We start from the raw sequence: 72,089 nt of genomic DNA, 5'->3' as shown, positions 1-72,089 counted from the left end.
CTTTTCCTCCCTCCCTCCCTCCCTCCTTCCTTCCTTCCTTCCTTCCTTCCTTCCTTCCTTCCTTCCTTCCTTCCTTCCTTCCTTCCTTCCTTCCTTCCTTCCTTCCTTCCTTTTTGGACCCAACTTTAACCCACTCCATTTCTGCCATGGGTTCCTTTGCCCCTGTTTATACCTTGTGGTGGGCCCTCTCATTTCTGGGGTCCCACCATATCGACACTGAACTTCTTATGGACACCTGAATGGCTTTAATCCTACTAGAGCTTAGAACTCCCAAGCTCACATGACCTACCAATCAGCCTTCCCAGTAGCAAGGTATTCCTAGCAGTGTACCATCACACCTGGTCTTTCCCCTTATTTTCCAGTTGAGGAAAGAAACTGAGAGAGAGAAAAAGGGCACTTTTTGCTCAAGGTCACACCCAGTGAGTCTGGGACTATAGTCCATGTCCCTGACACTCACCCCACTACTTTTAGCATGGTGCATGGCACGTAGTTAATATTCAATAAATGCTTATTACTTGACTTTTTCCACTATACCATACTGAGCAATAGATGAGAGATCATTCTTAAAATATATAAAATATTCTAAAAATGCCAGGAATTTGTGTAATTTTCACAGCTGGGTTTAGGGCAGAGGCTTTGGTGGTGATGTTTCCTCAAAACTTGGCCACACCACAGAGGAGCCAAGTAGAAGGATCCAACATCCCCAAGCATCTCACCCACTGGGGTGTGTGTAGGGGCTGCTAGGCCTCAACCACATTCTGTCTATGCAAATTAGGGGAGAAATTTGCATAGGGAAAATGCAATTACCCAAATTGGAACAGGGCCAGGACCTCATGCCCAGACTCTAAGAAGTACTGGAGGAGTCTTCAGGATAGAAAAGGCACCTCTGGAGACACTGCCTCCCCAAACCCTTCCCCCACAACCCATGCTGGGAAGTGAGTTTAAAGCTGACTTGGAAATGAGAACATTCCTATTGAGACCCCCTGCAGAGAGGCACAGACTGCCTTTCCATTAGCCCTGGATTCAATACATTGTAACCCACCAGGCCAGAACAAGGAGAGGAGGACTGTGGATACACATAAGGCCACTCTCTTATCCTATTAGAAGAACCTGAATTTCTGTAACTTCTGCCTTGCTAAGTTCAGTGCCAACATTTCAGCCCTCTTTCAAAAGGGGCTTACTCTGAGGAGAGCGTTAACTTTAAAAACAAAAGAGTAAATACAAAGATAGTGCATCCACTGACAAAACACAAGTAGCTCCAAGGAGGACAGCAGTTACCCAGTAAATCATTAAGCCATTAGGTTAGGACCAGATGGCCGGAGGTGTAATATCATCTTGGATGAGTCACCTCTCTGGGCCCAAACTTCCTTACCTGTGAAAAGAAAACACTGCCCTAGATGAATTATAAGGTCCCTTTCAGCTTAACTTTTTAAGATTCACTGCCTTTATCCACTGCAGTACTTCATATGCAAGAGTCATGATATCAGCAGTTTAGGGGATCCCTCCACCTAAGATCAGGATTCCTTCCCTGGATATAAGGTGCCATGGCAAAATAAATCATTCAGTCAAAATCAAAATCACCTGGTGGCCAACATCCTGGTAATAAGTATGTCTAAACTTATGAGGGCCTATGCAGAGGCTGATAGCTGAAGTGTTTCCAACTTGGTAGAATTTCCCATATGACCTATGGCATCTAGACAGTTTTTGAGAGCCCAGAGTCACCATCATACCACAGTGCTGGAGGAGAAGGTAGCTAAGCAACGAACATGCAAATACATGCATGTATGAACACTGATATCTTTTGTATTCAGGGAATTGTAATTTAGTAACTCTGGTTGAAGTTAACAGTTCGCAGGAATTTGTGAGAAAAAATCAAAAGGGATCAACCACAACTACACCCTCTATTTCTCTAACTCTGGCCTCTCTTCTCTCTGGTGGTGGTGGGAACATTGGACAGGGAACCAGGAGAACGATGTTCTGTTCCCCACTCTGCCACTAGTAAGTGTTAATGAGTCATGACTTCAATGGGCCTCAGTTTCCTCATCTGTAAAAGGAGGGGGACAGACCTGATTTCTCAGGTTTATTCCAGGTCTATCACTATAGGTTTCAATGACTTGATAAAGAGTTCCCTTGAAAACCTTAATGCCAAAAGACATAGTCTTTCATCTATAGTGACAAAAGAGCCTGTCTTGGGAGTCTGTCCCCAGAGCATTGACAAACCTCTGAAGAGGCTCTTTGTAGACAGAACAAGACTCCCTCCTCTCCCCAGCTCCAACTTGGTGAAGGCTCAGCCTTCTTTACAGTCTAAAGATGCTCTAAGAAACATATGGCACCCCAGCCACCAAACTCAAGGCCACCACCACAAAGAAAGGCAAAGACCATTGCCTAACATTATTATTAACATAAAGCATCCCTCTATAACCTGCTCTTCCCTCTTTTATTTCAATTGTTTGAAGGAGAATGTTTTGTTTGATGCATCCTATTCCATTTCTAAAGCCATCCTAGGACTCTTATGGGAAACAGTGGGGGACCCTCCACGCATGGAGTAGTGCCTTTGCTCAGGGCAAAATTTGCTGTTTGGTGAACTGTTCTCCATTCTCTTTGTGTCCATGTGATTTGAAGGAACCATTAAGCTTTAACAATGCAGAAAATAAATCCCCATTAAAATATATGCCCCTTAGAGCCACATCCCCCAACTTAACTTGCAGCAGTCAATATGAGCTGGATCCTGTCAGTGAAAACAAGCCCATCAAAAAAGATCTCTTAGAAAAGCAGGGAACCATGGAGAATGCCAGGGGGCAAAGGGTAAGATAGCCCTTACTTGGGTTATCAGTTAAGACTATCTTGCAAGTGTATACTGGGTAGGGCAGCGGTCTTTCTCAGGGGCTAGGATTGAGGGAGAACTATTGTAAGGACTTCCTTTTCAAGGTTCCTTGTGTGTATGGGGGCAACAGGAACACTGATACAGATACAGAGAAAAGATTCAGACCAAAATATTGTCCACACGCCACTCAAGGGCCCCCACAACTAAAAGGAGAGATTTTTGCATCTGGGAGCCTTAGGGTTCAGTCCCCTCCAAGTCACAGGGATCTTTCACTTCCTTTAGGGGAGAGTCAAGGCTCAGGAAGGAATGTGTTAGTTTGGTTGCATTTCAAGGGAGAAGATGAAGGATAGCAGCATAAACTCAAACAGACACACTCAGGGGCAGACTAACCAGTTAGATTAAAGCAGGCATGGTTAGCGATACTCCTACTGTCCAAAGGGTAGTGTTTTCATTTGACCATGAAAAGAGCTGGGAAAAATATTGAAAAACCTCTTTAAACTTCAAACTGGATTTGGACCAGGAAGTAATGTGTGTTTTTTTCATTCATTGTTTTCTTAAATCTAGACATTCAACAAAAAAGAAAAAAAACAAATTGTGAGGCATATTATTTGCCAATTCCTAGGTAGAAATTTGGACAGTTAGGTGGTTCAGAGGGTAGAAAACATAACCTGGAGGACTCATCTTCATGAGTTCAAATTTGGCCTCAGACATTTACTAGCTGAGTGACCCTGAGCAAGTCACTTAACCCTAGTTGCCTCAGTTTCCTCATCTGTAAGATGACCAGGAGAAAGAAATGGCAAACCACTCATGTCTTAGCCAAGAAAATCCCAAATAGGGCCATGATGAGTTGGACATGACTGAAGCAACTGAACAAAAACAGCACATGAAATACCCTCAAAATTACAGTATACTATACACAGATAATGGTTTAGTGCTCTGCCTTGCTTGTCAGATATAACTAGGAATTTGTTCACCTAGGGGAAAACAATTGGAATAAAAGAAATATAGAGGATCATCTGAGTAGAGGCCAAAGACATTAGGGGTGAGGTGAGGTCTTCGTTGTTGTTCAGTTGTTTAAGTCATATCCGACTCTTTGTGACTCCATTTGGGGTTTTCTTGGCAAAGATACTATAGTAGTTTGCCACTTCCTTCTCTAGCTCATTTAACAGATGAGGAAACTGAGTCCAACAAATTTAAGTGACTTACTCAGGGTCACACAGCTAGTAAGTGTCTGAAGACAGATTTGAACTCAGCTACTCTTGACTCCAGACTGACTGACCCACCTAGATGCCCTGGGGTTGAGATGGCAATTTGCATCTCACTTTTGGGGCTGTTGAATCAGGAAAGAAGATGACTTCTCCACTTTTCACTAGTCTGTGACACTGCCATGTTTTCCTTCTTCTGAGGCTTACTTTATCTCCCAGCCCAACAGGGATTGTGGACCAGTGGACCACAAGATACAGGTGGAGTTTTCTCTAGATTACCACAAGGGGAAAGTGTGTCCCCCATGTGCCCTCAGTGCCTGGGGCAAAGCCCTGGCTGCTCTACTACCTCATTATGGCTCTTGTCATCACCACCACTACCATTATCATCATCATCCTAATCCTCATCTTCATCTTCATCTTCATTATCATCATCTTCATCACTATTGTCATCATCAACACCAACAAGCAAATATTGACCGCTTCTCGTGTGCCCAATTTTGCACTAGGTTCTTTCTATAAGAGATAAGACATATAAATCCCAGTCTAGTCCTCAAGAAACTTATGGTGTTATGGTGTAATTGAGAAGACAAGATACAGAAAATTAATCATTTCTAAGTGTCAAAAGAGTGTTGCTGCTCGTAGGTGCTATAAGTCTGCAAAGAGAGAGAGAGGGAGAGAGAGAGAGAGAGAGAGAGAGAGAGACACCTTGTCCCAAGTCTGTTCATAGAAGGTTTCATAGTGGAGACAGGACTTCAGTTGGGCCTTGAAGGATGAAAAAAACTTTCCAGAAGGGTCAAAGGTATTATTCCTGATAGAATTCCTTCTGTTAATAACTCTGGTACATAAAAAGAAATATGCATTGTTGTGTTTTTTTTAATCCTCTAAAATTGCCCTAAGCAGGCCTATCATCTTCTGCCCCACCCCCCCCCCCACCACCCCCCATCTGGAACCATAACTCCCCCAGATGTTAATGGACCTTTAGGCACATAGATCAAGGGGAGACAGACCCCTACCGGTTTACAAAATATGCAGATGACTGGTTTTTAAGGAATGCAAAGTGTCAAACAAAAGCAGCCTCGAAGGCCAGTTGCTCATGCATAGAAAAGTTCCCAGGGAAAGGGGAGTAAATAAATAGAGAAAAAGCCCCTTGACTGGAACCATCCTTAATAGACAACGGACAATTGGGAACAGCAGGGGTTTGCCAAGTCCACGCTGGCAAATAGCAAATACATTTGGAAAAAGTCAGAACTGGGGTGATCTGTTTGCTCCAAATGGCTCCTCCTCTTTAAGCCACTCCTACCCCCCAGACCTTCCTTGAGTTTTAAACTTTTTATAAGGGAAAGGGACAAGGGAACGTGTTGGAGGCTGGGTAGGCTTTCTGGTTTGGACAGAGGACCCAGATTCAAATCTTTCCCCTCCCCCTTACTAGTGTATGACCTTGGGCTAGTCAACAAACCTCCTTGGGCCTCAGTTTCCTTATCTGTAAAATGAGAGGCTTTAACTAGGTGGCCTCTAAGGTCTTTTCTAGTTCTAAATCTTTAATCCTACTGGGCACGTAGGTGATCACCAGGCCTGGAGTAAGGAAGACCTAAGTTCAAATCTGGTCTCAGACACTTTCTAGCTACAGTATCTCTGCCGAGAAAACCCTAAATGAGGTCACAAAGAATTGGACGCAACTGAACAAACAGCAGCAAAAACAGCAGTCATATTCTACAAAAATACTACAGCTTCCTCACTAGTACTGATTGGGCAAACTTAAGTGATTGATTCTGAACTTAGATGGGAAATTCCTGGGAAATTTCTTGGTCTAACTTTACTCATAGGTACAACAGTTCACCCTAATTATGCCTATGTAAATTACTTATATAAATTATACCTCTATAAATTATATATAATTTCAAGATTATAGAGTTTTCTTTCCCTATCCCAGTTTCCATTTTAAAAAATGCCCACTATGACTACACCAAAAAAAAGACCCCAAAAAACACAAAAAATAAAAATAAAATGAAAAGTAGCGTGCTTTGATCTGTATTCAGACTCCATAAGTTCTTTCTCTGGAGGTAGATAGCATTTTTTCATCCCTAGTCCTTTGAAATTGTCTTGGGTCACTGTATTGCTGAGAATCGCAATAGTTGTTCATAGCTGATCATCATACAATATTGCTATTACTGTGTATAGAATTCTCCTGGTTCTGCTCACTTCGCCTCAGTTCATGTAAGTCATTCCAGGGTTTTCTGACAGTATCCTGTTCATCAAGTCTTACAACACAATAGCATCCCATTACAATCATGTACTATAACTTGTGCGCCAGTTCCCCAATTGGTGGACATCCCCTCAACTTCCAGTTCTTTACCACCACAAAAAGAGATGCTATAAACATATTTGTCTAAATAGATCCTTTCCTCTCTTTTTTCATCTCTTTGGGATACAGACCTAGTAGTGGTCTTGTTGGATCAAAGGGTAGGCACAGTTTTATAGCCCTTTGGGCATGATTCCAAATTGCTTTCTGGAATTGTAGGATCAGTTCACAATTCCACTAACAATGCATTAGTGTCAATTCTCCCATGTCCCCTTCAACATTTATCATTTTCGTTTTCTGTCATATTAACCAGTCTGATAGGTATGAGGTGGTACCTCAGTCTTTTAATTTGCATTTCTCTAGGATTTCATAGATAATATATTATAGTGTACTTCATCTTTAACACACTAGTCAGTTCAGCCTTTGGATGTTAAACTTTATGAATTCTGGTGCCAATAAATCAATGAAATATTTATTGAGTACTTGTTGTACAATCTGGTCCAATCTAAAAAAAAATCTATTAAGTGCCTTCTATATGCCAGGCACTGTGCTAAACACTGTGAGATCCAAAGACAAAATAAAAACTAGTCCCTGACCTCAAGAAGTTTACATTCTACCATAGAACTCATGGGGTATGATCCCAGATCCCTCACAGCCACTATCTCACCCAGCCTTGTCAGTCGCAATCCCCAAGTGAGCTATATCCCACAAGGCCTGCCAGTAACAACCAGGAGGCCCCAGCTACTCCATCCTAGGGAAAACTTCTTAGAATTCTTGGTCTAGAACCCTACAGGTTAGCATTCCATTCAGGCTTCATTGAGCACAACTCGGGGCTCTTTTTGTCCATATGAAAGCATTCTGTCCCTCACTACTCCTAACTAAGAGTGGGCCTCTTCTAGCTATGATGTATAGTGTACTATGATAGGGACTGTGGGCAATAAATACAAAAGAGATTATAATTTCATCCTTGTTCTCAAAGAACTTATAGTCTAGTTGGCAGAAAAACTCATCCACATGAAAAAATAGCTAAGAAGAGAAAGCACCACATGAAGAGTATCGAATGGATAATATAGACTTAGAACACTATAGACATTTAGAAGAGGGAAAGATGTGATTTAGAGAGGAAGGGATGGGAGCAGAGAGGGGAAATCAGGAAAGGCTGTGGGATTTGGGCAAGAATCAGGCGGATAGCGGGCATTTATCATGTTGTCAGAGGCACGGAGGTGTAAATATTTCAGGTAGGTTAGGGAAAAGCAATAGACAAATTTAACTGGGACAGAGAGTTTGTGTAAGAGATCACTGGAGATACAATCTGAAAGGCAGATTGGGACCAGATTGTAAAGGGCAAGTCAAAGAAATTGATTTTTATTCTAGAGGCAATGAGAAGTCACTGAAGTTTTTTTTGATCAGTTTAATGACATGAGTGAACCCCATGCTTTAGGAAAATTAATTATTCTAGTAGCAACAGGGGGAGCCTATAGATAGGGGCTACCAGTTACAGATTACTGCAATAATATAATTTAAAGGTGATCAGAACTGGCAAAGGAGGTGAGATGGAAATAGAAGAGAGAGCCAAAATCAATTTCAAAGAAAGGTGGTTGTTGTCATTTTTTAGTTGTGTCCAATTCTTCATGACCCCATTTGGAGTTTTCTTGGAAAAGATGCTAGAATGGTTTGCCATTTCCTTCTCCATTGTATAGATGAAGCTCTTTTTATAGATGAAGAAACTGAGGCAAACAGGGCTAAGTGCCTTGCCTAGGATCACCCATAGAGGAAGTGTTTGAGGCTAGCTTTGAACTCAGGAAGATGAGCCTTCTTGACTCCAGGCTATGTGCTCTATCCATTGTGCCACCTAACTACCCTTCAAAGAGAGGACTTAGTGACAAATTGAAGAGAGAAGAGTCAAAGAACATGCCAAAGCTCTAGAGCCTGTATTATTGGAAAAGTCCAATACATAACTAGCTTGAGGGGAAGGCTATAGGTTCAGTTTGGCATATGCTGGCAGTATATTCAGTCATATAATCACAGATCTAGAGAGGTCATTAATTCAATCTCCTTATTTTACAGATAGGAAAAATGAGTTTGAGAAAGATTAAGTGACTTCCTCTGGTTACAGAGCTAGGAATTGTAGGAGGACAGATTTTAATGCAGTTCTGACTCCATGCCTGGCACTCTAACCATCCTATCATCTGGCTGTCCCCAACTGGAGATGTGTGACTGAGTATGGTTTGGGTATCAGGTCCTATTTTACAGTTATTCTTCCTTTGTCTATTGGTCACCTCCAGAACAGATTATCATGGATTATGAGAGTTGAGGAGAGGGCTAAAGGCCAGACTGGACCCATTTTTCAGGGAAATTTAGACAGAGGTTCAAGCTAGGTGCTTCCCAACCAAGATTCAGTTTTTTAAAACTGGTTTTTTTTAGAGAATTAAATCATCTGGGGTTATTCTGGATTATTTAAAAGCTCAATTGAAATCTCCATTTCCTAAATGTCAGTAGTTAGCCCAATTGATGAGGTGTCATGGATTTAAGGAATTAGAGGGAGACGCAGAAGAAGAGAGAAAGAGGGAGAGAGGGATGGAGGGAGAAAGAGAGAGAAACAGACAGACAGAAAGAAACAGATAGAAAAACAGACAGACTTACAGAGAAAGAAGTAGAAAAACAGAAAAAGAATGATACAGCTATCAAACTATCCAGGAAATTTAGGAAATAGAAAGAAAGCCTTTTTGCTTTTATTGTGTAGGAGTCTGCTGGAGAAGGAGGAAAGAGAACTCAGATATAAATGTCATTAAGACTCTCATATTGATCAAACAAAAACATATATTGTAAAATAAATGAGCTGCTACTAAATATAATACCTTTTCTGAAAATACATGGGAGAGAGCCAAAGTAAATTAAAAAACAGATTAAGACAACATCTGTATATTAACATCATCATAAAATGACTTGATAATGGGGGCAGTATGAAACAGTATTACAAAATAATAATCAGAAATATTACAGAATATGACTGAAAACCACACTACCCATTGATAGGCATTATTTAGTCTTTGATGTTTCAATGACATTTTTTTCTTTTTCTTTTTTTTATTTTTAATTTATTTAACTTTTAACATTCATTTTCACAAAATTTTGGGTTCCAAATTTTCTCCCCATTTGTCCCCTCCCCCAACCCAAAACACCAAGCATTCTAATTGCCACTATCACCAGTCTGCCTTCTCTTCTATCATCCTTCCCTTCCCTTGTCCCCATCTTCTCTTTTGTCCTGTAGGGCAAGATAAATTTCTATATGCCTTCACCTGTATTTCTTATTTCCTAGTAGCAAGAACAGTACTCGACAGTTGTTCCTAAAACTTTGAGTTCCAACTTCTCTTCATCCCTCCCTCCCCACCCCTTCCCTTTGGAAGGTAAGCAATTCAGTATAGGCCATATCTGTGTAAATGACTTCCATATGACTGTGCAATGACTGTGCAAATGACTTCCATAATAGTCGTGTTGTGTAAGACTAACTATATTTCCCTCCATCTATCCTGTCCCCCATTGCTTCTATTCTCTCTTTTGATCCTGTCCCTCCCCAAGTGTTGCTATTCATTGTGAGATTAAGTTCAGGTGCTCAAGTGGGGGCAGGGCCGCCTCACGGGGCTCAGTTCCCTCAGGGGTTTATGCAGAGACCTTCAACAATGGATCCAGGCTCCTGCCTGCTTGGGGAGCCCCTGTCTGCTGCCACTTCCGCTGCTGCCTCCTAAGGGGGCCTGAGTTATGGAGGCACCCCTCTCCCCTCTCGGGGAGCCAAAAAGACTCTCTCACTGACCTTTGGGGCCTGTGGGTGAAGGGACCCTCACGGCTGCTGGAGAATCTGTCCCTGAAGCCTGCTCGGATGTGTTCCTCTTGGTGCCACGCGGCCAAGGCAGAGCTGGGCTCTGCTCCAGGTCGGGTGCGTGACAGACCTTTCGCGTCAGTTTTTCAGGTCTCTTTGGAACAGAAATCTCCTCCACTCCATTGTTCTATGGCTTTGCTGCTCCAGAATTTGTTGGCAGTTCTTCTTTACAGGTAATTTATGGGCTGTGGGTTCGGAGCTAGCGTATGTGTATCTTTCTACTCTTCCATCTTGGCTCCTCCCCGTGACATTTTTTCAATAACAATTTATTTGGTTTTCATTGTAGGATTTAGAAGGGACCTCAGTGATGATTGAGTTCAATTCCATTTTACAGATAGGGAAAGTGATGTCTAAATAAAAAAGGTGACTTGCCCAATATCACACAGCCAGCGCATTGTAGAGCTGGGATTTTGTACTCAATTCTTGATAAATATCCATAGATTCCCTTAAATCCCCTACACAAGTAATGTAAAGGGCATTGGATTAATCCTTGTAGTTATCAATATTATCAATAATAATAATATCAATTTAGAAAGCAATGCTTCTAGATGCTTGCCATGTCTTCAAGATATTTCTCTCCATTAATCATTTATTGTAATGTATTTAGCAGCTAGGTGATGCTGTAGTGCTTATAATGCCAGGCCTGGAGTCAGGAATACCCATCTTCCTGAGTTCAAATCCTGCCTCAGACACTTACTCTCTGGGTGACTGGGCAAGTCATTTGACCATTTTTGCCTCAGTTTTCTCACCTATAAAATGATCTGGAGAAGGAAATGCAAACCACTCCAGTATCTCTACCAAGAAAATCCTAAATGGGGTCATCAAGAATTAGACATGACTGAACAACCACAACAGAGTACTATAATGTAACTCATGGTATGGTGCTGTACAGGGTAGAGTGGAAGATGAAGAGACTGGAGACAGAGAACCAGGCTCATGCTTAGGAGGAGAGATGAGTAAAGGGCGAAAGGAAACCCTAGCACCTCTAAACAATTTCAGATGTGTAAGATTTGCTCTTCAGAGATTTGCTCTTCACTCTCTGATCCCAGGGCTTCCTTGAGTTTGAATCAGGCTTGTAGCCATAGAGTGAGATTCCCTCTGATTGTAAGATGATGCCACATCCCTGTATGTGGCAGCCATTGCTTCATTGCATGGTTCATCTCCACAGACAATGCCACCATCCTAGGAAAGAACAACAAAGTTAATTCTCAGAGGAAGAAACAATGCGGGTATATAGCCTATGTCAACCCTCTGGTTATAGTCTGGGTAGGCCTGAGAAGGTATAAGCTAAGAAGAGACTTGCCTGTTCATTATCTCCTGAGGGGCTTTGAGAGGCCTTTAAACCATGTTCTCCAGGAGTCTGTCACCATGCTTAATGTTCCCACTAATAAACTTACCTTTTTGAAGACCTCTTCTGTTAAAATGTACATTTGTTACTTGACTTGGACATAATACCTCACTCAGTCATTAATATCTTAGCAGGATTATTTTCTTAGATAATCAAGAGAAGAACAAGACTTGATGGAAGCAAAGTCACCCTGGAGTAATGGGGTGGTGGTTGAAGGTTAGGGAGAGGAGAGATGTCTCGGCAATTTTTTTGGTGCAGGGAGGCCCAAGTAATGAGTAGCATGAGAACAGGAGGTTCCAGTGAGGGGAGGGGAAATACTGTGTGACAGCAGCAAAGGTGAAAGAGGACCTGAAGATCCTACTTCTGAGTGTGGCCGAGATCCATTCCTGCTTATAGGGGTGGAAACAATTTCACAAGACAACTTATATCTTCACCGAAGGAGATACCAAGGAATCTTTGGGATCTTTGGGACTGGAACAGAAACATTAGAAAACTGCTAATTTTGTGCAATGCCACTTCTTAGCAATACTTCCCAAATACAATACAATGGAAAGATCATTTTTCCTGTATAGGAGAACTACTAAGGTGGATGAGTGGGGCACACCAGGGAGAGATGCCCTAGTTGAGTGAGTGGATACTCCAGGAACATTCCATTGCACTTACATTCCCAAGGCATTAAATGTTTTGCCCCAGTGACGGGGTTGGAGAAATACTGATTGTGTAATCAAGCTCACCCAATGAAAAGATTTCCCTTTGTACTTTGTGTTTGTGTCTGTGTCACTAGCACTTAGTATGGTTTTATTGGTGAAATGGATTATTTCACCTATGCAAATCACAACCCCTTTATAGTTTCGTAAGTCTCGGAAGCCTTTCCAAAAATTCATCACTGTATAGTCAAGTTAGTGATAGGAATCTTCAAATTTAGCTTTGCTGGTCCTTGGATGACAAACATGGGGTCCATTGCTGGACTCCTATTGGAAATATGCATTTCTAGCTTGATGCCAGAGTTTATGCTCTGTTGACATGACCTTGGAGGACACAGAGTGGCCTTCACACCATGATAAGGCATTTGAAGAGGGTTTTAGCAGAGTGAAAACGTTCAGAGAAACTAAGGAGCATGGTAGGCAAGGTACAGACAAATGGGAGTGGAACAAGGAGGCAGTATGAAACAGTGGGAAGTGGGATGATGACTTGGGAGTAAGAGGACTGGGTTTGAATCTTGACTGCAACTTCCCATCTACCCATATGACATAGCACAGGATCTCAATGTTTTCAGTTCTGAAATGGAGGGAGTTGGATAAGATGACCACTAAGATTCCTTCCATTCTAAATCATAAAGGGTCCTATGTGTTGACAGAATAAGACTTTTAGAGTTGGAAGGGTATAAATAGATTCCACAATTCTACAAAGACGGAATTGAAAGGGACCTCACCTAGTTAATTCTCTTCTTGAAGCATTACCATCATCATTATGTTGACCACAGCGATGATATACATTTAGGTAACACTTTAAGATTTGGAAATCATTTCACATTTTGTTTTGTCTTTGTATATGAGCCACTAACAGAGTACCTTGTTCCTCCATTAGATTGTGGTCTCTTGAGGGCAGGGTCTGTCTTTTGCTCATTTTGTACCTGGAACATAGTAAGTACTTAATAAATAATTTTTGATTAATAGTATGTGCTTAATAAACGTTTGGTGAAATGATATACGTATCTGACTTAAGTCTCATGACAATTCTTTGAGACTGGTACCACAGGTATGATTATGCCCATTTATAGATAAGGAAACCAAGGTTCAAAGTAGTCAAACTTTGTCACACATCTGAAAAATGTTAAGACTTCCTGATTCCAAATCCAGTATTTTATTCACCATAACACCCCTTCCTCTCTAAAGCATCCCTGTCAAAGGGTCATCCAGCCTTGACTTGAAGACTTCCAGTGAACTGTACACTTCAAGTGATGGGGTTAAAGAAAAATCACAGCCGTGGCCTAAAGGGCAACTTGTCTCCATTTCAGATCTTATACCAGGAAGTTTAACATCTTGATTATTTACCTGAAGAAGTCACAGAAAGCACCCTAAGAACTATTCCTTTCATTTGTCCAATAGCCAGGACTTGTAACAGCTCTCCATCTCTTTCTTGACCACAAAAGCAGAAGAAAGTTCAGTATCCTTAATCATACCTGGGGCTGCTGAGTCAGCTCCCTATGACAGTGATCATTTCTCAGGCTAGTGACAATTTGGGGATTCAGATCAGGAGTCTGAAAATTGCTGGAAAAGAATGTGTCCTATAATTGTGGAGTGACTGAAGAGAAAAGAGTCCAAAAAGTGACTGGAACAGAAACATTAGAAAACTACCAATTTTGTTCAATGCCATTTCTTAGCAATACTTCCCAAAACTTCATCCCTACCATAGTATATTCTATAACACTTTTGATCATCTGTCCCAGAATCTCAGAATCCTAAAAAACAACAACAAAAACAACAACAAAGCAATTCTTTCCCTTTTACAGTGATTTGAGTCATTTCTTCTTTGCTGGATACTTTCATTTCCCAAACTCTCTCACTTTTCATCTTCTTTTAATGTGTTGTATCCCCCAAAACCTCCACCACCCTGTCACCTATTAAACACAAACTCCATAAGATTAGAGAATGTACTTCTGCCTGAATTTGTATTCCCAGTGTCTGGCACATAGTAAGCACTTAAGGAATACTTGTTCTTTGTTTTTAAGCAGTAAAATTAGAAAGCATGGACTTTCATTTTTAAAAAAAATCTCTTTTAGAGATGTTAAATTATATCTACTTCCTACATACTCATTTATTCATGTATTTATTTGCTTATTCATTCATTTATTCATTAAATTCAGGAAACATTTATCAAGTGTCTAGTGAATATGGAGCACTGTGCTAGAAACTGGGGATGATAGAAAGATAAACAAGACAAGGTCCTTGTACTCATACAGTTTAAAATATAGCATGAAGGTTATAACATCTCTTTATGATCACCTATTTGGCATACAGATAGCACAGTGGGTAGAATGCTGGACCTGGGGTCAGGAAATTCAGAGCAGATCTCAGACTCTCCCCTCCCCTCTTCTTAAAATGGTAGGCCATTTGATGTAGTTTATACATGTGCTATCATGTAAAACATATTTCCATAGTAGTCACAGTTGTGGAAGAAGAAACAGATTAAAAGGAAAAAAAAACATGAGAAAGAATAAGTGAAAGAAATGTGCTTCGATATGCATTCAGAATTCATAAGTTCTTTATCTGGATGTGGATAGCATTTTCTCTTGTGAATCCTCTGTACTTGTCTTGGATCATTGTGTTGCTAAGAAGAGCTAAGTCATTCATAGCTGTTCATCACACAATGTTGCTGATACTGTGTACAATGTTTTTCTGGTTCTGCTCATTTCACTTTGCATCAGTTCACATGAGTCTTTCCAGATTTTTCTGACATCCTCCTACTCATTATTTCTTATTGCACAATAGTATTCCATTACATTCATAATGGCTTGTTCAGCCATTCCCGAACTGATGGGCATCCCCTCAGTTTTTAATTTTTAACTTTATTTTCTTGTTTTTTTAAATATGAATAATATAGAAATATGTTTGGCATGATTTCACATGTAAACCTGAAGTACTACTTGCCTTCTCAATAGGTATGGGAGGGGCTCGAAGGAGGGAGAGAATTTGGAGCTCAGCTTAAAAAATATTAATGTTAAAAATGAATTATAAAAATTTTAAAATTAAAAAAGAATTATAAATTGCAGCCTTCCAGGAACTTAAGTTCTAGCTGAGGAGAGAAGACATGCTCATATGAAACAATACAAGTCACAATACAAGCTAGTATATACTGGATAAGTGCTACATATGAATAGTTTGAACAGTAAGCAGGGTAGAACAATTACAAAAGGCAGAGGATTCCTGGGGCTGAAGTGTTTAGGGATGGCTTCATTGGAAGACTGATTCCTTTCAATGGGGAGATGTTTGTAGTCTAGAGGAATTAGAAAAGGCTTTCATGGAAATGTTAAAGTTTGAGCTGGACTTTGAATGATGAGTAGATTTTGAATAAGTCCAGAGGACAGAGAAGGACATTCCAGTGAAGGAAATGATATAAACAAAGGCCCATATCTAGTAATGAGAATAGCATATGGAGGTGGGAGGATCAGAGAGGATTTGTGGATTCTTGAATGCCAGTTAGATGAATTTGGAATTGATATAAAAGACATTGCAGGCTTTTGAGTCAAGCCAGAGGGGCAGGGGATGGAGTGGTGGTTTAAGGCTGTTGAATCTTACACTTGTTCCAAAGATAGGTTGGAAGAACCTGAAATCAAAGTGGGCAGCTAGATGGCTGTCACATTAATCCAGGAGTGAGACAATGACAGTCTGGCTTGGGATAGACACGATGGAATTGGAGAGAAGAAGGTGAAAAGAAAAGAGGAGAAAATCAATAGGACTTGGTGACTGAACTGATATAGGGACATGAAGGTGAGGTAAGAGTTAAGTTATATTCCTAGAATTGCTTGGCATCTCTATTGTCCAAGTAGTGAGGACAGATTTTTTTCTTAGCATCCGTACTTCCTCTGGAAGCAAATGAGGAAAGGGGATGGACAGGTCATGGAAATCCCCAGGGCACTTACTCTAGATTGTGTTTGAAATTGAGAAGAGTTAAAAACCACACAGGACAGGAAGAAAAATTAGGGTCAATCAGATTCATTCATGTCAATGTATTGCTAAACTGAGATTGCTTAGTCTGTTATAAAGAAATAAAAGTCGAGACGAAATGCCTTATAGGTGGTTGGAGAGGGACTAGACCTGTGATTTTATTTTTATAGGGAACTCCCAGATGAGAAAACTCTTGTTGGTACAGACTAGCATCTTCTCTGAAACTCTGAGCATGACAGAGTTGCCCAAAATGCTGAGTAGTTAAGTGACTTAGCCAAGGTTTCACAGCCAGTACATGCCAGAGGTGTAAACCTAGGTCTTTATGGTTCCAAGGCCAACTGTCTAGTCATTATTCCAAGCCGTCTTTCTGACATACCATAAGGACTTGATAAATGTTTGCTAAACTGTTGAACTGACTCTGTCAGGTCAGTAGGGGAAATATTTAGGGGTCAAGGGAAGGTTCCCCTCAAAACGCCCCACATGGAGAACTCCCTGATTTCCCACATTCATAAAACCAGCTCTGGCCTGGGGCCTAGATAATCAACCCCTGGAGAATTCAGAACAGGTTGTGCATGGATGTGGGGAGGGGGGATAGGAGTGGAAGATGAGAGCTCTCATAGGGCCTATCGAGTAAATAGGTGAGTTCAGAATCTGTGTTGGTGACAATTGACTTCTGATGGGAAAAGCTCATCATGACTGTTATATAGCCCATTCAGCTATTAATAACCTAGATATTTCTTCGGGAGAAATATTAATTCTTACCTACCTCACAGAGGTGCCAGGAGGACCAATTAGCAAATGTTTTGTTTGAGGCAGATTGAAGATGAAAATTGAAAACAAAAAGCACTATAAATGATCGCTTCCTTGATGGTGATGATGATTACCATCATCACTACCCTTATTATTCTTGCCTTTGCTATTCCATCAAATCCACTGGCATTGTAAATCACACCAGAAGGGTGGGGGCTGGGAGGTGATGATATACTAAGAAATTTAAAAGAGCTGTGGGGATGAGACTGAGGGCACACATGGAAAATCAGACTCCTGCTTCATGACCTGATGATCTCTTAACCTTCCATCCTCTTAATTTGCTACACATTCTCTTTTCTGCTGCCTTGTTCTCCATTCCACATCCTTCCTTGATCCTGCCCCAGCCTAGAGTGCTCTCTCCTTCCTTTGAGTTCCTAAAACACTCATTGTCTCTACTTTTATTCTTCCTTAAACTGAGACTGACTTACAATGCTAGTTAACATTTGCTATATGTAAAGTCCTTTCACTGCAAATAGACTTATAAGCTCTTTCAAGACAAAGTCTAGATGGTACTACTACTACTACTACTATTACTACTAACACCACCACCACCTAAGAATAATAATATTGTTATTAATAGTAGCAACAAAAATAACTAACATTTACATAACACTTTACATATATCATCTCATTTGATCATCACAACAACCTTGATAGATAGGTGCTATCATTAGTTGAACTTTGTTTTGTTGAGTTGTTTTTCAGTCTTCCTGAATCCAGCCCAGCACTCTACCCACTGAGCCTCCTCACTGCCTTCTTGTTGAACTTTAAAGATGAGGAAACTGAGGTAAACAGCAGTTAAATGACTTGCCCAGGGTCATATAGCTAGTAAATGTCTGAGGCAGGATTTGAACTCAGGTCTTCCTGACTCCTGTTGATTGACTAAAGAAGACTATGATGGAGACAATGGTGCAAAAAAACCAAATAATACAATATTGCTTTTGTATAGTGCTCTATATATTTCAACCTTTACTGAAATCCTTTTTTAATGCCTCACTATGGCACAGAAAGGCCCTGGGTTTTCACAGGTTGTACATAACCTTGGAGTATAAGATCTACCCAAGTATAAGGTCCACCCAAGATGAAGAGGCCTTGCATGTGGGTGGGCTGACACCTTGACCATCAAACATTGATTTAGAGAGCCTCATAACCAGAAGATTAGTCACAGAAACTCAGTAAAATGTTCTCCTAAGGCATGGAGAAAGTAGCAATTAACACAGGTAGAGGGAGTATCCTCAGTGGTCAAACTACCAATCCTTAGAGGATAAAAATACACATATTTCAAAGAACTTTTGCATTTACAGACGTATAGAAATATGTCTCTGATGACATTCTTTACTCCCTTTCTTCTTGGCAATTCCCCGGCTAGTATGCCCCGGCTCTACCAACCTCTGCTATCACCCTCTCCAATGCTCTCTGGGTGATGATCATTTTTAATTTTTCTGAAGCTTTCATGTCACACTCACATTCATGTAGCAGCATGACTAGAATGTTGGTATGATAAAGCGGGGCCTTTATTTCTGGCAGGAGTTTGGGGTCTTTAAAGGAACTCTGTGATTTCCCAAAGGCAATCTAGCCCATTCTTCCTCCCCTGTTAAATTGAGGCCTACCTCCTTATTTGTTTCTACCATTTGTCCAAGATATAGAGAGAGATGATTTAGATACAGAAGAAGATAGATAGATCAAGATGCACAGAGAGATGATATAGATGAATACATACAAATATGTATGTATATGTCAATATACACATATAAAATATATATATACAAACATATGTATATATGCATGTGAATATGTATATATTTGTGTGTGTGTTTGTGTAAAGAAACACACACAGATGGGTAAGCTCTGTAAATTGTCCATAAACCTGCAAATCCCATTTTGGACCATAGGTGTCCTTATCTGTTTTTTTCTGTGTTGGTCACAAGGCAAGAGTGATAAATAATGGCTAAAGGATAAGTGATGAATGGTCCTTGTGCTCCTCCACTGGTGCACTTGTGATGCCAAGAGAAACTGGGGGAGCTCCCAGCATGTTGGGAGCACCCCCTGTGTCAATCTTAAGGAAGGGTGTGAACAACAGCTACACAGGCTGTGATATGGGTCCGGGGAGGAAATGTCCATCTTGACCAAATAAAAGATACATTTAAGTATTTGAGTAAAAAGTGCCATTTTTTTTAAATGGACCAATGATTTCATCAATGGAGGGAGTTCCCAAATAAGAAATTTCTTCTACAATGTAGATCTCAGTTTTCTATATAACTTACAAAGTTGCCTGAAGCACATAGAGGTACCCAGAGTCACAGTGACATGGACATGGAAAGACTTGAAACTGTTTTGTTTTTTTTTTTTAACCCTAAGGCCAGATATTATCCAAGTTGCTACTACTACTACTACTACTACTACTACTACTACTACTACTACTTCCACTACCACTACCTCCACTACCACTACCTCTACTACTACTACCTATTTAGTCAGTCAGTTGTGTCCAACTCTTTGTGACCCCCGTTTGGGGTTTTCTTGGCAAAGATGCTGGATTATTTTGCCATTTCCTTCTCCACCTCATTTTACAGTGAGGAAACTGGGGCAAATAGGATTAAGTAACTTTCTCAGGGTCACACAGTTAGTAAATATATGAGGCAAGATTTGAAATCAGGAAGATGAGTCTTCTTGACTCCAGATCCAGGGCTCTAGGCTCTGTACCACTTAGCTGCCCATACTACTACGACCACAACTACTACTACTATCACTACCACTGCCACTACTACTACTACTACTACTCTGATGACTACTGTTACTCCTCCTCCTAATGAAGTCAATTAAATACATATACATATACATATATACACTATATATACATGTGTGTATATAATGTATAGTATATATATACATACATACACATACATACACACATGTGTATATATATGTATATTTGAAGCAGTATGATTAGTAGATGGATGAGATACTGGAAGAAATGAGAAAACCTGAGTTCAGCTTTCATCTCTGCCCTTACTAACTCTGTGACTGTGCAAGTCACTTTTCTTTCATGCAACAACTCCCTAGGACTTCCCCACTAAGACATAAACTGATTGCAGTCTGTGTTGGTGGAGGAAGTTCTCTACATTGGAGCAATCACAGGACTATTGAATATATATTCATTATATATTCATATTATATACATACATATATACATATATTCATTAGCAGTGAACACAAGGAAAGGGCAAGAACATGGGGAAGAAGAGAGGAGAACTAAGAAAGGCTACACTATGTGATTGGTCTTCAAGGAAAATCAGCATCATTACTATATTTTTTCAAATGATGTTTCCAGGAGAAATCAAAATGGCAGAAGCCATTAAAATAATGAGAGGAAGAACACTTGGTGAGCCTCAATGAGCATGGGGATCTCAGCTCTGGCAAAGCAGGGTGCCTCCAGAGAAGAGCAGCCTCCCACCCCACCACTGCCAGACCCTCTATCCCCGGTCAAGACCAACCTCTCCAGTTTCTATTTCCCATGAAGCAAAATGTTACTCTCCCCTAAACTTTACTCATTATCATTCCCTTAAGTCCCCAACATACCCACCAAACCCCTCCACCCCTACCCAGTTATCTGACTTGAAACTCTCCCTTTCATAGGAATCTCTCCATCTGTATTTATGTCTGTTTTTACACAACACCTCTTGCTTAATGCAAAGTTTTAATAACTGAGAAACGATCACTGGGTGGATTTCAGCACTGTAAAAGAAAGATGGGAAGCATCACACAGATCCAAACGCCAGGTTTGTTTAATGCCTACGGTGGGGAAATGAAATATTTAATAAGCCCAAAATGCAGAGAACTCGAGCAGCTTCCTTCTCTTCTTCCTTCTCCAGCAGAAATTAAACAACTTTTACACACCATATAGTCTTCAGTAGAGGATGCTAATGATGTCCCCAATGCCCTCTTCATCTGATCAGACTTAATTGTCTGTGTCAGGCTGCCAATTAATGTGAGGATCTCCTCTTGCACAAACTTCCCAAGCTACCTTAAAGGTTAATTGAATCATGTACGTGCAATGCTCTGGTGGACAGGCAGCCTCCAAATCCTGCTCACATAGCAGCAAATAAAGGGAAAGTAGAAGCATGACCAGGGCTGCAAAGAATGCTCATGGAGGAAAAGAACTAGCTTTTCCAGAGCTCTTTTCTTCCATTGGCCATGTTATTAAGACCTTTCAATGACTTCTTCCTATTACCATGGAGCGTCCCACCATCCTTCCAGTCATCCAAGCTCACAGTCTTGGGGTTATCCTCTCTCTCACTCCACCTTATCCAATTGGTTGTCAAGTCTTGTTGATTTTACCTTCCCAACATTTCTCACATACCTACTCTACTCTCCTCTGATGCAGCCGCTACCCTGGTGCAGACCCTCATCACTTCACACCTGGATTATTACAATTGCCTCTTGGCTGATTCCTCCTGCCTCCAGTCTCTTCTCATTTTAGTCCATCTTCTCAGCTATCAAAGTGATCTTCCTAAAGTGCAAGTCTAACCACATCCTGCCCCCCCCCTCCCCTGCAACCATTCAGTGAATTTCATTACCTCTCTAGGATCAAATATAAAACCTTCTCTTTGGTTTTTAAGACTCTTCACTACATGTTCTCTTCCTACCTTTTCAATCTTACCTTCATTCCCCTCCATGTATTCTATGACTCAGTGACAATGGTCACACCAGAATCCTTACTTCTCCTTATACAAGACCCTTCATCTCCAACCCCTGCCTTTTCCCTGGCTGTCCCCCATGCCTGGAATTCTCTCTTTCCTCCTCATCACCTCCTGACTTTTTCAAGTCTCAGTTAAAATCTCACCTTCTGAAAGAAGCTTTTCCCAATCCCCCTTAATGCTAGTACCTTCACCCTGAGATTATCCCCAATTTATTTTATATCCATCTTGTTTCTACACACTTGTTTGTATGTTGTCTCTCCTATGAGGACATAAGCTCTTGAGAACAGGAACTATTTTTGCTTTTATTAGTATGCCCAATGCTTAGCACATAGTAGGTGCTTAATAAATGCATGTTGAATTGATTTGACTTTTCTTTATTAAAGATCTCAGAGCCTTCTCCTCCCACTCCATATCCAAGTTGTGCCTGTACTCATAGCATCAACCAGGAGAATCAATGTCCTTGTAAAGATACTTGGGAGTTATGCTGAAAGGCTAAAAGAAGCTTTGTATAAGAGTATCTTAACTTAAATGGCTGTCCCATACGTGGATCATGAATAAACAATGAAAATGAGAACTAGGAATTTGCCACAAACTTCCCCTCAGAAGGAATTCTCACCTCAGGAAAAGTCTACACTTATCTCAGTTTGTGATCATAGAACATAAGATGGGCTAAAGTTTCTGAATGAATGAATGAAGCATCTGTCAAGTGCCAGGCACTGTATTAAAAATAGGGAATACAAATATAAGAGACATAATTCCTAACCTCAAGGAGCTTACATTCTAATATGAGTAAACAATGAGGGAGTCAAAATTTGGTTGCCCAGAGAAGTTCCTCAGCATTGTGCATCAGTTTCATGATGGCATGCTTGCCTGGATTCTGGGTAATGGACAATACTCTTGTGCTTTCCCAATCACCAATGGAGTGAAACAGGGCTGTGTGCTTGCGCTTTTTAGCATGATGTTTTCAACCATGTTGACAAATGCTTCCAATGAAGATAAATACGGCATCAAGGTCAGCTACTGTGAAATTCTTCAACTTGAAAAGTTGAAGACCGAAGTGGAGAGAGTGTTGGTGCATGGTTTTCTGTTTGCAGATGATTGTGTACTCAATGCAGCCTTTGAAGTTGAGATGCAACAAAGTATGGATCTGCTGCCTGTGCTAATTTTGGCCTAATAATTAACACCAAAGAAGCACAGGTGCTCCATCAGCCACCACCATACCATCCAAATGTGGAATCATGAGTTACAGCAAATGGAAAAGTTTTGAATGCTGTGAATAGATTCACTTACCTTGGTAGTATACTTTCCAGGGATGTACACATTGATAATGAGGTTGATGCACACATTGCCAGAGCTATCTCAGTGTTTGGGAGACTCCAAAGGAAAGTATAGGAGAGAAGAGGTATTAGACTGACTACCAGACTGAAGGTCTGCAGAGCTGATGTGCTGAGCTCATATCTGTGAAACCTGGATAGTATGCCAGCACCACACCAGAAAACTGAATCACTTCCATTTGAACTTTCTTAGGAAGATTCTGAAGATCATCTGGCAGGAAGAGATATCAGACATTGAAGTCCTTATTAGAACTAAACTACCAAGCATTCAGACTCTGCTTTGGAAAGCGCCACTCCGATGGTCTGGCCACATTGTTTGAAGGCAAAAAGTCTGCTTGCCAAAAAGACTATTTTATGGAGAAGTCACACAGGGCAAGCATTCACATGGTGGTCAGAAGAAACAACTACAAGGAACTCTCAAGGTCTTTCTTAAGAACTTTTGAATTGATTGTGTGACATGGAAGACACTGGCACAGGACAGCTCAGTATGGTGTGCCCACATCAGAGAAGGTGTTGTGCTCTATAAGCAAAGTCGAATTTACACAGTTCAAAGGAAATGCAGGATGTGCAAATTTGGAGTATCCACCCCAAAGTTCACATGGCCTATTTGTGCCCAGTCTGTGGGCACAGATTGTATTGGTCTGGTCAGCCACAATCGGACACATTGGAACTTGACTCTAGCATAGTGATGTCATTTTGGTCCTCTTTGAGAACAAAGGACAACAACTAACCAAGGGAGTGGTTGTCAAGTAGGAGTATTTTGTTCTGGGAAGGCACAAGGATGGTGATTGCCCTGGGGTAGTCCACTGATCTGCCCTTTCCAAAAGCAATAGTAGTATTCAACTTTATTACTGTTCCTAGAGCAAGATGTGGGAGAATAAGGAAGGGAATAGGGTTCCTGAATGGCTTGGCAGGAAGAAAAAGTGGGATTTGCTAAGCCCCCAGATATACATCTGAGGTATGGACCTTAGACATAGGACCTTTAGAATCAATCCATCAGTTTTCTGGTTTTAATATCATTCTACTCTCCTTTATGCTCCAGCCACTCTGGACTGCTCAAAGTCCCTCTATGTTCCTTTCACCTTCACCATTGTTCATGCCATTATCTGTGCCTGTATAGTGGGTACACTCTCAACCAACCCACAGGTTCTCTGAGCTCTCTGTCTATTCTCCTTCCTTCACCATCCCCAGGTCAAGTTCCAATCTCAAAAAAAGAGGCAAAACAAAAACAAAACAATCTGGCAGCAGTTAGTCCCTAGGCTATTTACCCTTACCTTGAAATCAGCATGGAGAATACTTGATGGGTTGCATGGTCCCCCAAAATCTTGAGTTCATAGCTTTTCTTCCTTTGCTGTTCAGCTCCCCCCATATCCTTAACTTTTGACATCCTCCTTTTTCTAAGGCTCATGTGCCCCTGAATCTTCCCTGATGAGGGGAAAGAGAAAGAAATGGTAAACGACTCTAGCATCTCTGCCAAGAAAACCCCAAATGGGGTCACACAGACTCAAACATGACTGAAATGAATGAACAAGAAATATTTAAGCATAGCACACCTGAATTTCAGGAAGGCTGAAATTGACTGAGTCTCATAGTAGACATTTGGAGAAAATGAAGAGATATTGGTTTGACTTGGGGCAGGTACTTGTATTTGAAATGTGAATAATGGAAGGCAAAAGTAATCATGAATGAGTTTCTATTCTATTAATCTGAAGGGAGGAGTTAATGAAATAACTGAAGAATCTTCCTTGTTCCTATGCTGTTTAATTTTTATCATTTATTTAGAGAAAGACACAGATCGTAGAATTTGATACTTACCAAATCCATACAAGACACAAAGCTGGTAGGGATCATTAAGAAGCTACATACCAGAATCCAGAAAGGTATTTACAAACTAACATTTTCATCTCAGGATCCCTTTACTTTCTTAAAATTTATTGAGGAATGCAAAGAGCTTTGGTTTATATGGATTCTACCTATCAATATTTACCGTATTAGAAATCAAAACTGATAGATTTTTAAAATATCTATTAATTCTTTAAAAATAACAATATTAAACCCATAGGACCATCATGTGGCAAAGCCTTTAGAAATGTTTTGTGTAGCTGTAGAAGGTAAAAGATGGAGAGAGGGAGATTTCAGCTCAATATCAAAAAAACTTGCTAACAATTACAAAGTCCAAAAGAGTGATCAACTGCTGTAAAGTAGTGGCCATACCCCAAAACTCATCTTCAACTAGAGTCTGAATAGCCTAGTTTTGGGGGATGTTGTAGAAGAATTTTATGTTCAGATTTGGGTTGGACTAATGAGGACAGTCAATCATTTAGTTATCATTTAGTTATAATTATTTATTCATGGTTTATTAAGTATGCAAAGTGTGCCAAGCACTGTTTTAGGAACCAAAGGATATAAAGACAAAAACTAAAATAGTCTTTGCCTTCAAGGAGTTTACAATCTATCAGGGAAGACAACATGTAGAGATACATACATACATATATATATAGTAGCTAACACATAACACTTCAAGATTGTCAAGTTCTTGATAAATTATCCCACTGTATCATCGCAACAATTCCGTGAGGAGCTATTATCCCCATTTTACAGATGAGAAAACTGAGGCTGACAGAGGTTATGATTTACCCAGCTAATTTATGTCTGAGGCAAGATTTGAACCTAGCATTTTATGGCACTAATAACCAGAGGGATCAGAAAGGGCCTCATCTAAGAGGTGATTTTTAAACCAAGCTCAGGAATTATAAAAGACTTTAAATGCCAAACAGATGCAATCCAGCATACTCTCTTTTTTAAATTTTGAGTTTATTTATTATTCATCTATTTGTCCTCTAGAATATTTGTATTGAGGGACCAGTTTTATAGGTTGTCAATCAAACTGTGTATCAAAATATAGACCACAGGCATTCTTCTTCATCCACTTGTTCTTTCCTGTGTGGATAGTTAAACCGAACTTTTTTGAATGGTCATACATTTTGTTCAGAGGATATGCACAGTTTTAGTCAGGTATTGGCACAACCATCACAAAGTCCTCTGAAGGCAGGAGCACCAGGAAGATGCTCACCACCCATAAGAAATCCCTCTTCCACTCTGTATTTTACATCTTCCACCAATGTGGAAAACACCTATCACTATCATACATCACTCTGTTTTATGTCCCATTTGATTTTAATAAATAAAGGGCCATTGAACAAAGTGTTTTAGTTGTTACACTTGCTAAATAAAATGCTTTATTATCAACAAACAATGTGCACCATGGGATCTTGAATTTTCTATACTTTTTTGTCAATAGTGCGTCAGTAAAATGAGATTTGTTTTAAAACAGCATTTGCAAATGCCTCCCTGCTCCCTTTTCATAGGTTCATCAGAGATGAGCTTCCAGATCTAACTCTGACAGTACATGGTCTTTTTGCTTCCTGAGTCCTTGATTAAACAAGGACCTGGGGTAAACTTGGCAGGTCCATGAGTATAGTTTTGTACAGCTGTCCCAGATCTCATTCTCAAACCACAACACCAGCATCTCCCACCAGATAATTTTCCTCAATAAGCAGCCTGCCCCAACTTACTTTTAATCTAGCCCATTTCTGCAGGACGATCAGGTACTGTGGGATTTGTATAATCACTGAGGTGATTAGAAAGCAACATGATTGATCTCCTGGCAAACAGGACAGTCCTTATCCATCCTAATGTCCTTCAAAGAAGTTACCCTGGTGAGTTAGGACTAGCTATAGAGCTAGTTTACTCACCAGACAAGAAAATAGCTTTTGTTCCATTCCATTCCATTTTTCATCAAAAACGTCATTCCCTAGCTTGAGGTTCTCCTTTAGTCACTATTTTCCCTTAATAGTATTTTTCCAACTTTATATATAGTTTTTAACACTTATTTTTGTAAAATTTTGAGTTCCAAATTTTTCTCCCTCCCTCCTGTCCCCCTTCTTTTTCCCCACCCCCTCTCCAAGACAACAAGCAATCTAATATGTTATACATGTACAATCATGTTAAACATATTTCCACATTAATCATGTTGTGAAAGAAGAATCAGACCTTGAATGACTTGTGGTTGTTTCAAAAAATCAAAACCATTGTAAAAGGACAAAAATTTGCTTCCACTGGGAGTATTTGAAAGAATATAACCTAGGCTCTGAAGATCATTACCAAAATGGAGCTATGATAGTGCCTGGAAATGGTAGGTACATCCACCCCTGACTATGTAAAGTTTTATCTTTTCACTAATCATTTGGAAGAAGCACCAGGCTACGAAATAGAAGTTGTGGCTACCAGTTCTGACTCTTTCTATTTCTACTTAAGTATAGTGGACAAAGCATTGAATTGGGGGTGAGGTGACCTGAGTTCTAGTCCTCACTTTACCACTAACTAGTTGTGTGATCTTGGGGAAAGTCACTCCTCCTGGGTCTCAGTTTACTGAATGAATAGACTAGTGACCCCTGAGGTCCCACTGTTAACAGAGCACCATACTAGAATTAGAAGACCTGGCTTTTCAGTCTTGGCTCAGACACAAACTTGCCATTGGGAAAGTCCTTTAATTTCTCTGCTCTTCAATTTTTTTCTCAAGAGTTCTAAGCTCTGCAGGAGTCTGAGAGGAAGCTTAGATTTTATAAAGTTATTTTAGAGACAGGATGAGATAGAAATTTTTGTTAGTAAATTTTGTCACTGATGTCCACACACACACACACACACACACACACACACACACACACACACACACACACACACACACCTCTCAGTGCTCTTTCTCTTTCCCAAAAGGAGCCTCCCTCTCACATACAAATGCCTATTTTGTATCCCATTTCTTAGGGCCTCTCTCAGCTACCTGGCAATTCATTGTCATTCAGTTGTTAGCTGCTAAGTGAGGTGCTACCCTTCCCAAGAGTATCATTTTGATAAAAGATCTAAAAGTCCAAAGCAGACTTCACGACCCAAAGAAATGATTCTAGTGGGACAATTTTAGGTAACAACAGGTTGTGAGTGATGTTTTTGGGCAATGGGACCTGCTTTGTGTCCCTCAAATCATGACCCAAAAGCGGCAAGTCACCTTCTCTGCCTACTCATAAAAACATCTTTAGATTTAGAAATTAAGTTATGCTACCATCTGCCATTTGCAGAATATGTTATTTTCTTCAAGTGTTTTCAAATAATTTGATCCAAAACAATTGACTAAAAATGATTGTTTTTGCAACATCCTGAAGTATTTCCAGGATGTATCTTTCCCATTTTTCAAATGATGAAACTGAGTTTAGAGAAGCTAAAGGTCTTCCCCAAGGTCACACACTGAATTGACAGAACTGGAAGTTGAATCCAACTCTTCTGACTCCAAGCCTTAGGTTTTGTCAACTATGATTAATTTCTCCCTCTATGTCCCCATGTGCTTTTGTAAGCTAAATTCTCAGCTTAGCTCTTAGACATCAATCTGGGAACCATTTCTGGTCATGGACCACTGTGCCAGTCTTGAATGGCTCCACTAAGAAACTAGTGACCCTCATCTGTCCTGAGCATACTTGTCAAAATATATTCGCTAGTCTGGGACTGTAATATATTCCTGCTTCTTTGAAGGTCTCTTTATCCTGGGCCTGTGACCAAATCCCTTGATCCTGGTTAGGCACACATAGATGGAGAGATAACATGGACTAATGGACATAACACTGGACCTGGTGCTAAGAATACCTGGCCTTGAATCTCATTTCAGACAAGCACATGATTTGTGTCTCTAGATAAGACACTAAACCTTTCTGGGCCCATTTCCTACCTCTAAAATGATGCAGTTGGATCAGATAGTTTTAAGGTCCTATCCAACATCTGATCTCTGCTCCTTAGTATTTTAAAATAGGATTTCACCAAAGTAATCCAGATTCTGGAAGAACTCAATGAACTGGGCAGAAGAGGCAATAACCAGCACAGAGTAGATCTACCTGGATGGCTGTAGCAGTGTTTGCTATCACATGGTGGGACAATCAGCATGTGCCCTATATCCCACAGATAAATGAGGCAATCCCTTCCCAAGTTCTAGGCCTCTCATTACAGTTGTGAAACACAGTCCTGAAGACAGCCAGAAGTCACATTATCAACCAAGCTTGAAGGACAGATTCAAGTCCACTGTGCACATGCCCACTGGGGCTAACTGTGTTGTGCCATTACCTTAAATGCCAGCGAGCACCATGGATTCATTCTCTGCATCCTCCCAACAAATATGTTCAGTTCTTCCAAGGAAGTAAATTGTGCTTGACCTTCAATGGTACAGAGCTTGTAAGATCCTCACTTTAGGCTCACTCTGCTCCCTTCTCATAAAATATTTTCTTCTCTCTTCTCCCTTCCTCTCCCCTCCTTTTCCCTCTCCTCCTCTCTCCTCTCCTTTTCCTTCCTCTCCTTTCCTCCCCCCTGCTCCTCTCTCTTCTCCTCTCCTTTCTTCTCCTCTCTTCCTTTCCCCTTTCCTCTGCTCCCCTCCCCTCTCCTCTTCCTTTTCTCCTTCTCTGTTCTCTTCTCATCTCTCCTCTGCTCTGCTTTCTTCCCCTCCCCTCTCTTTTCTCCTCTCCTCCACTTTCCTTTCCTCTCTTTCCCTCTTGTCTCCTTCTCTCCTTTCTCATCTCTTCCCCCCTCCCTTGTCCTTCTCTCCCTGCCTCTCTTCTCTTCATCCTGTTTTCCCTCTCTTTTTCTATGCTCTATTAACAGGGGGACAAGGAGTCAGGGAGAAAAGACACCATCAAGGATGCCAAAGGTCGTCACCATTGAGCATCCTTGGATGTATCAGAGTTGGAAGCAGCCACAACTGCCCTGGCCTGCTGCTTGTGATCAACAACCACTAGCCACAGGAGGAGGGACCTGCTTTGGAGTCAGTGGGCAGAGTAATTAATTTCTATGCATATCATTGCCAAGATCGCTTACTGATCCAGAGAGCAAGATCAGAGCTGTCACCCCATAAATTGAGTCAGAGTCTTCCCCTCAGTGTTGTGCAGGCCATTTTATACAACCACTGACAAAGTAGCAGACATGGGTCCAACAAGGCAGCAGCTCCCCTGGGTGATGGACGGGGGGAATTTGCCCAATAAATTGTTCCCTGTAAAAAGCAATGCTTCCCTCATTAAAAGGCAGTGAATTCTCTATTGCTTTTCATTAGCTCTGGCTTTGCTAGATGGAAGGTTTAATTGACAGTGTGTTTACAGGAGGTGGGCCCTGAGGTGAAGGAGACAAAGAGGCTGAAAAGAGATTCTTAGTTATTAAGGTTGAGGTGACAGCCAGCTGCTTAATCAGTTTTTGGTGTAGGGCTCAGGAAGGTGCTCATGACAGCCAGGTCCTTGGAGGGTTGTTCCCAGGGTGTAACCCTGTGGAGAAAAAACCCAACAACAAAACACAGACCTCTGGCCAGGACTGTGGCAACCCTCCAGATTCAGGCTCTCGGGGAAGTTGTCTGATCTCAGTAACAGGCCTCTCTGAAGGAGAATGTTAGTGCTGGAGGAGACTTGAAAGCTCATTGAGTCCAGGTGTAGAACCCGCTGTAGTGGCTACAGGGCTGTCCTTTGAGTCAGGCAGAACTGGGATCAGAGTCTGTGTCTGACATTTACTGATCCTGGGCATCTCATTTAACCTCTGTCAGCCTCAGTTTCCTCATCTACAAAAGGGGGATAATTATGCCTGTAATACTTACCTCACCATGTAGAACTCTAATGAAATGTGTGAAAATCATTCAACAAAGTCTAAAATGTTACAAAACAATATGAATCTATCAATACTATATGTGAAAACATTAATAATTAATGATACAATACAATAATACAATATAATATAATTAATGATATAAGACAAAATAATATAATGATATAATACAATTTAAAATTGTTAGAATACTTTTCACACATTATCTCATTTGAGCTGCCCTGTGATAAGGTAAGTGACATGGTAGGAGACATGGCAAGATAAATATTGTCTGCGCTGCTCTCCTCTCCCACACATGAAGCGGCTATAAAATAAATCATTAGTATGATTATAAAAATATAATTTACATTATGTATTCCTATGTTGCTAGTAGGAATATAATAATGTAATATGCATTATGCATCCAAATATAACAATAAAATATACATTATACACATAAATATAACATATATATTATATACATTACTAGTATGAATACAATAATATAATATACATTATATGTTCATACTGGTGACTTTTACTTCATAGCTGCTTCGTGTGTGGGAGAGCAGGATGGCATAGATTGGTCACACTGGACTGAATTTTAGCTTGGGTCCTTTCAGAAGTCACTGTGCAGCTATAGGCAAATTATTTAATCCCTTTGAACCTCCATTTCCTTCCATGTAAAGTAAGAGAGGTAGACTGGATTATCTCTTCTAGAATTCTCTCCGCTCACATTTCTGGCTCACATGAATCACACACCTTTTTTGTGAGTTAACTTTCCCACTATTTCTGTGACATTAGACTATAAGCTTTTTGAAGGAAAGCATCATGTCATCTTTTCTCTTTTTCCATAGTGCCCAGCACAGGTCCCTGTACAGAGCAGATACTCAGCAAATACTTGTTGAATAAATTCACAAAATCTCTAGATAACCTCAGATTCACATTAGAATCAATGATTTCACTCTTCTCCACTACCATGCCCACCCTTCAGAGTTGTTGATCAAGTAACAAGTTTCTAGCCCATTTATTTCCCATCACCCCCATCATTTGAAGTTGTTAATGAAAAGTCCAATGCCCAGGGATCAAGATCCCTCTAACATAATCAAGGGATTCTAGAGGTAGGAGGGGGCTTAGAGGCTACCTAATCTAACCCCTTTATTTTACAGTTGAAGAGATTTTGGCGTAAATTATTTAAAGACTTTTTGATTTGAGTACTTGTTGCCAGAAACTCTGTCTATATTATATAGCTACACCACCCTCACTCCCAAGATGGTAGCAGTCAATCATTTCTTCTGTCTTTGTCTGCCAGGGAGATTGTATTGTGGAGTACAAGTCAGGCCTAGGTGTTAGTTCTCACTTTACCTTAGAATATCTGTGTGACTTTGAGTAAATCATATCACAAATCAAATCATATTCAGTTTTCCCATTCCTAAGATGGAATATGGCAATGACGATGGCTGCTCTGCCAACCTCACAGAAAACTAGATAGGGTCTTTTATAAAGTACTTAGGGCAAGTTCGAGTAGTGTGTTTGTATTGCCTCAGACAGGGCAGCTAGACAGAGCCCTGGGTCTGGAAAAGTCAGAAAGTCTCATCTTGGTGAATTGTAAATCTGGCCTCAGCTACCTACTAGCTGTGTGACCCTGAGCAAGTCACTTTACCCTTTTTGCCTCCATTTTCTCATATATAAAATGAGCTGGAGAACGAAATGGCAAACCACTAGAGTGTCTTTGCCAAGAAACCCCAAATGAGGTCAGGAAGAGTCAGAAATGACTGAACAACACACAATTACCTCAGATTCCTCAATAATTTCTGAAATCTGTTCCAGCTCTAAATCTGTGTTCCTACTTATTACTGGTATGGGTTTGCATTGTCACTACCTCACTCTGATCCCCCGTCCTCAGCTCTAAACTGAGAGAATAGGGTTAGATGATCTCTAAGGTCTCTTCTGGTTCAGCAGGTTCTATGAAGTGTTCATGTATCTGAAGATTTTTCAAGGTTCTCATGAAGGCTCCAGTGTCTCAATGATACTCATCAAACATCCAGGCAACTGTCACTAAATAAATAGGCATTGAGCAACTCCTGGGCTAAGGCCTATGGGAGAGACAGTTCACAGAGAGGACCTGGACCTTAGGGAGATCACCAAGGACACAAACTTTATACACATGAAATAATTAAAGGATATAAAGACAACACGTAATCAAGGACCATCATTTTAGCCACAGACAGTAAGTGCTGTAAGTGGTCAGGATCTATTTGAGCCAGTATGCTCAGAGACAGCTTTATGGAGAAGATGGCATGTGACCTAGAAAGATCGGCTGGGCTGGGTAGTGGCATTTTAGGCAAGAGAAATAACAAAGAGTGAGACTTGCTGCTCATCTAGTCTCATCTCTTACTTGAAGCATCAGTTTACTCTGTAACATCCTTGACAAGTGACCATCCAGTCTCTATTTAGAAAACTCCAGGGATGGTAAACTCTCTACCTCTCATTATACTTTTGCATAGATTTCATTGTTACCAAACTTTCTTTGTATCCAGCTAAAGTATGCCTCTTTGCACTTCCTGTCTGTTACTTATAGAGGCCCATCAGAACAATTCTAATCTTTCCCAAATGACAGCCTAAAGTCAGCTCTCAAGTATCCACACTCCTGCCCGGACCCTGCCCAGTCTTCTCTTCTCTGGGCCAAAGTCCAGCTTTTTCAACCAACCCTCAAATGGGCCTGTATAGTAATGGACAAAATTTAAGATAAGAAAGGGCTCCTGAACATAAGGAGTCATTTTCCAAATTTGTTGGAAACTCAATTTCCATAGCTGTAAAATTGTACATATATACATCATGGGGAGGGGTGAGGAGACTGACTTTAAGAGCCTGTAAGGCCCTTCCCAGCTCTCAGACTATGGTCCAAAGATCAAAACACACGCACGCACGCACGCACACACACTCCTGAAACAGATACGAAAAGCAAGAGTGAAATAACAAGATTGGAGCACTAGAGAAAGTGTCATTTTTGAAAGCAGGTTGCCAAAGAGAAGTCAACAGTTTTGCTGTAAGATAAGACACCATAGAGTTAGGAGGTGAGGTAGGGCATGGTGAAGATTCACCAGGGTCTTATCAGAAATAAGTACCCTGCTTTAATTAGGTCTGGCATCTAGTGGCTCCTGGTTTGGAATTTTGCATCTACCAGTTTAAAATTACTTCCCTTCCTGGAGCAGCTGAAGCCAGGTCAACTTCCAGAAGGTGACTGCTACATCCCTCCTCAAAGAAAGGGATTTTACTAGGACTGATCAAGTACTCTGAAAAAGAGCTGTGCCTGAATCATCAGCTTCCCACCCCCCCCCCCCCCACTCCTCCCAAACAATTTGACATCCTCTCACTCAGAGGTCCGGATCCACAGGGTAATCAGTGTAACTGAGCTAAAGACCCTTTCCTGTTCACAAATATCCTGAGCTACTCTGCATGGGGGTTTTTCTCCTCCTCCTCCTGAATGAATATTTAAGGAGAACCACTCAGGACAGCCTGGCACTGTGTGCCTTGTTGTCCTTGGAAGAAATACTGGCAAGATGGGAGACTTAAAATTAAGTGCCATGGAGTGTCCAATAATTAATTTGATTTTATACCCATTGTTTATTTAATACAACTTTAAAACTACATTAAGAAAGCAGGACTGAGCAGTGTAGCATGGAAATGAGCTGGATGCTTTCCAAGTGGAGGCCAGGCATTAGCAAATTGGTCAGATACTCAGGATCGCTCCAACAAGATGTAATCAAGGAGCCACATGTCTGTTATTTTGAGAGTAAGTGATGTTAACCTAAGGTATTTTATTTTCCCCACTCTCAGCTGGTAGTCTTCACTTGAGGCATTCTAGACCAACTGAAGTGAAGTTAATATTGGCTCCCATGGGGAGAGGGTAAAGACAGTGGCATGATCTGCCTGCCGGGAGGCACCACTTCTTATCCATATATGAGCTCTACCTAAACCAGGTGCTCCCAATTACCTGCTCTCACCTGCTGGGCCCAAGATAGCTGCACTGGAATTGGCTCCCACCTCAACAGGAAGCATATAAATGCTCTAAGCCTGAGGCAGACTTGTCTCAGTTATCAGTCAAAGAAGATTTGGAAATCAAGGAGGGAGGTAGAAAGGAAGGAAGGAAGAAAGGAGGGAGGAAGGAAGGAAGGAAGGAAGGAAGGAAGGAAGGAAGGAAGGAAGGAAGGAAGGAAGGAAGGAAGGAAGGAAGGAAGGAATGGAAAGAAGGAAGATACAAGCTATGTTCTCAAGTTCCTAAAGAACAAAACAGGCCAGAGAAATAGGATTTTTGAGAAACCCCCAGAATCCTTGTAACACCAGAACTCAGGATTCTAGACAATAGGCTACATTAGAGATATTCAACAACGAAATGAGCTGCCTCAGAAAATAATGATTTCCCCTTCCCCAAAATTATACAAACAAAAGCTAGATAATGATGATGCTCATGATCATAAATACTTTTATGCCTACAAAACACATTCACATCCATTATTTCATTCAATCATTAAAATAGACTTGAAAAGTATCAGGCATGATATCCTTTTATTTTATAGATAAGAAAATTGAAAGATGGTGGAGTAGAAAGATGCACACAGTCTAGCTCTTCCCCCACAGCCCATAAAATACCTGTAAAAGATGACTCTCAACAAATTCTAGAGCAGCAGAAGCCACAGAATGATAGAATGAAAGAGATTTCCAACCAAAGGTAACCTGGAAGACCAACAGGAAAGGTCTATCCCATGGGATGCTGAGCAGAGCAGACTCCAGCCCTGGCTATGGCACCAGGAGGAATAGGACTGGAATAGGCTTCCAGAGCAGAATCCCCAGCAGATAGGGTCTCAGATTCCTCAACTCACAAGTGCCAAAGAAAACTTCAAAGGTAAATAAGAGGGCTTTCCCAACTGGGTGAGAGGGAAATAGGGTGCCTTCCAGCACTGGACCCAGGCAGCAGCAGAGGTAGTGGCGGTGGCAGCAGTGGTGGCAGCAGCACTCCCCCTGAAGTGCCTGGGGGAATTGAGCAGCTGATCTGAATCTCAGCCCTGAGCACAGTCCTGGGGTGAGGAGGAGCACTAGGACCCTCCTCTTGACAAAGGATTCAAAAGTCAAGTAACTCGATGGGAAAATACTCAAAAAAGGGGGAAAAAATAAGAAGGTTACTTTCTTGGTGAACAGGTATTTCCTTCCATCCTTTCAAATAATGCATATTGCCAGAGGAAGTCAAGGCTTCTGCATCCAGTACCTCCAAAATGAATATGCAATGGCCTCAGGCCATGGAAGAGCTTGAAAAATGAGTCAACAGCTTGCTAAAGGAGATCCAAAAAAATGATGAAGAAAATAACACATTTAAAAATAGGCTCTCAATTGGAAAAAGAGGTCCAAAAAGTCAATGAGGAGAAGAAGGCTTTAAAAAACAGAATTAGTCAAATGGAAAAGGAGGTTCAAAAGCTCACTGAAGAAAACAGTTCTTTAAAAAATTATAATAGAGCAGATGGAAGCTAATGACTTTATGAGAAACCAAGAAATCACAAAACAAAACCAAAAGAATGAAAAATGGAAGATCATGTGAAATATCTCATTGGAAAAACAACTGACCTGGAAAATAGATCCAGGAGAGACAATTTAAAAATTATGGGACTACCTAAAAGCCATGATCAAAAAAGAGCAGAGACATCATCTTTCATGAAATTATCAAGGAAAACTGCCCTAATATTCTAGAACCAGAGGGCAAAATTGAAAGAATCCACCCATCACTTCCTGAAAGAGACCTGAAAAGTGAAACTCCTAGGAATATTGTGGCCCAATTTCAAAGTTCTCAGGTCAAGGAGAAAATATTGCAAGCAGCTAGAAAGAAACAATTTGAGTATTGTGGAAATACAATCAGGATCACACAGAATCTGGCAGCTTCTACATTAGGGGATCAAAGGATTTGGAATAGGATATTCCAAAAGTCAAAGGAACTGGGATTAAAACCAAGAATCACCTACCCCGCAAAACTGAGGGGAAAAAATGGTCATTCAATGACAAAGAGGACTTTCAAGCATTCTTGATGAAAGACCAGAACTGAAGAGAAAATTTGACTTTCAAACACAAGAATCAAGAGAAGCACAAAAGGGTAAACAGGAAAGACAAATCATAAAGGACTTGTTAAAGCTGAACTGTTTACATTCCTACATAGAAAGATAATATTTGTAACTCTTGAGACTTTTCTCAGTATTCGGGTAGGTGGAGGGATTATACACATACACAGAGCATAGGTTGAGTTGAATCAGAAAGGATGATATCTATAAAAAATAAAATTAAGGGGTGAGAGAGGAATATATTGGCAGGAGAAAGGGAGAAATGGAATGGGGCAAATTATCGCTCATAAAAGAGATAAGAAAAATCTTTTTCAATGGAGGAGAAAAGGGAGGAAGTGAGAGGGGTAAAGTGAAGCTTACTCTTTTCACATATGGCTTAAGGAGGGAAAAACATGCTCACTCAATTTGATATGAAAATCTAGCTTACACTACAGGAAAGTAGGGGAGAAGGGGACAAGTGAGGGGAGGGGGATTATAGAAGGGAGGGCAAATGGGAGAAGGGAGTAATTAGAAGTAAACACTTTTGGGAAGGGACAAGGTCAAATGAAAGAATAGAATAAATGGGGGACAGGGCAGGATAGAGGGAAATATAGCTAGTCTTACACAACATGACTATTATGGAAGTCTTTTGTAAAACTACACATACGTAGCCTATATTAAATTGTTTGCCTTCTCAGTGGGGATGGGTAGGGAGGGAGGAAGGGAGAGAAGTTGGAATTCAAAGTATTAGAAAAATGTTGAGAATTGTTATTGCATATAACTGGGAAATGAGAAATACAGGGTATAGAAATCTATCTTGCCCTACAAGAAAAGAGAGAAGATGGGGATAAGGGAAGGGTAAGGTGTAATAGAAGGGAGGGCATATTGAGGGAAGAGGTAATCAGAATGCAAGGTGTTATGGGGTGGGGCAGGGGAGAGATGGGGAGAAAAATTGAAACTCAAAATTTTGTGGAAATGAATGTTGAAATCTATAAATAAATAAAACTATAAAAAAAAAAAGAAAATTGAAGCTCAGGTAGCATGTGTAAAAGGTCTAGTGAGTAGTAGATCTTGGGCTAGAGCCCCTAACTTTTGCCTTCTACTGTATCTAGTAAAGCACACTGCCTCTTTGGTAATTGTTTCTTAAGGATGTTTCAAAAGGGATTTCTGCACTAGGTGGGAAATTGGACTAGATGACCTCCAAGGTCCCTTTCAGTTCTGAGTCTCCACTGCTATGATTCTGTGGACCTTTTCTAGGCTGCCTGATATTAGATCTCACCTGCTCCCTAGCCTGACCCTACAAGTCCATCCTCTTCAGTGGGGTGCTGGCAAATGTTTAACAACTGACTCTCCAAAAAAAAAAAAAATACTAACACCCACAACACACTTTTAAGTTTAATTTGCATTATTAACATTTTCCCCATTACATTCCTAAAGCTAAACAATCAGCAAAACAAGAAGTCATGTCCTGACTTGCAATGTTTGTCTGTTTTCAAGGTCTAAATGCTCACACTAAAAATTTAACAACCAGCTCTGGAGAGCCAGTATGAGCTGGTTCCAGCACATTCTTAATCGATGCCCTACCTTTGTGATAGGAGCACGTCATTTTCCTGCTGAGATCAGAGTAACTTGCTTCATGTGTATCAATCTTGTTTCCATAATTAACCTTTTTTTCAAGGAAAGAAACAGGTCTCATGTCTTTGGTTTTTTCCTTCAGTGAACATTATTGGACTATGCATGAACAATCAAATGGGTGGATGAGAAAACTCTGTAAACAATTCAGGTAGGGGAGAGGGGCTTAAGGTTTCCCTAAAACAATGATTTTAATTTCTTTCCATAAATGACTAGGGGAGCTTTGCCTTTAGCCTCAGGTTCTCTGAACTGCCACTACTTTCTTAACTGCCATGAAACGCTAAGATTCAACCGAAAGTTCTTTGCTTCCCCACCCTCTCAGACTAGAGAACCTGTATGGTCTCCTGAGTTCAGAGATGCCAGATCTGATCCCTACTTAGCTGCCTCTGGCTCCTACTGTCCCCTCATCTTGAAGCCTAGTTCCAGCACTTCCTTCTTTCCCTTATAAATACCTTTCTCCTAACATTCCAAAAGAGATAAATGAGTTTTTAGGGTTTATTTACAAGGGTAAAGGAAACCTACAAATTTAGAAAGTATGTACCTGATTAAAGTCACTTGTAAGGTCATGAGAAGTCTAAATAAAAGAAATCTAGATAATCTCAGACTAGAGTTGTTTAACTTCCAAATTATTCTGGCTAGTTATGGCTCCCAAAGCCTTACCTCATCTACTTCACTCACTCACTCTTTTTCTCGGAGGGTCCATTTCCTCAAGGCCTGGAGAAAAGAAGAGAATCTATCCTTCTAGAACAGTACCCACTGAATTGGAATTGTTTTGCTTAAGCACTCTGACCTAAGTTTATGGGTTCCTTTTAAAGTTGCAGGATCACTCCCAGCCAGTCAGGAACCTTCCTGATTACATAGCATGTCTAGGGAAGTTTGGACTCTATAATCACTGAGCTAAATAACTTCCCCTTCCCAAGGAAATACAATGATTGGGTAAGTACAACAGGGTTCCATTATTTCAGAAACCAGAATAATTAAGCCCACCACACAGGCCATATAAAATGCAACCTCTTTGTTGAGCTGTTTCTTCTACTTTTGAGCCATCACAGATTGGGTCTGCCCTGTGTGGAAACAGCTGATTAGGCAATGTGATAAGAGGTACCAAAAATCCTACTTAGCGCATTAAGGCACATAAAAGTCTCCCCTCCCTCCTGTTTAGAATCAGTCCTTTGAGCTTGACAGCAACGGCAAGGACCCCAGAAATGCCATTGTTAACATGCACAAATAACCTGAGGATTGCCTCCTTTCCTATTAGACTACTGTTCTAGCTGACTGGCCTCTGAGGTCCCTTCTAGCTCTAAATCTATAATTTGATGAAACACAATGAGTATATCAGATTACTAATTATCACCTTGAAAAAGCACCCAGAGTCCTAAGGGGCCTTAGAGAAGGGGATAGGGATATATCAGAGACTGGGGGATTTCAGTGGGAAAAGGAAGAGGGTTGACCCAGTCAGTCTTTCCACAATCAATAAGCATTTATTAGCACTTCCTCAACACTAGGCGCTGTGCTCAGTGCTGGGCATACAAAGAAAGGCAAAAACACAATCCTTGCACTCAAGAAGATGCTATTCTAATGGGGCAGCAGGGGAACAATATATCAATGACTAACTACATGCAAGACATATACCATGTAAATGGATTTAAACTTAGAGAGAAGATGCAAGCATTGCAAAGGATGAAGAAAGACTTTTTGCAGAAAGTGGGATTTCAGCAGAAACTTGAAGGAAGCTATAGAATAGAAGTCAAGAAGCAGAGGAGGAAAAGCATTCCAGACATGGGGGCAGCCAGTGAAAACTCTCACAGTCAGTAGATGAAGTGTCAGGAGAGGATATCCTGGGTCTGCCGTACCTTCTTGCCAACATTTGGTCAAATAGAATAAAATAAAGAATCTGATTTGGTCACTCCCCTCATTTCAAAAAGGTGGAAACAGGCCCAACTTGGAGAACTTACTTGCCAGAGGTCACGTAGCAAGTTAGTGGCAGAGTCAAGGCTGAAACCCAGGACTTTTTCCATTATAATTTATTGAACAGGGGTCACAAAGAGATGCCTTCAGAAGAGCCCTTTAGCAGCTGGGTGTGGTAGATGATGGACTGAAGTGGGAAGACCTACCCTAGTTATAGGTCTATCCCTCCTCCTTCTTTCTCTCCTCCCAGTCACTGCCCAGAAATACATAAAGAAGGAATATGCACTTTCAGAAAACAAAACTTGGAGTTGGAAGACCTAGGTTCAAGCTTCTGTTTGAAAGCTGAACTCGAGAATGCCTGAATAAGTTGTGGCATATGAATGTAACGGAATACTGTTGTGCTATAAGAAATGATAAGCAAGCAGATTTCAGAGAAACCTGGAAAGACTTATATGAACTGATGCATAGTGAAATGAGCAGAACCACGAGAACACTGTACACAGTAACATTGTACGATGACCAGTTTTGATAGACTTAGCTCTTCTCAGCAATGCAATAACATAAGACAATTCCAAAAGACTCGTGATGGAAAATGCTATTGACATCCAGAGAAAGAACTATGGAGTCTGAATGAAGATCAAAATATACCATTTTCACTTTTTTTGTTTTTTCTTTCTTGTGGTTTTTCTCTTTTGTTCTGAGTCTTCTTTCACAATGTGATTAATGTGGAAATAAATTTAATATAGTTGTACATGTATATCCTATATCAAATTGCTTGCTGTCTTGGGAAAGGGGGAGGGAGAAAATAATTTAGAAGTCAAAATCTTATAAAAGTAATGTTGAAAACTATCTTCACATGTAATTGGAAAAAAATACTAGTAAGTGAAAACAATAAAAAAAAAGAAACTTGCAAGTTTGTACCTATTAGCCATAATGGGCCAACATCTTTTCTGAGTATTAGGTTCTTCATGTATAAAATAGGGACAATAGTAGTTGTACTACTTACATAGAAGAGTTGTTGTGGAAACAACTTCAATTTTTTTAGTCAGAAGCCCTGGGAGTTCCAACCCTGACATGTACTAGATGAACAAGTCAAGTTAAAAAGGATATTAATTCTCTCCAATGTTACAGGCAGTAGGCTAAGCACAGTCTCTGTTCTCCAAGAGCTCCCAGTGTGGCAGAGTAGCATAATGGATGGAATGCTGGACTTAAAATCAGCAAGACCCTGCCTGGTTTGAAGCCTGTCTTTGGCACTTAACTAGCTGGGTGAGTTTGGAAAATTCATTCAACTTTTATATGAGCTTCAGTTTCTCCATATGTTTCCTCATTACCTGGGATAATATCTATAGTACTCACCTCACAGAACTGTTGTGAAGCATAAACAAGATATAATACTCAATCATTCAGTCAACAAGCATTTATTAAGTGCCTACTGTATTCAAGGTACTGGAAGTACAAAGACCAGGAGGAAACAGATCCTGCCTTCAAGAGGCTTGCTTACATTCTGTATATAAACACAAGTATGTAAAACAAGTACATACAAAGTGACTTGGGGGAGAGAGGAACACAAGGCTGTTGTAAACTATGAAGTACTAATTGAATGTCATTTTTAAAAAAAATCACATCTGTGATTTTACCAGAATATGAAACTCCTACTAAGGCAGATGTGCGTCCAATCTGCAGTTTCAAGTATTAGAGAGTGACCTGGAGAATTGAGAGTTCAGTAACTTGCCAAATGTCACAAAGTCAGTATTTTGAGTCTTATTGTAGTATCTGCCCATCTCAAGTCTCTCCCCACTCCTATCCATCCTCTATTCAGCCACCAAAGTGATTTTCCTAAAGTTCAGGTCCAATCATATCACACAAGACCCCAACTCCATAGTAAACAATTACAATAATGATAATAAACTCCAGTGGCTCCCCATTGTCTCCAGGATCAAATACAAAATGCTCTGTTCGGCATTCAAACCCTTATAAACCTATCCCTCACCTACCTTTCTAGTCCTCTTACATCTTATGCCCTAACACATACCGTTCCCTTCTACTCTAAGACCCTCCATCTCTCAGCTCCCTGGCATTTTCTCTGTCTGTCCTCCACACCTGGGATGCTTTCCCTCCTTAACTCTGCCTATTCACTTCCCAGGCTTCCTTTTAAGTCCCAACTAAAATCCTGTCTTTTACTGGAAGCTTTCCTCAACCACTCTTAATTCTACTGCCTTCCCCCTCTTAAATAATTCCAGTGCCTTCCTCTGTTAATTATTTCCTATTGATCCTGCATAGAGCCTGCTTTGTATATATTCCTTTGCATGTCATGTCCCTCATAAGATTGTGAGCTCCTTGAGGGGAGGGCCTGTCTTTTGCCTCTCTTTGTATCCCCCGTGCTTAGCATAGGGAGTGGCACAGAGTATGTTTTTAAGGTAACAGGGATCAAGCGAAAAGACAGGCTGAGAAGGAAAATAAGGAGTCAAAATTAGATTGAGGGAAATTCACAAGTAGCAATTATAATTTTGAATGGGAATGGGAAATATATTGGGGGATGACTGAACAAGCTGTGGTATATGATCAGGATGGAATACTACTGTGCTATAAGAAATGATGAGCTCAAGTGATTTTAGAAAAACAGGGAAAGACTTGCATGGTATAATGAAGAGCGAAGTGATCAGAACCGAGGAAACACTGTATACAGTAACATTCTTTTAAGAAGAATTTTGAGTGAATAAATTATTTTGTGTATTATAAATACCCAAATTAAATATTTATTAATTAACAAATAATTAAATAACAATCATTAAAATAAATGTTTAATTCATTAATTTAAAAAATAATAATGATAAATAATAAAGGGCATATAAAGAAAGATACTATCTGCATTCAGAGAAAGAACTGATGAATAGAAGTATGTGTAGAATAATTTTACATATACGTTGTGTGTACACACAACACACACACACACACACACACACACACACACACATATATATATTTGTGCCTAATGGTGGTCATCTCTAGGGGAGAGGGAGGAAAGACAAAAGAAACTTACATAATAATTTTGTTTGAAAGGAATAACTAGGTGTGTGTAGTAGATTTGCAGTTTCATGTGCAATCATCTTTTTTACTGTACTGTGTTATGGAAATGCTTGTTTTATTCCATAAATTAAAAGCAAAATATAAATAAATTATTTTAAAATGTTTATTAATTTAATAGAAACTCAAGCATTGTATACAATGTTACCCAAATCCTGGGTAAATTGATTTCTCTCTCTAAGTCATAGTTGCTCTCACCTTTAGAGTAATGATGGCACTACTCTCTTTTCTAGGCCTCTTTTAAAACACTATAAAGTGTTCTGTAAAAGTCTGTAGCAAACTATGAGCTATATGTGCCAAAATAATTTTGTTAATAATGATTACTAATAAAATACTGTATAAATGTAAATAAATAAGTCTCATTATGTTTTGTGGAGAAACAGCCTGGTACGCTGCATTAAAAGTACCTTGCTTCAGAGTAAGGAAGGCCCAGGTTCAGTCTTTTCTAACACACACTGGATAGGGGTTTCTGGACAAATCACTTACCCTCTAGGTGCCTCAGGCAACTTTCTGAAACAAAATGGCAGAGAAGACACCAACTTGCACTGGTAAAGGGATTCCTCATTGGGATGTTCCTTCACCATTGAAGTACGGTGTATCACATGAAGTATCACAGCATGATGTTTTAAAATTATATTTTTACTACCAACTTAATCATAGTATCTTATTCTCTTCTCTAATTGCCTTTTGTAGATGGTACAATGGATAAAGTGCTGGGCCTGGAAGAACTTAGTTCAGTTAGTTAGAGCTTAGTTTAGTTAGACCTCAGACACTTACAAGCTGTGTGACCCTGGACAAGTTGCTTAATTCTGTTTGCCTGCGTTTCCTCATCTATAAAATGATCTAGAGAAAAAAAATGGCAAACCACTTCAGTGTCTTTGCCAAGAAAACTCCAAATGGGATTATGGAGAGTCAGAAACAGCTGAACAACAACAGCATGTCTAGCATCTCCCCACTAAGACTGCAGAATCTTTGAGGGTAGGCATAGTATATTCTTTTGAAACTCCCTTCAGTGATTAATAAACAGTGCTTTACTGAGTACACAGTAGGTCCTCAATAAATACTCTTTGCCTGACAGATCAGGCATGTTCCTAAGCCCACAGAGGACCTGGATGGGCTGTTCTTTCCTAATCATATGATGACCCAAGTCAAAGCCCCTCCATTCCCCACATCAGGCTTGCTCTGCTTCAGAAAGGCTGCTGAAGTCTCCAGGCTTACAAATGATAAATGACCTTAACTCATTCTCCCTGTTGTTTCGGCACAGTAGAGCAGATGGAATGATTGCTTTGATTTCCTGCTCTGGTGTTGACACCCTCTCCTGGCTCACCATCTGCTCGAGCTCCAGTGAGAGACAGGCACTGTCTCCTTTTGCCTTTACAATGCCTAATTTTCTCTCCCTCTGCCAACTTGTCCTGGAGGGAAGGGCCTCAGGGTCACTGGGCTGAACCAATGTCAGTTCCCAGGCCAGAGGGGAAGAAAACCTTGCCCAGGTTAGAAGCAGAGACAAGCATGGGAATGGGCCAGAACCTGGAAAGCAGTGGGGATGGAAGGGTCCAGCTGCCACCCAGGAATCCAATCTTCCCACTTGCTGCTCAGTCTCTTCCAGAGAAGATGTGCTCATTTCCAACATTCAGTCCCCATGAATGATTTATAAACCACGTCGAGTTATTGACTAGATTAAGCATTATATTGATCATTTTGAATGAACACCTAGCAAGGGGCTAGAGAAGGAAGGGAGAGACTGTCAGAGACCTATCACACATGACCATGCTGTTGTCATTCCTGAGCCATGCCTTAGCTCCAACTGGGTCTTCCCAGCACTCTCCTGTATGGAAACTACATCCTGTATGGATGTTTAGCAGTGATTTTTTTTAATTTGAAAGAAAGGTTGGGGCTGAGTTTTGTATCATGGATTTTTTTTAAAGCCTGCTTAATCTCAAACATCCTTGATTAACTCTCCAGAGTGCCACCCATGAGAAGCTTCCAGATACCAGACAGGGAGGATGGGGCAGCTTTCATCCTGCTATCAGCCTGGGATCCTGGATCAGGCATGAGACTTTCAGTTCTTATCTTGTCTAGACCAGTCTTTCACTGTGTGCCTTTAAGAAAATTATTTCACCTCCCTGGCCTCCGTTTCCTCATCTGCAAATTGAGAAGGCTGGGCCAGATTATGAGTTCTTAACCTAGGGGTCCATTCACTTGGATCTGGGGGAAAAAAATCTTTGTTTTCACTAATCTCTAACTGAAATTTTAGCATTTCTTTCAATTATTTAAAAACATTATTCTGAGAAGGGGGTCTAGGTTTCACCACACCAGGGAAGGATGTGGTCCATAACTAAAAAAGTTAAGAACTTCTGATTGAAATGATCATTGAGATTTTTATTCAGCTTCTGACATTTTGTGATTTTAAGTTGCTTATTGAAACCTGTCCAGTGCATAGGTCCGGTACAAACTTCATTCCAGGGCCAGTCAGCAGAAAGAGCCCAGCAGCGTTACACAATGGATAGAGCAGTGAACTTGAGGTGAAGAAGACCTGTTCTCAAATCTGTCCTCAGACGGTGACCAGTCATGCATCCTTTGTCAAATCTCTTATTCTCCTTTAGTCTCAGTTACCTCATCTTTAAAATGGGAGAGATACTATCTTCCTTTCTGGGAGGTTGTAAGAATAGAAGGAGATAAGGTAAGTAATATCTTTGGCAGACTTTAAAGTGCTATATATTTTTTGTGGGTTGTTTTTCAGTTATGTCTGATTCTTCATGACCCTTTTGGGATTTTCTTGGCAAAGATACTGGAGTCATTTGCCATTTCCTCCTCCAACTCATTTTACAGATGAGGAAACTGAGGTAAAGAGGATTAAGTAATTTGCCCAGAGTCACACATAGCTAGTAAGCATTTGAGGCCAGGTTTGAATTCAAGATGAGGCCTCCTGGCTCCAGGCTCAGCACTCTAGCCATTGCACCACCTAGCTGTCCTAAAGTGCTGTAGAAATGTTATAAATTATTCTTTATTTCTATGTAGGGATCTTGATGTGCTGAGGGAAAAAGGGATGGGGGAGATCAGTGCAAGTCACAGTGAACTGACTTCACCATTCAAAACTTGGGTCTATTTTTAGCACCAATAGACAAAGAAACCACCTTCATCTCACACTTCCTTTTCCTCTCTCCCTACCTTTGTTGCCTTCCAGAGTTAGTGCTCATCCATCAACAGTGTAAGCCTTAAGGTCAAGCCCCAACCCCTTCTTCACTGGTCACCAGGTATACGACCAGCACCCTGCCCTAGTGATGGAAGCCATTCTGGCATCGTTCTGATAGACAACACCTGAATGGATCTGTTCATCATCATGTTCTTCTCCATATCTGATGCATGCCATACGTAGACTCTAGAGTAGCACACACCATGACCCTAGACCAAGGAAATGACCCTAGTACATGCTTCACCTACCACAGTGAGGGCACAGGGAGAGAAGACCTGGTACTAAATATCACAGCTGCTGCTCACTTATGCCCCTAACTTCTCTCAATTTCTTTCTTACATTCATGATATAAACTCCCAGTAGTGCTCAATTGTATTCAAAACGAATGGTTGGTCTCTATATAGATCACTTAGAATGTCCAGCAAAATTCCCAATGGCATCATTCCCATTTGCCTCAGTTCTCCATGGGGAAGTTTCCTCTACCATATGCTGCTCACAGTAGGACCTGCATTCATTCTGCCCCTATAATCCTGCAGGGCATAGCAGGGATGTGTGAGGGCACCCTTGTATACCATTTAAGTAACTATTAGACCATATGAGGCAATATGTTAAGGGTAATGGATTTGGAGTCGGAAGCTCTGGGTTCAGATCTTGCCTCTGATACTAGCTGGGCTGTTGTTGTTTGTCCTCTATGCTTGAAGAGGATCAATGATACCACTGGGGTGATGTCTTGACTTGCAAGTGAGTTGGATATGAGTAGAGCAAGAGCCACAGTCATCAGCCTCACTATTTCTCCTAGAGTCGTGGAAGATCAGTGGCAAGACAGATTCAAGATGACTGACAATGGCCCAGGACACAGTGAGTGACCTTGGCCTGCCTCAATTGAGGTCTTTCCCAGGTCTCATTTTGTCTGAGGCCATGACCATTCCATGACTAAGGGCGGGGTCAGAAGTCAGAGGACAAGGTGGGAAGCTATAGGAAAAGAGGAGGGATTCAATAAAGACAAGTTATGTAGCCTAACTTCACACACACTCATTTAACATGCATCATTTGTAATATGTGGCCCCATCTACATTGGATGGGGCAGCTTCCACACCAAGTTCCCTAATCTGAGGAAACTGCTGGTTTAGATATGAAATTACACCCATATTCTTAAGTGCATCTCTTATATTAATCATTTCATTTCATTTCAAAGCACTTGACACATGGTCTCATTTGATCTCTGAACCATATCAGTGAGGTCTTCTAAATACATCAGTCGGGAGCTTGATCCCTAGGGCTTATTCAGAGGCCTACAGAGGAAGGAGCGCTCTAGTGGGAGGCGTTGCCCATTCTCAGCTCTGTCACCAGATGTCCCAGCTTGAAATAACTGATGAAATATATGTGATGCTGGATGACATCCACTGGATCTAGATGGCTCCAGAGGAGAAAGTGAGCCTGGTACCTTTGCACAGTTCTGCCTCACTTAAATTCAATTTACATGCAAGTCATGGCATCACCTTCCTGACGTCATAGTCCTCTTTATGAATGAAGGACATCAACCTGTGAGTAGCATGAGCTATTCCACTAAGGACCCAACTGGCCAGTTCCAGTTGGACAATACAACTCCTTCCTTCCTTCCTTCCTTCCTTCTTTTTTCCTTTCCTCTTCTTTTCTCCTTCCTCTCCCTCTGTCCACATAGGTTATTATACCCTTACCTGCTGGTGTGCTGTCCAAAGCAATGTAAATTTTGATTGCTGAAACCTCACAAGGCATCTTGGGTTTTAAGGGCTAAATTTCTTTCTTAAAGACCAGGCCTGGAACCCCAGTCACTCTGGCTCTCATTGATTGGCCAACATCAGCCCAAACCTACAGGGTCACTGTTTGAGCCCTAATTACCGAGTGTGAATATAAATAACAATTGTTTCTGTTTGGACCAAAAACTCTGAAGGTCTTCCCCTCCTAGATCAATTTTTTTGACTAGGTAAAAGTGACCATTTTCTGCCTCATTTCTTACCTAGCTTTAACCACTGAATTGCCTCAGTCAAAGTAAGACCTGGAAAAGACCTTAGCTTAAAAAAAAGCCAAGGTCTCCCATTGCATCCACAGCCATCTCTAGTCATCCTGATCTATATTTTGCTACTGGACCTAGATATCTATGGAGGAGAAAATAAGGCTGATAACTTTGCACAGCCCTCCCTCATTTAAATCCAATTCACTTACAAGTCATAGCATCACCTTTCTGATGTCATAATTCTAGTGGAAAAGTCTTTTATAAGGAATAATTTGAATATGAAGAGAAGGAAGGTTTTCCATGCAAAGGAAACAATACTGACAAAACTATGAAGAGAAGGGAAGGCAGACAAAGAATAAAGCTGACCTGGTTACAGCATAAGTAATATAAAGGAAGGTCATAGGAGATAAGTCTGGAGAGATAGGTTAGAGCCAGACAGTGGAGGGAAGGCTTTGAATGTTAAACTAAGGGATTTGGATTCCATCCTATAGGTAATCGAAGGTTGGTTGATATGGTGAAAGTGGCCACCTGTGTCATAAAATTTAGAGTTGAAAAGGAGAGTCCATTTAATCCAATCCCTTCCTTTTATAGGTAAGAAAACTGAGTCACAGAGGAATGGTATGACTTGCTCAAGACTATATATGTGATAAGTAACCAAGACAAGATTTGAATTCAAACAAACCCAAGGCATTATGCTCCAGATTGATTGCTCTTTCTAGTATACCACACTAGTGTTCCAGAAAAAATTAACTGAAGGTGGTGGATCAATCAGACTAAGAAAAGCAGAGAGGTCAAGGTGAGTCACTGAGATTGTTTTCTTCAGTTTGATCCCCAATATGGCCCCATAAAGGCTGTATGTCCACCTAACAGCAATATTGTAGAGGTATCACCACAGATTTAGATCTTAGAGCCCACTGAATCCAGCATTCTCATTTTTCAGATGAGGAAACTAAGGCACAGTTTCTCCAGTGACTTGCCCAGGTGAAGACTAGACTAGATGTCCTCTGATATCCATTCCAGCAGTCAAATACTGTGACTACAAAATGAAATAAAAGAATAGGAAATTCTATACAAAGAACAGAGCAGTAAAGGCAACTAATGAGACCAAGGAAATTGGGACCCTCCCCAGCCTGCCCCCACTACCAAGGAGATGAAAGAAAGGGAGGATGCAGAGAAAGGTGGGGTAACAGGGCCAATATTAACCCTTCCATAACCTACTCCCCTCTTTTAATTCGCTCTGAACAGGCCTGATACAGTTCTGATAAAAAACATGCCCCATGCATGGTTCAGAAGGCTACAGAATTGAGAGCTATTAAATACTAAAAAGACAAGGTGAGAAACAATTTGCAAAATCTCCTCTTTTTATAGACTGCAGCGATTGAGAAAAATTGAGTAAATTCCCCAGCTGCCTCAACTGCAGTCTGTTTCGAGATTCCATCAATTTTTTTACGGTACAATCAATATTTATGAATCCCCAAAGAAATGTCACAAAGAGAAACCTGGCTTGCAACATTTTCTCAGTGGTTTGCAGAGATGTAACAGGGGGATCTAAATAACTTTTAAAATAATCTCAATGACAATCAAAGACTCTTCTACAGCCAATATGGTTTTAATGGCAGTGTTTATATTCTTGCTCTTCTGGTGAGGGAATGGGGGCAGGGCTAGGGGAGGAAATAGGGGAGGATTCAATCTCTCCAAAAGATGACATTTGGCTGTACTAAGTACATGTAATATGATATTTAAAAATTGAAAGGAAGTGCTATATTAACAAGTCACTAAAATTGTAAAAAAAAAAAATGCATTAAAATATCCTCCATTGGAAAAGCAATGGATTTTTCAGTCAGCTAGGAAAAAAAATTTCTGAGAGTGAAAAAAACCTAGGCAAACAAACCCACATTCCTTTAATGGCTACTTTAGGTTTAATATCTAAACTTATTTAAATAACTCTGAGCCCTCCTGCTGAGAAATATTGAAACTAATGGATTCCTTTGTGCACAATCTCCATTTAAATGTAGAGCTTAATTTCCCTTTGGGCTAAACCTGTGTGAAACTTGTCTTGAGATGTCCCTCTGAAAAGAGAAAATCCACGCAGAATGTGGGGATTGGGGTGGGGGGGAAGAGGAGGGAGATTCCTTTATTTTATTTAAAACACATTTTGTCCATTAAAACTAAATAACCAACTCTGTTATGAGCTTCTAAAACTGGACTCTGGACAAAGGCTAACTTTATAACTGAGGGACTGATACCCTTTCTAGATGTTCCAAGGGATCTGAGGCCAGCATTTGATGGAGAAAAGGGAGCAGAGAAAAAGAGCACTGAGAATAAAAAAAGAGAGGGGGTGATGAGGACCACCACCGAAAAGGTGTAGAACTTGGAAGCTAAGGACACCCAGCATAAACCTTGATAAATCTTCATCTTACTTAGGATTGGTCCCTTGCATATGGATATATTTACAGATTTATAGAATTTTCCAACTGAGAGGTACCTTAAATGGTAAACAGTCATACATATTATAAAGAAGCATCTAAATCTGTTTATGTATGCACGCAGATAGATTTATGTAAGCAAAGAAAACCAGTCTCCTTCATAGCCATTTTGGGGGGAATTAATTTAGGTGCCCAAAAGGCCTTGCTTCTCACAAAAAAAAAAATCCTCTCCTCTTCTTTAATGATTTCTGAAATTTGACTGGTAGAAATTAATTTCTTTAGCTTAAGTAGTTCTGTTTGAATCATGGAGAAACTGAAGACTGGGAAGCGATTCAGTAAACCAATCTCATGATTTAGTAAAGATAAAGTCAGGCAGGGTAGAGGGGGTACCTGTTTCTAAAATAAATGAACAAATGTAACATAATATTGTGTGATAAGTAATGGTCATGAAGAACTCAGAGAAACGTGAAGATTTCTATGGATCAGTAGCAAGTGGAATCAAAAGGACAAATACACAATGACTTACGACTTACAATGATATAAATTTAAAAATCATTTAAAAGAATTTTAATTCTTGGGGAGTGGAGCCAAGATGGTGGAGTAGAAAGACACGCATATGCTAGCTCTCCCCTGACAGCCCATAAAACACCTGTAAAGAAAGACTCTCAACAAATTCTAGAGCAGCAGAAGACACAGAACAACAGAGTGGAGGAGATTTTCACCCTAGGGTGACCTGAAAGGCCAAGAAACGTCTGGCACATGGGATGTGGAGCAGAGCCCAGCCCAGCCTTGGCCACAAGGAGCAGCGCAGCTTTGGGAAGAGGACTTGAACAGGGCCCGGGGATGGAATCTCCAGTCACAGTAGCAGTGGTTCCCAGATCCCTCAACCCACAGGCACCAAAGGTCAGTGAGAGGGTTTTTTTCAGCTGGCTGAGAAGGGAGAAGAGCCTTCCCATAGCTCCGGCCTCAGGCAGCTGCCTGCAAAGGTCACATGGGGCAGGCAGCAGCAGTTCCCACAGCAGCCTCTACAGCAGCCTGCATCCATTATTGGATTGTAAAACCCCTGGGGGCACTGAGCAGCTGATTCTTACCTCAGCCCTGTGTAGAGGCCCTGAGGGAGCTGATCTTTATCTCACACTGAATGGCAGCCTTGCCCCCAAAGCTTATATGAATCTCAGCCCCCAGTCCTGGCTTGGCGGAACTGGAAGCCAAGTGGTTGTGAAGAGGAAACTCTGCTAAGATTCTGGGCAGAAAAATCTCTCCCTAATCTCAGACCAGTGTACACTTTTGATTGTGCCACATGGGAGGAACTGAGATCTTGCATATCCCCAGAGTATACCCTACTCTTGACAAAGGACCCAAAAGTCAAGTTACTGGTTGGGAAAATGCCCAAAAAAGGGAAAAAAATAAGACTATAGAAGGTTACTTTCTTGGTGAACAGAGACCTTCTCTCATCCTTTTGGATGAGGAAGAAAAATGCTTACCATAGGGAAAGACATAAAAGTCAAGGCTTCTGTATCTCAAACATCCAAAATAAATATTCAATGGTCTCTGGCCATGGAAGAGCTCAAAAAGGATTTTGAAAATCAAGTAAGAGAGATGGGGGAAAAATTGGGAAGAGAAATGAGAGAGATGCAAGGAAAGCATGAAAAGCAGGTCAACACCTTGCTAAAGGAGACCCCAAAAAATGCTGAAGAAAATAACACCTTGAAAAATAGGCTAACTCAATTGAAAAAAGAGGTTCAAAAAGCCAATGAGGAGAAGAATGCTTTCAAAAGCAGAATTAGCCAAATGGAAAAGGAGGTTCAAAAGCTCACTGAAGAAAATAGTTCTTTCAAAATTAGAATGGAACAGATGGAGGCTAATGACTATGAGAAACCAAGAAATCACAAAACAAAACCAAAATAATGAAAAATGGAAGATGATGTGAAATATCTCATTGGAAAAACAACTGACCTGGAAAAGAGATCCAGGAGAGACAATTTAAAAATTATGGGACTACCTGAAAGCCATGATCAAAAAAAGAGCCTAGACATCATCTTTCATGAAATGATCAAGGAAAACTGCCCTGATATTCTAGAACCAGAGGGCAAAATAAATATTGAAAGAATCCACCAATCACCTCCTGAAAGAGATCCAAAAAAAGAAACTCCTAGGAACATTGTGACCAAATTCCAGAGTTCCCAGGTCAAGAAGAAAATATTGCAAGCAGCTAGAAAGAAACAATTCAAGTATTATGGAAATACAATCAAGATAACATGATATCTAGCAGCTTCTACATTAAGAGACTGAAGGGCATGGAATATGATATTCCAGAAGTCAAAGGAACTAGGACTAAAACCAAGAATTACCTACCCAGCAAAACTGAGTATAATACTTCAGGGGAAAAAATGGTCTTTCAATGAAATAGAGAACTTTCAAGCATTCTTGATGAAGAGACCAGAGCTGAAAAGAAAATTTGACTTTCAAACACAAGAATCAGGAGAAGCATGAAAAGGTAAACAGGAAAGAGAATCATAAGGGACTTACTAAAGTTGAACTGTTTACATTCCTACATAGAAAGACAATATATGTAACTCTTGAAACATTTCAGTATCTGGGTACTGGGTGGGATTACACACACACACATGCACACGCACACGTAGACACACATAGAGACAGAGTGAATTGAAGAGGATGGGATCATATCTTTAAAAAATGAAATCAAGCAGTGAGAGAGAAATATATTGGGAGGAGAAAGGGAGAAATGGAATGGGGCAAATTATCTCTCATAAAAGAGGCAAGCAAAAGACTTATTAGTGGAGGGATAAAGAGGGGAGGTGAGAGAAAAATATGAAGTTTACTCTCATCACATTCCACCAAAGGAAGGAATAAAATACACACTCATTTTGGTATGAAAACCTATCTTACAATACAGGAAAGTGGGGGATAAGGGGATAAGCAGGGTTGGGGGGAGGATGGAAGGGAGGGCATGGGGAGGAGGGAGCAATTTGAGGTCAACACTCATGGGGAGGGACAGGATCAAGAGAGAGAACAGAAGTAATGGGGGACAGGATAGGATGGAGGGAAATATAGTTAGTCTTACACAATATGACTATTATGGAAGTCATTTGCAAAACTACACAGATTTGGCCTATATTGAATTGCTTGCCTTCCAAAGGGAAGGGGTGGGGAGGGAGGGAGGTAAAGAAGTTGGAACTCAAAGTTTTAGGAGCAACTGTCGAGTACTGTTCTTGACACCGGGAGATAAGAAATACAGGTAAAGGGGTATAGAAAGTTATCTGGCCCTACAGGACAAAAGAGAAGATGGAGACAAGGACAGAGAGGGATGATAGAAAAGAGAGCAGATTGGTGATGGGGACAATTAGAATGCTCGGTGTTTTGGGGGGGTGGAGGGGATAAAAGGGGAGAAAATTTGGAACCCAAAATTTTGTCAAAATGAATGTTAAAAGTTAAATAAAAAAAAAAGAATACAAGATCCTTGGGAGTGGGGATTACTTAGATTTTTTCTGTTTGTATCCCCAGTATTTAGCCTGGTGCCTGCTCAGCTATGCACTGACTTAGATGACTTTCAGAGGTCCCTTTCAAATCTGAGATTCTGTGATATCACAAGCAACCGACAATGGGAAACAGTTCACGGTTAGCTCAATCATGTCAACAACACAATAATGTGTTCTTTTTGTTATGTTATCTTGTGCTGCCTAATAACTAGTAATATAGATGTTTTTCTGAGTCAACAAAACTGACAGGTTGTTTTGTGGTCATGGAAACACAATCTTTTCTACATGATAGCAGTTCAATATGTTCTGAATGTACTGTACCTATATAATGCTGGGACACATTATTAACCATGAATTTAGAACAAGAGAGGATCAGCCATATTCATGACTACAACCACGTCCATTCAAGGTAAAGCTCTAGGAGAGAAAGGGATCATTGGTACAATGCAAGGCCTCAGAAAGCCTGTGGATATCACCCTGATCTCTGGTCTGGCTCTGCATTCTTAAAGGACTCAAGAACTCAGGGCCTTTAAATATAATTCCTTCTAGTAAAACCTAAATAGAACAGCCACAAGATGGATTTAAACAGAACAGTCTGATTCCCAAACAGCAATAGACCAACATATAGCATAAATACTCCTGGGTACCAAAACCCTTTTCAGTTCCCACCTCATGAAAAAACTTTTTCACTGGCCTGTCAAAGGCCTGAGATTTCTATTGTTAATAGTGTCCTTGGGGTAATCAATCAATCAACAACATTTATGTGCCTGCTAAAAGTGGTATCCATCTCCTTGATTGAGAAACATCCAAATGATCAGTGACTCTCCTGATATCTCCCTTTCATTTTAATAAAGTTCCTTCTGTAATGTTGGAAACTTCATGCTTGCAAGTGAGGAATCAGTATCAAAGTATTGAAAGTTAACTTTCTTACATTTTCCCAGGTGGGGCCCATGCACTGAGAGTGAGAAAAATCTCCCCAAGTGCATAGTCCCTTTGACTCTTAAGAATCTCTGATACTAAGGTCATCTAAGCCTTTAGAACAATCACAAATTATGTTTACTGAACTCCTATTATACACCCAGTCCTCTACTAATTACTACGATGATACACAGACTTTCTAAACCCAGGTCCTCAGCTCCTCAAGGAGCCTGTAATCTAGTCAAAAAGACAAAGGTCACACACAAAAAACAAAACTGACAAAATTAAGAATCAAATCCCTCTTCTCTCATTCTCTTGATTTCAAAACTCCTTAACACTATCTGTACTCTCTCCTCTTTTTCCTCCAGTCTCTGACAAAGAGGTAGCTCTTCTTATCAAAGCCATCCCTCAAAATAAGTGTTTGACTCCATTCTCTGCTCTCTTTTCCGTCAAATTGCAACCTTAATCATTCTCTCTCTCTCTCTCTCTCTCTCTCTCTCTCTCTCTCTCTCTCTCTCTCTCTGTCCCTGATTCTCTCTCTGTCTGTCTTTCTCAAATCTTCAACATTTACTAGTTCCTTCCCTGTGGCTTCAAACGTGCCCAAGTCTTTGTATCCTAAAAAAAAATACCTTGATTATCTCTTAAAGTTCTATATTTCTCCTCTATCAGCTGAACTTGAAAAAGCTTTCTTAAACCCTTTACAATCTGGCTTCTGACTCCATCAGTCAACCACAACAGTTCTCTCCAAAGTTACTAGCAACCTCTTAGTTGCCAAATCTGATGGTCTTTTCTCAGTCCTCACTCTCCCCAGTCTATGTGCTACATTTGACACTGCTGACCATCCTCACCTTTCTGGGTTTTCATGACATTTTTCTCTCCTAACTATGGTTTTTCTCCAACATGTTGTTCTAAGCCCTCCTCTCTTTTCCCTCTACATTCTCTCTCTTGGTGATCTCATCAACTTCCATGTAGATAATTTTCACCTCTATCTATGCAAATGAAACCCAGATGTATGGATCTAGCCTCAGTCTCTTCTCAGAGCCTCAATTTCCCATCACCAACTGTCTATCAGAAATTTCAAGTTAGATTTCCTGAAGACACCTCAAATGCATCATGTCTAAAACTGAACTCATTCTTTCCCTACCCAAACTATGTTCAGCCATTTTTCAGTCATGAACATTTGGGGTTTTCTTGGCAAAGATCCTGGAGCAGTTTGCCATTTCCTTCTCCAGCTCACTTTACAGATGAGGAATAGAGGCAAACAATGTTAAGTGACTTACCCAGGGTCACACAGCTAGTAAATGTCTGAAGCCAGATTTGAACTCAGGAAGAAGTCTTCCTGACTCCAGGCCCAGCACTCTGTGCACTATGGTGCCACCTAGCTGTCCTCTTCCAAAATGTCCTGTTTCTCTCAGAGATACCACCTTCATTCCAGACTTACTTGTTTATAACCTCAGCATTCTCATGGATTTGCTACTCTCTCACCTTACATGTCTAATCAATTATTAAATCTTACAATTTCTACCTCCACAACTTCTCTCACATCTTCCTCCTTCTCCTCATTCACATGACTACCCCCTTAGTTCAGGCCCTCCTTCCCCCCCCCCCCCTCCTTGGGAGCCCAATGACTTTATGCTGTCCCCCGTCTGTCCAAAAATTCCCAGTGGCTCACCCTTCTCTCTATCAGGAGAGAGGACTACCAGGTGTCTACCTCTATTCAACTCATTCCCCCTTCTCCTAGCCTAGCCAACTTGAGAAACCCTTGTTCAGACTATATAAAAAAGAATCAATGATTTCTACTTACGTGAACTGCTTACCAACTGTGCCCAGTGATCAGAGAGCACAATAAGTATGATTCAATACCATTACTGGATGTCCCATAATCTTTGTTGTCTGTTTTATCAAATAATAACCCCATTCCAAAATGCCCCACCTTCATAGTTTGGGGCTTAATTAGCAGAATCACCTGCTTTTGATTTTTAAAAATCATAGGGGTACAAATCACCCATCTGTGTGACTTTGTATAAGTCACTAGCCTCTTTGAGCCTCAGTTTCCCTATCTACAAAAATGAGAGGGGTGAGCTAGATAATCTCTAAGATCCCCTCCTGCTCTAAATCCTATGCATGGGATCACAGGACTTCAGTTAGGGATCACCTTCAAATACATGGGACCCATATTAGCTACATTGAAATGCTTCTTAATTAAGATTCTTTTTTTCCTATCTTACACATAAATTAATCAAGGTAATTATTGTAGCATTATTACTATTACATTGTACTTGTAGAGCCCCTACCTCCAAGGTGCTCAAAGTAGTTTATAGATTCTTTTTTTAATCTAATGAACTCACATAGCCTCCCAGTGAGGTGAAGAGGAGAACAGGGATTATTATCTTTGAGTTGGAGCAGGAGAAACTGGGTCAGGCCAGGAGCCTGGGCAGCTGGCAACAGCTGCTGCAAAATCAACTAACTACTCAGTTTCATTTTCTGCTATGTCCACAGAAGTGCAAGATTCTAGAAGGGAGAAAGATAGATATCTTTTAACTTTGCCCAGAAGTGTGGGATACATGCATATATCCCATCAGGGATGACCACAGTGTCCTCAGACTAATGGTTGAACCTGGACAAAAGTCAAAAAACCCCCAATGTAACTCCTATTTTTACCCTCCACTAAGCATTTTGCCATAACCATGTCCTCAGAGACTTGTGTGTGTTAGTTCTTGTATAAGAAGGGAAGATGAAAGGAAAATAAGAAGATCATAGATCTAGAAAGGATCTTGGAGGTCACTTAATCCAACTCCTTCATTATTACAGATCAGGAAACTGAGGCCCAGAAATTTAGTGACTTGCCCTAGAGCTGGTGACTTGCAACACTCTCTGTACTGTGTAATCCTGTCCTCCTATTGGCTTTCCATCAGCATCTGTAAAATGGAATGTGAGAGGTTGAAGGGACTTCATATATACATGCTCCCACCTCCAATAAGGTATAAGCTCCTTGAGAGCAGAGACTATATCATTTCTGCTCATTGTATGTACAGTGCCTAGCCTGTGGAAGGAATGAAGGGAGAAAAGAAGGAAGAGAAGGAGGAAGGAAAGAAGGAAGGAAGGAAGGAAGGAAGGAAGGAAGGAAGGAAGGAAGGAAGGAAGGAAGGAAGGAAGGAAGGAAGGAAAGAAGGAAGGAAGGAAGGAAGGAAGGAAGGAAGGAAGGAAGGAAGGAAGGAAGGAAGGAAGGAAGGAAGGAGGAAGGGAGGGAAGAAAGGAGAGAGGAGGTGGGGGGAAGGAAGGAATTAAGCATTTACTAAATGTTTACTATGTGTTCAGCACTATGTTAAGCACTTAATGAATATTATCTCATTTGATCCTCAAAACAACCCTGGGAAGGTTGCTAGGTTCTATTATTATGCCATTTTATGGTTGAGGAAACTGAGGCAAACAGAGGTTAAATGAGTTGTCCAGAGTCACTTTCCTTGAAGGTCATACAGCTAGAGTCACATAAATGGTAAATATCTGAGACTGAATTTGAACTCAAGTCTTGGCTCCAGGCCCAGTGTTCTACCCACTATGCTACCTAGCTGCCTAATAAATGCTTATTGATTGATGGATGTCCAGTTGGATCTCACTTATTAAGCAATCTCAGAATGCAAAAAATAAAAATATGTATATATAGACACACACACACTATAGATACACACACATGTATAGATATTATATACATATATACACACGCATAGTGCTTTGAAGTACTGTATATATCCTACATATACCATATATAGTATACTACATATACATATATGATATATAGTGCTTTAAGCACTCTGTGTATGTATACACATATATTCACACACGGGTGTGTGTATGTACTACCAGCTTCTACCTGGTGGACAGTTTGGAAAGACTAGCTATTTAGGAAGTAAGTGATACGGGTTCTACTCAACCTACCTTGAATTGGCCATGTGACCTTCCCCTCTCTGGGTCTCAGTTTCTGCCTCTGCAAAAGGAGGAGGATGAATTGATGATCTTGAAGGTCCCCACGAGCTGCTACATTCTGTTAAGTCTAAGCAATGAGGAAAATACCTGTGAAAGTAGCTTGTAAACCATACTCTGCATTATGGATATTGTGGATGATTCTTATCTTGCACATTAGCTGTTGTCATTAGCAATTCTAACCCCTACTTTTTCAGGAATGATGCTGCCCTGGGCCCTAGAGTAAGTGCAGAATTAGATAAAGCTCCAAGCATGGCCACTGGAGGGGTTGGAAGGCAACCAACCATACTAGCTCAAGGAGTCTGGGGCAGCCTGAGTAATCCTTTCCCATGCTGTGGGCCTCTGTACCATTCCCCCTCCACCACAATTTGGCAAGTAACCCAGCAGAATATGGAAACCCAAAATGAATTCAGCAATTCAGGAGTCCTGGGAGATCCTCCAACGCAACACAGACCTAGAGAAACTGCAGGTCAAATCACATCAGTCTGATTTAATTTTTGTCTCAGATACTTTTTGGGTTTTGTGCCAGTCATTTTCTCCTATACCACAAATGCTGAGTTATCTTTTATTTAAAAAGATAATAATTAAACAAAACCAATCAACAAAGCATCCATATCAGAAAATGCAAGTAACATTCTGCCACCAACATCCCCCACATCTCTGTGTTTTCAGTGTCTATTCTCCATAACCATTTTGTTAATTAATTATTTTGAGTTAAGGTGGCAGCTAGGTGGTGCCATGGATAAAGCACTAGATCTGAGTCAGGAAGACCTCCATTCACATTTTGTCTTCAGATTCATTTTTGTTTTCTAGCCATGTTGTCTAACTTCTGTCTGCCTCAGTTTCCTCATTAGGAAAATAGGGATAATAATAGCACCTACCCCAGACTTGTGAGGAAGATCACATCAGACGACACTTGCAGTGTACTTTGTAAACTCTAAGGCTCTATGTAAATGCTAGCTATAAATATTATCTTATATTCCACATTATTATTTATATGTTTGCATATAGCTGTTCATTTATTTTTTTACTTATGTATTATTTATTATTATTTTATGTTATATACCATATATGTCCTCTAGTTCTGTTTTCTTAGGTCTGTAGACCTACTTGATGTAAGCCCTTATGCTTCTGAATTCCTTATATTCATCATTTTCTTACCTCACCATAACATTTCAAGGAAAGGAATGGAAAGAGCAGAGAGGACCTAGATGCTGTTCTGTCATCCTCTTGTTGCCACCAGAACTAGTGCTGTGCAGTCACAGTACTGACCTGTCACCTTTGTAACCTCTGGGCAGATGTTTTCTCCTGGATCCCAGAAGTACATTGCTTCCTCCCCTGCTCCCATCCCTTTGGTTGAGCACGAGTACCCTAATCCTAATGCTAATACTAGATTCCCTCTTCATTCACTTCTTGACATACACCATCAACATAAACAGTCACACCTCATTTATCTGCGGAATGAGTGTTCCTTCCACATAAGTGAATTTTCCTGATGAATGAAGCTTACCCCTTTAAGTACCCAGACTTCTTTAGCTTGGCCCATTTTGATGAAAACATTTTCAAAGCATATTGAATACCTCCATGTCTTAATAAGGAACATGGACTGGACACACATAATTTAGACTTCATTTTGTGACTCAAAGGTAAAGAACTACTAAGCTCAGAAGGACTTGTGAGATCATCAACTCAATCCACCATGATTATGAATACCCTGCATTTACTCTACTGCAAATCTCCCTCAAAGGCTACTGAGGTGTGAAGGACTGTCCATATTCCAAATGGCCCTGGACAAGTGAATTCTTTGTGAATTCTTATATATTTTTTTTCTGCCCTTTTTTGGTTTCTTCCCTCACTGTTAGGATGCCAGCTGCTTCTTTTTGTACCTCATAGCAGTTCGCCTCTCGTAATATAATTGGTTGATAATAATTTGTTTGGGCCAAGTAAGTAGATGACCAAGTTTGTTATGACTGTTTGTACAATGGGAATAAATGGGTTCTAAGTAAGAGTCTAGGGCTCTCAGCAGTAAAGTATATCATTAGTATGCGAGCTTAGTGAGTTCTCTTTTGCTTGCTCATCACCGGTGTGTTGTGAATAGATGAACTGCCAGTAATCTGAAGTCTGCACAACTGAGGTGTTTTTTGTGGTTAAGTTATTTTTCAGTTGTGTCCAACTCTCCATGACCCTATTTGAAGTTTTCTTGGCAGAGATACTGAAGTAATTTACCATTTTCTTCTCCAGCTCATTTTACAGATAAGGAACTGAGGCAAACAGGATTAAGTGATTTGTCCAGGGTCCCATAGCTAGTGTCTGAAGCCAGATTTGAATTCTCAAAGATAGATCTTTCTGGTTCCAAGTCCATTGCTCTATTCACTGTGCCACTTAGCTGCCCCTAACTGAAGTGTTACTACATAATAAAAATGTCTATGCTTGTGGTAACCATGAAAACTAGATTTATTTGATATTTTGGGAGCTTAAATGAAGATCATTTTAAGAGAAAACTGTCATATAAGGTCACAATTATAAATTTAGAAATAAAATATTGACAGAGTATTAATAATAATAACTAGCATTCACATAGCACCTTAAAATTTTACAAAGCACTTTACAAATATTATTTCATTTTATCCCTACAGCAACCCTGGGAGGAAGGTGCTACTATTAACTCAATTTTAAGATGAGGAACTTGACACTCAGAAATTATGTGACTTAGACAGTGAGTGAGACAGGATTTGAAGTCAAGTCTTCCCCATTCCAAGTCTAGAGCACTACACCCCTTAGTTGCCTAGTCATGGTGAAAAAAATATGTACTATTTCAATGGGATTCTGTTAATATCTCTACTAGTAAGGACACTCATTGGTTGAGTCTACATAAAAATAGTATGATATTATCAAAGTAGTTAATGCCCATGAATAAAGGACAATGCTTTTGAATTTCATGGTTTTTTTTACCACATAACAAAGATCAGAGCTCAGTTAGCATTTTCTCATAATGATACTTATAATCAAGACAGAGGGTCTTAGTTAAAGCAAGTAATGATTATTCTTCACAAGAGAGGTATAAGAAAGGTTCATGATTCATGAATTTGTTCAGCTTTCTGTCTGATCCACTTTCTTACAGTCATTAAGTATACTATACATACAAATATAAACATAAAGTACTGAAGTGCCTCCCACATGCTTCAGAAAAAAATCTCATTACTTTGCAGTCATATCCTTTAAGTAGTTAGATGTAGGTATGTCCATTGATATACTTGTATTATGCATATATAGTTGGTTATACCTAAACATATGGTATGCAAGACCAATTAACTGAAACTCATACCTTGGGATTTTCAAAAAAAAGTAATTAACTGATATTTTTAACACATTTTCTCTGTACAGGATGCTCTATTTAAATGGCTCAATTACAAAATCAGGGATTTGGTGCCTTTTGCAAAAAGTTGCTCTTAGTAATTCCAAGTTATTTTAGCAATGGACTTGTAACTTATTCATTATCTTCTGCAATGGATAGTAGGCATTGTGGAGAGGGGAGTGAGAAGGGAAGGGATGGAAAGAAGGTCTAAGGGCATTGGGGTATAATAGGACCAAAGTTCTGATCATTTGCTTTTATGAATGAATGAAAAATATTCATCAAGCACTTATGTGCCAAGAACTAGAGCTACAATGAGGAAAATAAAACAGTCTTGCTCTCAAGGAGGTCATATTTTAGTCATAGAAGATAGTATATATAGGAAGGTTTAGCTACAGGGCAGATGGAAAAGCCTGGTGTGGTGGTCTCTCCTTAAAGTGGCAATTTGTGTTTGGAATGACAACATAACATAATGATGTCCCTGGCAAGACACTTCACCCTTTTTGCCTCACTTTCCTCCTCTGTAAAATGAGCTGGAGAAGGAAATGGCAAACCAATCCAATATCTTTGCCAAGCTGTATACAACTGAGCAACATCAACAAGAAAACCTGGTTTCTATTCCTAGTTCCACCATTTAATAGTTGTGTGACCTCAACAGGTTAAATATCTTCTTTGAGTCTCAATTTCTTTATCTTAAAAATAGGGATAATATACTTTCTTTCTCCTTCTCAGGATTGTTGTGAGCATCAAACAAGAAAATTTGTCCATAGCCATACTCTCCATCAAGATGCTGGCCAAGGTGCTGATATAGTAACTCAGGTGTCTCCCTGTATGAGGGAGAATGAACCACACCAGAGCTGTGATGTTTGCTACTGAGTCCATTTGCTGCATGCATTATCCAGATGTGTAAACTGATAGCTGAGCCAGCTTTGCCAGAATCATGGAAAACGACTAGAAATAAAATATAATCCTCAACTGTGGCAAAACAACTCTGTGAGTCAAATAGAGCATAAACTCCAATGAACCTGACATAAGAGGTGCTAGATATCTGCCCAAAAGACATTTCTGGTCATAACATTGAAGCCTAACTTTCCTTCAACATGCTAAAAGGTTTTAGTTAATAAAATTATGGAATCTCAACGCTGAAAAGGAGTTCCATACATCAATGATATCACAGGTCCAATCTAAACATTGTTTTCCAAAGTTTAAGCATGGGGGAGAGGGGAATTTATGATGTATATATAGAAAAAGATAATGCACCCAAGTGCACAAAAAGTGAATTAGATAGGAACAAAATATTACATGAGATGAGAAGGAAAGGTCATTACCAACTAATGGAATAAGAAAAGCCTTCCTAAAAGAGGTGGACATTGATGTGGGTTCTAAAGGTAAAATGAGAAGACTGGACCAGACAATCTCTAAAGTCTCTTTTATCTTGAAAGCCTTGAAGTTTCTTTTATCTTTTATAGTTTTTTTTTCAGCCAGCTCTTCCATATGCAGTATGCCCAAGTTAACAGGAAATGATCACAGGAGAATGTGGAAATCATGAGAGGTAGCATGACATAGTGGCTAAGTTACTTGGTCTGGAGTTGCGGAGATGTGGATTTAAATCCTACCTCAGACATTTACTAGTCATATAATCCTAGGCTAATCATTTAATGTCTCTGTGACTCAGTTTATTCATCTGTAAGATGAGAATGTTAGACTTCATGGCTTCTAATGTCCTTTCCAGCATTAGATCTCCATGGGAAGAACTATGATCTACATGGGAAGAATGTTAAAGACATCTTAGGTAAGCTGGAAGGGACTTTAAAAGTCATCTAATCCAACACCTTTATTTTATAGACGAGGAAACTGAAACCTAGAGATATGCAATAATAGGCCCAAGGTTACACAAATTGTGAATGTAAAAAGGGACTTCAGGGATGGGGTTTTTTCTGCTGTACCATGTTGGGTTTCTTGGGAGTCTACATTCTTACTCCCTGGCCAGTTTCTGGGCTTCCAGACCCTCTAAAAGCCCCTGGAATTCCTCCAGCTTGTCAATATTTGAATTCATCCTTCCTGTCTCATTTGACTTTAAGCTTCATGAGGGCTGGGGCTAACATGAACTCTTTCACTTCTCTCCCGCTAGTGGACCTAGTTCAAGATCCTGCACCTCAAAAGATGGATAATAATTACCAATCCATTGTCCCCCAACCCAAATGTATCCACTGACACCAACACCACATTAAAATAGGGGAAGCAAGAAAGGGAGACAAAGTTCATTTAAGCTCTCTGCTAATGGAACTCACAAATTAGGGCATTTAATTACCAAAGACAATTTTTTAGTCTGGATGCTAATATTTACATTAGCAACAGCTTTGGAAGCATGAAATCTGATGAACTGGCAAAATGCTCTTAGTTATTTTCCCCCAAATTAATCAAATGGAATTGTGATCGAGGCTATTTATGACTAGTTATGCAAAGTTCCCTAGGGAGAAATTTCTTCTCCTGCCCCCTTCACATTTTCTGAACTATCTCAACAATTCTGTTTCTCACCTAGATACTTTATCCCAGGGATGCTCTGTGGGAAGGCATCTGATCTCTTTCTATATTTAATGACACATTTCATGATAGAGGGAACATTGTATTAAACTATCTTCATTGAAATTGTATTTTAAGAATAATCCCTTATGTTTGTACAATGCTTCCTGCTTTTCAAAGCACTTTCAGAGACTTGGTTTCATTTGAGTCTTAATTCAGCATTCACCAATCATATCTGAACCTACCTTTCCAGACATTGACCTCTGATCCCCAACAAGAATCCTTTTTCAAGATAGTATTTGGTCCCCCAAATGAGATTTCTTCCACTGTCATACACATACATGTCTGAAACATCTTTCCCTTTTATGTTTGTTCATTGTAATCTTATTTCATCTTGTCAAATATCACCTCTTTCCAAAAAGCCTTCCTTTGTCACCCCTGATAGGGCCAACATCATTCTCTGAACACCTGTAGTATTATCTTATTCTCTATGTGAGTCATTTAGTGTTTAGTATATAGTGCCTTGTAAAGCACTGTTTTTCTTAAGTGTGTATCTTATTGAGAGGGGCCATCTTCAGTCGTCCTATCTATATCATGCCACTAGACCCAGATGAGTAGGCAGGAGAGAGTGAGGCTGATGACTTTACACAGCCCTGCCTCACTTAAATCCAATTCACTTGCATGTCATGAAATCACTTTCCTGATGCCATTGGTCTTTTTTCCTCTTACAGAAGAGAAAGGAAAAACAACAATCTTATCCATGAAGTTAGAATATCCCCCAAGGGCATTAGGCTTTGTCTTATATTACTCTGTATACTCCCATAGCACCCAGGACAGGGCTCAGTATGTAGTAAGTTCTCAGAAAATATTATTCATTAATGATGTCTTGAGCCTCACAGTAAATCTGTAAGGTATGTAAAATAGGTGCAGTATAGAATCAGAGGTGACAGGGTAATTAGAAGTCATCTAATCGAATCCTGCAGTTTACAAAGGAGGAAACTGAGACCCAGAAAATTTAGGGGACTTGTAACATTTTAATTCAATAAGCATTTATTAATCACCTACAATGTTTCAGACATTTTAGGCTAGGTGCACAATAATTCTTGCCTTCAAGGGATTTACATTCTCCAGGGAGGGATGACATATGGGCAGAGAGAAGATGCAAAATTAAATGGAACATAATTTCAAGGAGATGAGCTCTAACAGCTTAAGGGACTGGTAAAGGCATCAAATGGGAGGCAGTACTTAAGCTAAGCATTGAAGGGATCTAGTAATCATCAGATACAGAGATGGGAGAGAACATTCCAGACATGGGAAAGAGCTTGCTCAAAGGCATGGTTTTGGAAAATGGAATCTCATGTGTGAAGAACAGGAAGTAAACCACTTTAACTGGAGTACAGACCACTGGAGGGGGAGTAGTGAGGAATTATTCTAGAAAGGTAAATTGGATCCTTAATCTAAAGAACCTTAAATAGCAAACAAAGGAATTCATATGCTATCCTAGAGGCAATAGGAAGCCATTGAAATTTCTTCAGCAGTATAGTGACCTGCTCAGACCTGTGCTTTGGAAAGATCATTTTGGCAGCCATGTGGAGAATGGAGCACTACAGGAAAGAATAGAGGCAGGAAGGCCAATTAAAAGAGCACTGCAATAATCCAGCTAAAGAGTGATGAAGTCCATTAAGTGGAGAGAAGGAGATAATTCAGCAGCTGGTTGGATATGAGAGTTGAGTGAGAAGGACGGAGGATCAGAGAGTTCTTGAGTTACAACCAAAAATTGATGTTACTGCTCTCATCCATATGGTTAATAATTATGACCAATGGGAAAAATTACCCAAAGTTAAACATATTTCCATCACTGGAGCCTGAACTGGTAGTCACATTTCTTGACTCCTTGACTAGTGCTCTTTCCACACTCTCCTTGGCCCCTGATGATTTGAAATTCCTACCACTAAACTTGTCCATGGATTACACAGCGAAGCAGAAGAACCGTCTCCAGAAGGTGTGTCCCTATTTCTAGCTATTCTGATCCTGAATATCCTGCCTGGACTCTTATCTGTGCCTATTATCCTGCTGACTTCATGCCACCTGACTGCATTTGGCCAAGTCTCATGCTACTGAGTTTAACCCAGTGGATACCAGAGTGTGTGTATTTAAAAAAAACCTCTTTAGGTTTTTCTGAATCAATCAATCAATAAACATTTATTCAGCACCTACTATGTGCCAGGCTACTGTGTTAAATACAGGGCATACAAAAAGAAACAAAAGATTTGCAGTCCTGGAGCTTAAGACCTAATGGGGGAGATAACATGCAAACCAACAGACAAAGCAAGCTATATATAGAATAAATAGGAAATAATTAAGAGAGAAGGCAGTAGGATTAAGAGGGATTGGGGAAGGCTTCCTATGTGAGATTAGATTTTTAGTCAGGACTTAAAGGAAGCCAGGGAAGTCAATGTGGGAAAGAGAAAGGAGAGCGTTCCAGGTACGGGAGACAGCCACAGAAAATGACCAGAGATGAGAGATAGAGTGTCTTGTATGTGAAACAGACAAGAGACCAGTGTTACTATATGGAAGAATATGTGGCAGGGAATAAGGTATAAGAAGACTGGAAGAACAGGGCTAGGGAAGGGTTATGAAGGGCTCTAAATGCTAAATAAAACATTTGTATTTGATCGTAGAGGCAATAGGAACCACTGGATTTTATTGAGTAGGGGAGTGACATGGTGGGACCTGCATTTTAGGAAAATCACTTTGGTGGCTATCAGTACCATAGTTTGTCAGTTTCCCTGGAATTTTCCAGGAATTTCCATTCCTCCTTGGAGGAGCCTTGTCTTCTCCCCAGAACACTATGTTCACTATGCTAAAAATCTTCACTGATCTTTTCTAAACCCTGGCTCAAGCCACCACAGTTTCTGTCTCTGAGCCTGCTTGGCTCATAAGATCATAGCTTGAGAATTGGAAGGGACCATAGAGATCAATTAGCCCAACTCTTTTATTCAAAATTGGAAGTTCTGAAGCTCAGAGCAATGAATGATGCCTAGCCAAGGCTACACAAATATTAGGTCATGGCAATAGTTCCCTGAATTTGGACAATTGTTGTATTTGGCTCCTAATCATCTTCTCTTCTTCTGCCACCATAACTAGATGCCCTAGACTGTGGCTGGCATCTACTTCTTTCCTTTATGACCTTTATCTTTCACATAGGAGGTTAGTGTCAGATTCAGAGCTAGAAGGAAACTTAGAGATCATCAAATCCATCCTTTCATTTTTCATATAAGAAAACATTCTCACAAAGGTTAAGTCATTTGTTCAGGATCACACAGCAAGTAAATATCTTGGCAGGGGTCAACTTAAGCTATGGTCTTCTTGACTCAAAGATATATTTCACTGACTACAAAAGTACTCTTTTCCTTATTAATAAAGGGAAAGAATTTTGTGTGTATATGCCTACACAGAGAAAGAATATATAAGCTTAAGGAAATTATTAGTATGAATAAAATTAAAGTCATCATCTAAAGTCTTACTTCAATTGATGCCTCATTACACCATAGTATCATGACAAAGTTCTTAAGGACTATGAGCACGAGTTGGAATGATGTCAGTATGGATTTCATGAAGAATTGTATATCTTGTTTGAAAACCAGTATGGGAAAGTTCAGAGAATTTTGTCATCACAAGATGAGTGATCAATTTGCAGTTTATTTTATCACTAGAATAATACATTATGATCAGGTAGGATTTATACCAGGAATGCAAGGCTGGTTCAATACTAGGAAAACTATCAGCATTATTGATCAACAAAACTAACAATTTGCTATTTATGGTAATGTAAAAAATAATCAAATCTACTCAAATATGCACATAGATCTGTGATCTCATCAATTTGGATATTCCCTTCAATGGGGACACATGGGCAAGGATCATACAGGATAAGCAAGCATGGATGAGTTGAAATTTATATACTTAAAGATCTTTTGATGTCAAGACAAAAAAGAAAGGCACCCTCCTCAAGTGATGCAGGTCAGGGACACATCCTTCTACCATCCATTTCTCTTATGAGAACCAGTCCTCATCCTAGAATACCATCAACCATTTGAGTATTCGCTCACATGGATATTCTGACCCATGCTCATTCACTGGTCGACTAACCCAAGCTTACTCTCAGTTCACCTCCCACATCAGTAGTCCACCCACATATCCAATAAATCTCTTGGCTATTTAAGTGTCTCTCCTTCCTCTATCTAAACAGAGGAGGGGACAAACATTTAATGCCATTCACAAAGTTCACAAAGGTCAGGCCTTGCTATCGTCAAAGCCCTCTAGTCACAGAAATATAGAATATTAGAGATATAGAAGATCTCATCTATTCTCTTCATTTTACAAAGGAGGAAATTGGAACCTACTTAAGAAGTAGTGTCTTTTCCAATGTCACATTGTCACACTGTCACACAATAAGTAACAAAAATGGACCATAACCCTAGGTCTTCTATCTCCAAATTCATTGTATGAGCCACTCTCAACCTCTTCCACCCTGCCCGGGGTGTTCTACTTAATAGAAAGCAGAGCTAATTCGGCTTCTGGTCCTTCTCTCACCCTACCTCCTGATGCCAGGAGAAGGTATTGGGGGGGAGGAGAAGAGGTATCTATATCTATGTAGATATAGATAAATGTAAATATATATATACATATATACACAGTTACACTGGGGTTTTGCATTAACCTGAAATGAGAGAGAAAAAATGCTAGTTTTTTTGAGATCTTTAAGAATTTAAGCTAATAGTCATTTGATTATGCCCAGTGGCCAGAGAAAACATGATGGGAGTAGAGCAGCAATGCTCTAAAACTCTGCCAGTAACTTGACAGGCTCAGGGTTCAGTTAGTCAGTGTTGATCATTAGAAAGAACACTGGCTCTGAATCTTAGGCAAATCATTTATCCTCTTATGGTCTCAGTTTTCTTATCCATAGAATGAGGAGGTTGGACTCTGAGGTCTCTTTCATCCCTAGATTACATAAGATGTGTGAGGTCATGACACCCTGGATCAACCTGAGTTGAGCAACTCCTATGTGCTCAGATCTCTACTAAGCCTTATGGGAAATAAGGAGCATAAAACATGCTTTCACTCTCAAAGAGCTTATCGTTTAATTGCAGAGATAAGATGGGCACACAAACCAGTGCAGTGAGAGGAATAGATAATGAGTGCACTTGGATTGCCTTGGGTAAGCCCCCCAAGAAAGTCTCTCTTTATCTGGAATTCCCTCCCTCCTCCTCATTGTCTGTTGAATTCCTATCTTTCCTTCAATGCCCTGTGCCCGATCCACAAGAAACTCTTCTTGCATCCCTTCCAGTCAGTAATGTCTTTCCTCCTCATAGCATTTTCTTTGAAACTTTTATATGTAAGATCATATACTTATTGTATATGATGGCTCTCTGTGTTTGCACCTTATCCCCCTAATAGACCAGAGTCATAACTATTATGGATTAGATTATGGAACCTGGAGAATGATGTAAGACAAACTCAGCTGAGGGACAAGGAGAGACCTCTGGGCCTCAGGCCCCATGGTGACCTAGACACCTCCAGGATGCTTACTGAAGAGGTCAATGGCCCCTCAGAAGATAGGATAACAAAAGTAGGGCAAGGACCTAGCCAGAGAAGAGCTCTTGTGGAGAACAGGGAGAAAATCATCTGGTATCTTCCTATGTTAAATAATTATTCTTGGTAACCAGTGCCACCTCAGTTGTTTCTACCTGCTGAAGTGGTATAAGTATTAACAGTGCCCTCTAAATCTCTGCCTGGTCATCCTACTATAGTAATACTTCCCTACTAGACTGCGATTTCCAGAATGGTAAGATCCCTGCCTTTTAGAAACCTTGTATCTGTGCCTTCACACAACAGAAACTTAATAAATGTTTGTTGAATTGAATGAATTAATCTTTAAAATAAAGACATTGATTCCACGGTCCCTCCAGACTCCCAGATTCCATGATTCTAAGTCCAAGGCTACTTGAGTGTCTGGAACTTTGACATGTTCTTTCACTCACCCCTACTATCTCCTTACCCCCAAATCCAATCTCAGAGCCTCCCATCCCAGTAATCCAGGCTCTATGTTTCCCAGGAAACACAATGTACTCTGTTCCTGCGGTGGCATCAAAGAACAAAAATGCAACCCTAGCAGCCCAAGTGTACCGTGTCTGCCTCTCCCCATCCAGTGGAGCAGAGAGGATTTTTGCCGATATTTAATTAGTTTGCAATATTATGTATCTTTTTAATCTTTTAATCCATTTAATCAAAAAAAGTTTAAAAAACCCACAACCAACCAACAATGCCCCCAATTTGTGTTTTGTCTGACTCCGAGTAATATTCATGTCTACATGAGGATGGCATGTAATTAACATGTCATAATCAAAATGACTAAGTTTGACACATTATAATCACTGCATGGAGATTATAGCATAGCCAGGGGCGATCCACACAGCCTATCTTAATATCATTTGCATAATGAAAGCATGGTGGCAGTAATAGCTTTTTTCTCTTGTTATCATAATTTCACCCAGGGCTGCATAGGGCTCTGGCACCATCAGATGTTGCCTGTTAAAAGTCATTGTGACTTGAAGATTGCAACAAAAGTGACCCAGTGCCTCCTGCTCTTTTGGACAATAGCCCCATGTTCAGCCTTGGGTCAAGGAAGGAGAAGTCTGGGAACAAATAATCTCCCTGAATCCTGAATAATGTCCAGACGATCTCAGCCAGAGCAGTATTCAGTGCAGGGGCAGCTG

Source organism: Notamacropus eugenii, chromosome 4 (genome assembly GCF_028372415.1).
Source record: "Notamacropus eugenii isolate mMacEug1 chromosome 4, mMacEug1.pri_v2, whole genome shotgun sequence".
Taxonomy (NCBI): Eukaryota; Metazoa; Chordata; class Mammalia; order Diprotodontia; family Macropodidae; genus Notamacropus; species Notamacropus eugenii.
The sequence above is the reverse complement of the archived record's forward strand: the minus strand, read 5'-3'. Positions refer to the sequence as shown.